The following is a 60,992-nucleotide window of genomic DNA, read 5'->3' on the forward strand; positions in this document are numbered from 1 at the left end:
ACAATCTTGCTGCAAACATTCATGTTGCTAATGCCTACCCTTTCAGATTTGGAGAACAAACCCAGTGGGGGGGGATTTGAAGTAGAAAGTGAGTGAACAAGTGTTTAAAGAAAGTGAGTATGAGCAAGTGTTTAAAGAACTACTTTCTTGTAAGATGGTCTCAGGGCACTTTTTTTCTTGTAAAAAGAAAATAAGTAAATGTAAAAGACATCAGGGATATATTTAAGGGCTGAAGAACTCAAAACAATTAACAGCTTTATCATACAGTAACTTCATTATTCAATTTTACTTCACACTGCCTTCTACTTTGAGCCTGAACTCACAACATCTGGGAAGGAACTCTTCCAGCAGAACAACAAAAAAAAGTGGAATAGCACACTGTGTGGTACTTAGATTGATATTGCTACCAAATTTTGTCTGCTGCTTCTCTAAACTGGTATTGAAGTTTAGCTATTTTTAATGAATGTTGGTTGAAATCCAAATTATGCATATGCATGATATTTAATTTTTTCTCTAAGTTTAGATTGGAATCCATAGCAGCCTTGGAAAACATACAAATTAGAACAGAAGACATCATGTGCTAAACAGAGGGAAAGTTAAAGATGCTATTTATCATGTGCTTGCAATCACTGCTGAGTGATGTATAGTGATTACTATTTTCTTTTTCTCTCTCTCTCTCTTTTTTTTTTTTTTTTTTTAATTGGCAGGCTTCAGAGTCTGCAAGGGGAATTGGTGACAAGATGATAGATCAGTTTTACCATATTGGCTTGTTGATCCAACAAACCTAAAGTCAATATTGGCATTTGTCATTCAGCTTTGGACCCCTACAGACTCCTGCTGCTGATTAGTCAAATACTTCACCTCCTTGTAATTACTGTTTCAACAGCAGAGGCTCTGAGATATCCTCAGAGGAACAAACTTTTACAACTTATCTGCTATGAAGCTCTACTTAGCACCGGTTGAGTAAGAAGAAGTGAGAATATGGTACAAGGAAAGAAATCAATGACAGTGTTTGAACGCTTAACCCTGCTGGCCCTTGCATGTTAATGGATTACTAATGCTTCACTTCCCCATTAGAAGGAAATCAGTATGATTAGCATTTTCTCTGTGTGAATCACAAATCACTGTGAATCACAAATTGGAAAAATGTTTGCATTCATTTTTATTTATTCCCTTGAAAATTGACAGCAACAGGGAGGTTGGGACAACCTTTCCCATCATTTGTGTTTCATTCCTTGGCTTGGATTCTAGAGAGAAATTTTCCTACCAGGTATGGACTGCTTGTGCTGTGAGGCTAAAAGAAACTGAGTTAGTTAAGAAAAGTGAAAGGAAATGACGTCTTTTCTTACTTTGGAAAAAACATGTAACAGAAATCTTGCAATGCCAGCTTCTTCTGTAAATAGTATTTCATTATTAATAAAGGAGCTTTCCATCTCTACAACTATACAAGAATATCACAGTGTTTGTAACTTATACATGCTTTGGGACTTTGGTAATAGCAGCAGCTGAGGTGTCTCAAAGTGGACTGAAAAACAGTTCAGTACTGTGTGGCCTGCATTTGCAGAAAAAAGTGTGTGAGGTTTTGTTGCACGTAAGATTATTTGTTGGAATGTGACCCTAAAGAAAAACAGATTGAAGTGTGCTCCTTTTCTATGAAAACTTTCTTAGTCCACAGAAATTCATAGTGTAGAATATGTTTCTTGAATATTCCCAAGAGTAAGAATCTGGATTAGCTCCATCTACAGATCACATTCTAGAAAGACACAGACCAAAAAAGACCAGACTTCATTTTGAGATAACATTTTACTTTATGATAAAAATTAAATCCAGCATTATTAAAAGTAAATCCAGCATTAAAGTGAAGAACAGTCTTTGAAAAGAAGAAGCTTTAAAAGAATAAGCTTAAAAGATCCAGCTAGAAGACATTTCATAAAGACATTTCTTCAAGAATACAAACTGGATTTTTGTACTTACATAGCAACAAAACTTTATTTCTCCTTCTCGAGGAACTTTCTCTTTTCTGCACACATATATCTTCCTATATTTGAAGGGATGTGTGTGGAGGAAGAAGCAGAAATGTTTTTTTTGCTTTTGGGGAGACTATTTTTCTCCTGTTATCAGCAATGAAAGTGAGATGAGAGGTTTTTTGAAAAGTCACCCCATTGGTGGCAGAAGAATTACTTCTAGAAAGATGGCTTAGCAAATTCCTCTGCCATTCTCAGCATGTACATGTGTACACAGGTACACATTCTTCCTGTTAGTTCTCCCTGTGTTCATGAAAAAAACACTATTTTTTCTCTTTTAGCTGAAACAACTCCTTTACCTTCTTCATTCGCTCTGGCTCATAGTTCCTTCTTACCTGAACTTAATTTAATTCAGCCTATTGGCTGCCAAGTGATAAACTTTCCTGAAGCCAGGATGCAGTCATATTTTTCCTCGGGGCTTAATTCTGCTGCCAACTCATTTTCACATGTGCCACTACACAATCTTCCTTTTCTCAGGAAATGACCTCCCAGAGGATTTATGTTTGTGTCAGCCACCAGAATTCTTCAGAAGTGCAGCACAAAACATAAAAGAAATTCAAGTTAGAAAAGCATCTCTCTCTTCAACAGGAAATCTATAAAAATGAGACACATGGGTAGATCATTAGTGTGATTTCTCTAAAAATGAACCAGTTAGTGGAGACCATATTATACCTATAGTAAGACACATGAATAAAAATGTTAGAGAATGGTATTTATGAGACACAGGTACATTTATCTCTACACAGGTAACACGCCAAAAGCAAATGAAAAAAAAGCCAAAAAACAAACAAACCAAAAAAACCAACACATAAATGACCAGCTGAAAGAAGATACTAACTTATGTCTGAGTCTAAACTCTCTAACAAAGACAGAGTAGTAGCATCCCACAATACATCTTACAAATGGATATGAGTGGAATCTATATAAGAGAATTATGGAGGATTACTTAGTGTGGAACAGGAACAAATCCAGTAGTTTAAGGTAAGTTTCTATTGAAGCTATTTAAGTAATTCATGTTTATTATATGCATGTTATTCAAAGCCGTAATATAGAGCTGTAAATTTCTTAGTGACAAACAGCACTGCTGCTGCATTCTTCCCTGCTGCAGCATGGGCTGTGTCCATATGTTGTATGATATGAATTGGACCTGGGGAGACCATAGCGCATAGAAGATGGAAGACTTTATGTTTAGTTTTATCAATGTAACAGTGTGATGAGGACTGTAAAAGTCAGCCCTGTAGTAAGTGTTCAGATGTTCCTAATAGTTCACATTTATCTCATCATCCTCTTAAAAAAAGCCAGAAAAAAAACTTAAAAAATAAAAGTATTTTAATCAATATATTTAAAGAATAACAAAATTTATTTAGCTTTCTTTCTTTCTAAAACTTCAAATCTACTCATCTAGGCAAACTCAATGCACACACATCCATGGATCCAGATGGGAAGCACTCATGAATGCTGAGGGAACAGCAGAATGATTGCTGAACCACTTTCTATCATCTTCAAAAGGTCAAGGAGGGTGGGAGAGGTGCTTGAGGACTGGAGGAAAGGCAGTGTTACTCTCAGAAAGGCAAGAAGGACCTCTGAGACTACAGGCCAGTCAGCCTCACATCCGTTCCAGGGAAGGTGATGGAACAGCTTGTTCTGGATGTCACCTCTAAGCAAGTAGAAGAAAATAAGCTTATCTAGAGTAGTGAACATGGATTCACTCTGGCTATGACTTTACTATTGCTGCAGATGAACCACACAAGGCAAAATTTCAAAGAATGCTAACACATAAATGAAGCGTAAGTGTGACATTTAGTTTTCAGAGCAAGAAAAGTTAGGAACAGCCGAACTGGTTAATTCAAATGGAGACGAGGACAAGAGTGCAAAAATGGAATAATGAGAAAGAAATCAGAATATAGGAATAAGAGTTATATTATTAAAGGAAGAAAAAGTGAGGTGTAAGGTGGCCTATGATTTATGAGGACTAAAGAAAAAATGAAATGTGATCCTAGTCCATGGCCTCTGAAGTCAGTAAGGGTTCTTACTGTAACATAAGTGGGGATTAAGTCCAGCTTCCATATAAAAAGACAAAGAAAACAAAACGGAAAGAATATGTAAGCGGGTGAGAAAAAAGAGAGCAGATTGTGTACATAATACACATAAATAGACAGGTGTATCTGTGACATGTACTAATATCTTTAATGATATGCCTAAAATATTGATTATTTTCCTGAATATGAAAAGATTTCTGTAGTGCAGTAAAAAAAGTAAGATAACTTCTATTAATACTAATCAGACACCTAAAGATCCTCATGAATGTAGTCACAGTAAATTCAGAGTTCAGACTAACGGCTATAAAAATTTCTGAGGGTGTAAAATTAACTCCCTGCAATGTTAGAAATTTTCAAATGGTAACTCTTGTCTTCTGTGGATATTTATTCATATTTTTGTAATAATCATGGGGACCTGGATACAAACACATGCTAATTTTATTATAACAATTTTCAAAAAACATTTGGCCTTCGACTTGCTCATAAGGTTTTTTAATAAATGACTACTCCACATTACAGGCAAATTTCTACAGAATTATGTATTAAATTACAAAATGAAAAAAAAAATGAGCCTAGGATAATCATTGTTTTTACAAGGTATACTTCAGGACATAGCATAATGTGAGCATTAATCACACCAGCCAAATGATCTATTTGAGCTATTTAAAAGTGTTACCACCATAATGTTAATTCTAAGCTCTTTACAAATCATACATTTTCTAAAATAAGTGTTGGTTCCTGGATGTTTAAAAACAGCATTAAAATTAGAATAAACCCCAGTGGCAGAGTTGCCTCTAAAATCAACATCAACAGCAAATTAAGTTTCTCAGTAATTTTAGTTAGTGAGCAAACAAAAACATATTTGTATTATTTAAGTCTCCTTTGAGAATGATAAATAAAAATACATGTTTCGTATTGCAGATGACGCATTTGTTGTGTCCCAGTGTTGCTGCAAGCCCTCAAACAGATACCTTCTATCATCCACATGACAAAACTTGGGAGGTCTGAGACTAAAAAATAACAAAAAGTAACAACAACAACAACAAAAAGAATCAAAGATCGCTGATGTCAGTGGAATCCTTCAGTGGTTTCCATGGTTTCTGGATCAGTTTTAAAATCCTGAAAATACTTACATGTGAACAGGAAGCTGGAATATTACATCAGTTCTTTGTGTTCAGTGGTAGTTCTATCTTTGAAGGAATCTTCGTATCTTTTCAATAAAGAACAGTCTATATACGTTTTGGATTCAAATGGAGAGATTCTATGATTTAAGTTTTCTTCTATTTTTTAAACAGGCTTGTTCTTTAACTGATCTTACATTCTAAATGCATTCAAGATCTGTTACTGCAATTTAATACGTTGAGTTAAAAATGAGAAAATGACAAATATTTTGTTTGCTCTGACAATGTAAACTAGTTTATGCTGCATTGCATTTTGCATACTTTATGAATATGTATGAATAATGAACTGTGGTAAAACAATGGATGCATTTAAATTTGGAAGAGAAAATAGAACTGTATATGATGCACAACCAAATTATTGTAGCCAGACGCTACCAAATATCAGCTTCCAGAGATGATCAAAGTCCATCATTATTGTCGCATGAGAGAATTCATCTTGTCTGTATTTCTGAGCATTTTCAATAGGAAGAAGTAGCTAGGGAAGGATGATCACCAAAGGAAATGAGGGGAAAGGTAGTCTGTCATCAAAGGAAAGGTGTCATTTACACCTCAAAAGCTTATAATTTGTTTTAATAACTCTGCGTCTGGCTGGTTCTCTGCTCTGTTCCCCAGATGGAGTTACTTGTGCTAATGCATATACTTATAAGTTTGCATATTTGTACTTAATTACTGTATTCTACATGTTCAGGACTCTAATTCTGAGGCATAAAAATACTGGCTTGAGAAATTAACAGCTTTATGGTGAGAAGCTGCCCAGAGAAACTGTGAGTGCCTCATTCCTGCAGGTGCTTAAGGCTGCGTCGGACGGGGCCCTGGGCAGCCTGATCTAGCACCTGATCTGGTGGGTAATAATCCTATCCATGGCAGGAGGATCGGAACTTTATGATCTTTGAGGTCCCTTCCAATCCAAGCTATTCTTTGATTCTGTTATTCGAAGTATAAACTGCCACCATACCTCCTCTGGCACTCCTTGGCTCTACTTGGCACATCTCCATTCCTTATTTTCTGACAGTTCCTCTCACCACAGGCTTTCTCTGATAACCTACACTTAGGAAATGTCAGATTATGATATCAGATTAATGTTCTTGTTTGTTTACAATGTTAACTTTTACCCCATATTCATACTGTTTTTCAGAGTCAAGCTACTAAAGATGGTGCCTGCTGGCACCATGAAGAAGAACTCAAACACTCCCTGCACCTGTGTTTACATGAATACTGTGTTATGCTACAGCAGGCCGTGGTAGGGAAAATCACTTTGTTTAATCAAAAAAAAAAAAAAAAAAAAAAAAAAAAAAAAAAATTCCCTCCAGAAAATTGTCTTTTGTTGTTTTGTGTTTGGTTGTTTTTTTCGATGGCTGTGTATCAGCATCAATAACATTTCATGGCTATTCTTACTGCAGGAACAAAAGTGCAGTACTTTTTGACACTATTCTGTGTATTGCAGACCTGACTTTAAGTCAAGGGATTTACATATTGCATTAATTTCAATTACAAGAGCCTTCTACTATGCTGTATGCCCACAGACCACGGAAAATAGTGATTCAGCAGTAATTCTTTTTGTGCAGAAATTACCTGGGAATTCCAAACTTTTATTTCACTGCTATTATTAACTCTGTTGGTGAGCGTATATCCTCCTTTCATACTAATGGCTGTAAAAATTTCTGAGGGTGTAAAATTAAGGCCAGTAATGAGCGGCGTCCCCCAGGAGTCTGTCTTGGGACCGGTGCTCTTTAACATCTTTATCAATGACATCGATGACAGAATTGAGTGCACCCTCAGCAAGTTTGCTGACGGCACCAAGCTGAGTGGTGCGGTCGACATGGTTGAAGGACGGGATGCCATTCAGAGGGACCTCGAGAGACTAGAAAGGTGGGCCCGGGTGAACCTGATGAGGTTCAACACGGCAAAGAGCAGAGTTTTGCACTTGGGCCGGAGGAATCCCAAGCATCCCTACAGACTGGAAGGAGCGGTCCTTGAGAGCAGCCCTGTGGAGAAGGACCTGGGGGTCTTGATGGATGAAAAGCTTAATATGAGCCAGCAGTGTGCCCTTGCAGCTCGGAAGGCAAATGGGATCCTGGGCTCCATCAAAAGAGGGGTGGTCAGCAGGGACAGAGAGGTGATTGTTCCCCTCTACTCTGCTTTTGTGAGGCCCCATCTGGAATACTGCGTCCAAGTGTGAAGCCCCCAGTACAAGAAAGACAGGGAGCTGTTGGAGAGGGTCCAGAGGAGGGCCACAAAGATGATCAGGGGACTGGAGCACCTCCCCTAGACAGGCTGAGGGAGCTGGGCTTGTTCAGCCTGGGGAAAAGAAGGCTGTGGGGTGACCTCATTGCAGCCTTTCAGTACCTAAAGGGAGCCTACAGAGGGGAAGGGAATCAACTCTTTGAAAGGGTTGATAACTGCAGGACGAGGGGAAATGGTTTTAAGTTGAGGGAAGGGAGATTTAGGTTGGACGTCAGGGGGTAATTCTTTACCATGAGAGTGCTGAGATGCTGGAACAGGCTGCCCAGAGAGGTTGTGGATGCCCTGTCCCTGGAGGTGTTCAAGGCCAGATTGGATGGGGCCCTGGGCAGCCTGGTGTAGCATTAGGTGGGATGGTTGGTGGCACTGCATGTGGCAGGGGGGTTGGAGATTCATGATCCTTGAGGTCCCTTCCAACCCTGGCAATTCTGTGATTCTGTGATTCTTTCTATATAGTCACCTCAAATTGTGTGAGGCTACAGTGCACGTGACATGTATACTACAGGGCTGATCACTCAAAGGTGCCAAACCATCTGCATCCACTGCTGCCTGGTGACCACATGAGACTTTAAGGATGTAATTTGGCATACATGCTGAAATCCATAATCAAATTTGCCATGCTTATGTTCACACTGTTATCATATATAGGCTCCAGAGACTTCAGGCTGAGGAATGCTAAGTCTTTGTTTCTAATTACTTGCTGCTTTAGGTAGATTATGTGAATCATGTTAGGGGAAGCCAATTAAGGGGAAGAGAAAAAAAAGAAAAAGAAAAAAGGAAACAACAATACAGTCAAGACCTGCATAAGTAAATCCCAAAGCTATCTTTATCATCTTCAAAAGGAAACTATAAAACTATAGCACAGAGATATGGGTACTGTTTACAACAGCAGCAGCAAGCAAAGTGCTAGAGAAAAGATAAAGTTCTCCTTTCTACACGATAAAAGATCATGAAAATCTCAAAGATCTGTGTTCAGCTCTCATCTCAGTTTTTCTAGGTGTAATGCCACTTGGCATATATCTAAGATCAGAGTGGCAAGGTTAACTGGCAGATGACAGTTAACCAAAGAAAGCATTAAAGAGATTGTACTCTTTCCAGATTCAGTTTATTACATGATAACTTTTTAAAACTTTTAAAGAATTCTTTTATTGCAGAGAGCCATCTGAAGCAAAACTGTGGACTTCAGGCTTTGTCAAGAACACTAGGATAAGCATGTGACAAGCATCCCCTTCCTTTTGAATGTTAACTTGCTGTTTATAAAAGTGTTTTTCAACAGTGCATTCTTCATCTTTTCTGCACGGAAATATATGAGGCTTCTGCTTATAAAGCTCATGACAAGATACATGTCAGTGCTACTGCAAGACTGTTCTTCAACTCCATCGCTATTCCCAGTTGCTCTTTCTCTTTTCACCTACTTTATTGACATTATATTTCTGTGTACATTGCTCACTTTATTGGTGCTCTGACTCTGTGGCTTCAGCTCACATGTCTTTCGGAACTTTTCACAAGGGGAAACCAATCAACAGTAAATCCTACTGTTCTATCAATGTTTAAAGTTATTAAGCAAAGCAGTGATTAAATCTGAAAAAGCTGAAGCTTATTCCATGTATCATAAAGGAACAGAAAAAGGCTCTCAGGAGCGTTCAGGAAAATCCTTGCAGTACTTGCTCCCAAACCTATGTGTTGCTATTGATTCTACACAAATATAAAAAAAAAAAAAAAAAATCAGTGATCAATTATATATTCAATAATAAAATATATTGATTAACAAAGGGAAATCCATGAAGTAGAAAGTCAAGAGAAACCACCAAGATGACAAGGAAGTATAACTCAGGCTTTCAGGAACAATAGTCTAACAGTTGACGATTACCAGGATTTTCCTGTTTTTTCCAGTTATTTTATGTCAGATGAAGGATATTTATTTGGTCTGAGATGCCTGCTTCCGCCCTGCCATCAACTTTTTCAAAACACCCCTTCCTGGCTGTTAAAATGGGTGCACAGCTGACTGGATTATATTAAATACTCTGATTTTCTCCCGTTCCCCTTCTATTTCTATTCTTTTTGTCAAATTCTGCTCTGAATCTGTAAATTCTCTTGATTTTTCTATTCTCATTTTCTCTCCTTTCAAAACCTGGCCCTCCTCATAAAAACAATGTCTTATACAAATATTTAATTAGTAATCGCTAAGGTAATCCCTATCTTGAGGTATATATCTTGGAAATTGCAAGGTCTGCCCAAACCTAAGCTGTTTTGAAATTTTCCTGAACTGAAATTCCTTTAATTTGTTTGGTGCAAAATCCAACAAAATCTTCCAGACATCCCCACATGCTGATGTACTACGAACCTGGCTATACATAGAGCTTTTATAGTTGCCAGTCAGTGCTGCTCACCAAGGAGTAAGTAGATCTCCATGGTTCTGATTCTGAATACTTGATGCAATTAAAGGTCTTGAAAGGAAGTTACAATTCTCTGGCCACCACTCTCATTGCCAGAAACAGGATATACACATCTTCTCCTCCACTTAACAGTTTGTATTCAATAGCCCCTCCTGGTTTCACATTAATGGTATACCACAGCAAGAGTTTTAGGATGTTCTCTTATACTAACCATATGGTCTCCTAATATGGAATATGATGACTCTTTATCTGTTCAGTCCTTACACGCAAGGTAAGTATTTCTGGAATCTGTCATAAGCTGTATGGCTGTAGGTCTTCCTAAATATAACATGCAATGGAATTCATTATCAGATTTTTCTCTTCCATTCTGAACATATATAATATTAAGAAAGTCATACAGTTGAAAGAGAAATGTGTCCTTCAAATAAAAATAAGAGTGTAATCCTGTTATTTCTAAGTTTGTAGGGATGACATTTTTCTCTCCTTGTAGTTTGATAACAGTATGACTCAGATAATTGGATTGAAAGCCAAGGGCTGTCACAACTGAGATACAAAAATAAAGCAGTACATTCAGATATATTTACAGACACAGTCCAAGATATTTATTACTATGACTCTGTTAAAAAGAAACAAACAGCAAACCACCTCTATCAGAACAGGGAATTCAGTGTTCAGTATAGAATGTTTCCAAACAGAAAAATAAACCATATAGTAATTTTGATTTCAGATTTCACTGTGTGTAAAAATATGCCATCCATATGATTTTAAAGTATCTCTTTCTGCTCTGAACATTGCAGTGCAAATTTAGTTCAGAACAGCCATCCAACACATCCAACACATTCAACACATCCAAACACATTTTTATTCAGCTATAGAAAAAAATTGTTTTTGAGTAGTGACCACCTACCATGAGCTATCTATCCGTGTTCCTCCCCCTGCAACCTGCAGAGAAGAAATGCATGCACTCAAAAATAAAACACTTTTTTAGCACAGATAATTGACTTTGTAGAAAATACAGTCTTAGTCACAGTACCTTCAATCTATACACTTGTGTCAAGATATTAAGACTCAGTTGCAGAATATGTTTCCAGATTTAATACCAAGAGGTGGGGTTATTAAAATATCCAAAGCCAAAATGTTCTGAAAAGAAAAATGTAAATCTGACTATTGATCCGTAGTATTTGTGTATATAATGGAATAGCTGGTGAGTCAGAGCACTGAGAAAGCATGAGATTCTGGATTATCTTTCCTTTTCTCTTTGTTTGTAGCAATATCTATCAGTTGCATGTGAGTGGGTAGTAGTCTTACATTTCCTACAGTGGTCTGAACTCAGTCCAACAAAAATGTAGCCTTGCAGTACAAAGCAAATATAAAACTTGCTAGTCAAAAAGTGAATGCAATACCAATTTTCAAGGATAACTGCCTTGATGAATCCTGAATTTAAGTGTTCTATAAGAAATCCTACATTCACACAAGATGAAACTCACACACATAGTGAAAACATCATCTATGTTAGTGAAGTATTTCTACCCCCACGTATTTTTCTTAACATCTTGAGCAGAAGGCTCTGTGGACACTGGCAATTGACTTTTACTGCTTAGAATACTTTAAAGCAAATTTGACTTTCAGATAGTAGCATACATGTTATACTCTTAGGGAAACAGATATATAGAGTTTTGCATGCATCAGGAGGCAAACGGTGAGCCACTGATTTGTTAAAGAAAATGTTCAATTTAAAGATATGCATATGGACTTAGAGGAACAGCAATATTCATAGTGTGTTAATTCAATATTTTTTTTATCAGTAGTGGATGTGATGAGATCAGAAGAACTGTTGGGTTTTGTTGGTCAATGGATATTGATTACAATTATGAGACTGTGGTTTGATGAGGGTGGAGAACCTTTAACAGGAAGACAGTACAAATGTTCCTGAGCAACATATTCCTGAAAAATGATAGTAAAACACACTGCAGATACTGTCCTTGGAGCCCCACAGTTGTTACTGATCAGTTCTTATCTTTACAGTGATTTAGCTAACTTGAGGAAAGCTAAAACTTACAGCCATTTATCACAAGTCCAATAACACAATCACTTTGTTATCACTTGCAGTTCTTGTTCACATCTTCGTATCAGTGAAGCCAGACGTGAACGAAGAGCGAAAGAACAAGTAATCTCCAGAGAGAGACCTGTAATTCAGAAAGATTCAAAGTCCCTTTGGTGAAGCCACTCTTCTTCCCATGATTCCATAAATTGCAAAAGCATGGAATAGTGACCTCTTGTCATTATGAGCTTAAGATCACCATGTGATAGCTGCTGCAGATACTTTATATATATATATATATATATATATATATATATATATATATATATATATAAATATATGAAAACTTTATGAGATTTTCTTCATGTCCAGGAGGTATTAAGTGCCCTTCTTCTCCATGCGAGTCTCACAATACCTGTAGGATGACAATGGGACTGGCAAAATTCTTCTTTTTTTTAGATTGCTGCTAAAACTACAGGCAAAAGGCAGAGACTGTTTTACGGCATCTTCCTGCATGAGTGCACCCATCTTTCTGCTTTGCTCAATTATGATCAGGGGAGTTCTGGGATTTCTATCTGTGTTGCAAACCTTGTTACAGTTCTTCTGGGAGCACTGGAAGTCTTTGTCATCTGCTGTAGATTTTATAACTTCCCACCTTTAATGTCCTGACTTGATATCAGGTTGTAGAAAAATAAAATAGATCTCAGCATCATCTGTCAACTCACAGAAAAAACTATGTTGAGATAGGCTCTATTTTCAGTGAATCTTAAGTTAGTTAACACTTTGATTTTCTGAAGCCTGGGCCACAAAGTTTTTGTATCATTTTAGATTGCATTATAACAATTGCGCAGCATGGAGCTATTTACTTCACAAAATGAAAGTGTGAAGTGAGAGAAGATGTAAGGAAGAAATCTATGTGTAAACACTTCACTATCTTTCCTTTTTCATAAAAGGAAGGAAATTGAGAAATGATTCTAATGATTTTTATTACTCTGAAGACACAATTATAAATAACCCCCCAAACATAGATACATTTAACCTGCAGATCACTTTTCAGATCATCCAAAATTTTCTATTCAGATCTTAATAAAATGGAATGTCCCAGTGTTAAAGAAAACTGCAGATGTTGTTTTTAATGTTTATTGAAAAATAGTTGTGCTGTTGAAATGCAACCCTCTCTGACTAACCTGACTAAATCATTTCACTCAGGAGGATATAGGAAGCCAGTTCAGACTTAGAAGCAGTGATGTTTTGTTCTCAACATTGACACCATTTGAAAAAGACACTTCTGGATGTAAGATGTGCCAGGACTGCTAGGACTGAGTTCACAAAATAGAGCCCTCTAATTTACTGGAACTAATAGCTGGATAATTTTGACAGGACTGACAATGCAGGGGAAAGTTTGTATTTATCTTCTGGGGTGTGGATAGGCAAAAGGATTTTAAAGTCTCTACCCCCAGAACAAGGAAGGTGGAGGAGAGCACAGGCTGAATGTAGGTGAATGCAGGAGTACTTCGGGTCACTGAAATGGCTTTAAACACTGAGTGGACATGCCAACAGCACAGTCAGGTCAAGAAAAATTGGTGAAGCTGTGGTAAGCTTATGAGGAGCAAAAAGTATTTAATCTGGGTAACAGATTGTGAAGCTAATCCTTTCCTGGAGGATTTTAAATAATTTTTCTAGTACTGTGGGAAAATCTAAGCTAAACTCAAACCCAAAATCTGCACACAGAATTACAAATAAGCTTGTTGCTATTATCTAGAAAAACTGCATTAGAAAAGCTTGCCAGTACTGTAAATTGTTTCATCTAGAAAATGACACAGCAGGAAAAGCCTGATTTCCAACTACACATACACTCCTGTGTGTTCTAAGGGAGCAATGTAAGGCCTGAGGAAGCATTTTCCAAACTACCTCCAAAGACTCTGGTTGCCCAGGGAGGCAGTGGTGGCCATATGTGGATCACATTCATGCTTCCTGCTGCATGGCCCCCCCCATCTTGTATTTGGGTTTGCACCACAGTGCCTTTGTCTGCAGGGTCCATCGGTAGCGTGTGGTGGCACATGCCCAATATAAGCTGCATGGAGGTGAGGAGGAAAAGGAAAGTCCAGAATAGTTCAAATTCCCATAAGAGACTTTACTCCCTTCTCTTTGCATATTGGCAATTTCTAATCTTTACATGCAACAGAGCAGACAAATTCATGTACAATCTCTCATCTGATTTTTTATTTTTCTCTTGGTTTACTTACAGACAGTGAATTCTCCAAGCCCAGGCAGTGGGATTAAACATTCTTCAATGAAGCTCGTATCGGGACAAGAATGTACTTAATATGGCTGAGAAAATTCCTTCATAGATAAAAGTTATTTAATCCTATGGAAATCTGTATGAATTCTGCGGAACAGTTACGCTAACTTTGTCACTCATGAAACTGTGTGTTGGTTCTGAGTCCTGTTCCTATCATACAATAAGATCATGACTTTTATCCAGTAATGTCTTTTTCCCCTCTTTTCTGATTTTAGCCCACTTTGGATACAACTGCAGTGTGGTTATATTGCATAATACTTGTACTCCTGAAATAGGCACAGGATGATCTCTGATGACTATCAATCATGCAGTTACATTCTTTTAGAGGAATATATGTTCGTCTTGTTTAATTCTAAAAATAATTATGGAACTCCTATATGCCTCAGGAAAAGAAGTGCTAACAGGTGTTACAGCTGCTGTACAATTCTGCTATGAAGAAAGTGAAGTCTATCAGCTCTGGGTTTCAAGTGTTACCACTGAGCTAAGAAGGAAACTGCCACATATCAGCCTTGCAGACCTAGATATGGAGCCACTGCAGTTTATGTGTGTTTTATGTACCTACATCTTAATTCATATATTGACAGCTGAATTTAAGTTTTATCCAACGGCAATATAATAACTTTATGATAAAGTGTTTAAATACTGCTAAGTTGCTTCTCAATTTGGTATTAGTGGGCACTCAATACAACACCTGCACTAACAAAATCTTCTGATAAGCAAACTGGAGACAACAAAATGTCTTGCATACCAATAGCCTTTGAAATATTGGGAGGCATTTAATACAACATAGCCAGGCAGTCAAAAGACATTATTTTCTTTCTACATATAGCTTTAGTGCTGCCTCACCTGGAGTACTGAGTGCCGTTCTAGGTTCCATAAAGGATATTGAGATTCTTGCAGAGGAGAGTAACAAAGCTGGTTAAAGGGTGGGCATGACTTGTGAGAAGAGGCTTAGGAGACTTGGGTTGTCTAGTTTCGAGAAAACAATAGTGAGAGGTGACCTCATTGCTGTCTGCAACTGCCTGGTGAGGGGAAGCACAGAAAGAAGTATTAATGTTACAAGATATTTATTCACCCTTTTTTTTTTAAGGGGCTCATGACCCTGAGAAAGTCACAGAAAATAGAGATCTAATGGTCTGAAGAGAATGGGTGTTGACCTCAGAACACTTTCTGTTTCCTTTTTTCAGTGGGAAAGATGAGGCTCACACAGAAGCCAAATTTTTTGCTTACATGACTGTAGATAGCTCTCTCTCATTCCCAAGTTGGTTGCATACAAAAATCAGTTCTTAAAAGTAGCACAGGAAGAAGCCAGAAAGCCAAATGAAGTGCTTGTAACTATTCCTAAAATGGAAGAGTGCTAAGAGACCTCACATGCTTGGCAAAAGAAGCAAGCTACATGCATTCCTTATCTGACCTCTTAGATCAAGCACCACTGAGAACCTTTCCATTCACAGCAACGTTAGGGTGTGCGGATGTTCACCCTACCAAGGCTGAACTAAGTTCAGCTACTCTGGGTTGTACCAGCCCTTGTCCAACAGCGAGTGAACGGTTTGTCACTCACTCTGGAAACTAACAGAGTATTTTCTGCATGAAAGAAGTGAAGAATGAACAATTTCAGAAGAATCCAATGATAAGCAATGTCTAGAGAGAAGAAATAGATATAGAAAACAGAAGATGGTGATTTAGGATTATTTTAATGTAACAGTAATGCTATTTTAAATAAAAAGTCGGGTTTATATACAAAAATCATACTTCTTGAAGTTATTTATTAAAGTAATTCTTTCAAAGCCAACTACCAAAGTTCAAGCATCTGATTTCATTTTTAATCAACTTACGAATTACACATGAACACTTTCTGAAAGTCAGGGCACAAGTAAAGCTTTTAGCCATGGTGAGTCTCCTCAGGGTACCCATACAGTGCATGTTAAGTAACACTGCTGATCCCAACCATTTTCACACTTGATGACTAAAATCCCTGCGCAATGCTATACAACTGTTTTATTGTAGTGATTCATCAACTGGCAGACTGAATAGACAACATGAAGCAAAACACCACAGAGTTCACCATTAATGAATACTTACAGTCAGTAGTTTTCTGAAATTATAAATGCTGTATAGCAGTGCAGAACAGCTATATTGCTAGTAAAACATGTACAGACCTTTTTTTTCCACTGTAATAAATTATCTTGATTTAGTATTTAATAGAGAACTATTAAAAGTAGAACAGGGAAGCACTCCCTTTCACATTTGTATTCTCAAACTTGGTTTTCTTTCCAAATATATCAGCACACTGATGAACTTTCCTAGTGCAAATGAGAACAGAGTGAAACCAAACTGGCGGTACACTGCTAGAAGGAAATGAGGCTGGTCAGAAACCATCTACCATGCTTTTCACACGAGAAAACAAAATGTAGCAGAATATTTGAACTAGAGCTTAACAAAGCAATTAGAAAGAAATTAGAAATCCACTCCACCAATTTGATACCAATTTCTCTTTATCACAGGACAAAAAAAAAGCTGTCATGTATAATTTCAGTCTAATTATCGAAAGAGAATTATATGCCAAACAATAGCATTCCCATTGAAAAAATCAACAACTATCCAGAAAATAATATGAGGATTATTTATTTCCTAAGAATAAATCTGCCAGTAACTCCCTAATTTCTGAGTGACAAACCTATTATGCAGCAAGAAGGGTCTCTATGACTAAACTGCAATGAATAAGAGAAAATGATTTAACAAATAAGAGCTTCAATAAGAACACCAACAGCCTTTCCTTGTGAGACCACCAGAGTCATCAGCCATCCCAATACCTAAAAATAATAGGTGAGAGATATTCTACTGACGGCAGTCTGTTTGGATTAAATTACATGGTAGGTTTTCCTCTTAAACTGTTTTGAGTGTGTCTATTTTTCATAAATAAGTACTTCCTCTATAAAGAGAACAAGTCATTATATACTCAAAAAAAAAAAAAAAGAAAGAAAGAAAGAAAGAAAGAAAGAAAGAAAGAAAGAAAGAAAGAAAGAAAGAAAGAAAGAAAGAAAGAAAGAAAGAAAGAAAGAAAGAAAGAAAACAGTGAGAAAATAAATAATAAGTAGATGGAATTTCCTTCAGGGTCTCAGGACTATGTTTACCAGATACATGACAGTATAACATTGAACACCTCAAAATCAGGTGAATGTTCAGGCTAGTGCAAAATGGTATACAGTTCCAGTGAAAATTTGAATGTTGTTTGAAAACACCTTGTTTCTACTATCTCTACAGACTGTGTCATCTACATGCTAGGACATCCTAGGATATTCAGTCAACTCATGTAAATGCATAGTAAAATCTATTACAATATTTATTTTCAGAGAGATCTCATTTTTCTCATGAGTGTTAAGAATGAGATAAGACCTGGTGGATTGTGTGTGCGCTTTCCCTGCTAACTCCTAATAAAATAAATTGTTCCCAAGGAGGTAAATTCTGGTTTGGGCTATATCAGTACAAAAGAAAACACAACTTTTCAAAGCAAGAACGATATTCACATAAAAGAAACAGAATGTAGCCTGATTCAGTTTGAAATGACTGACGTATGTTTTCACTGCTTCCCTAAAGAAATACTTTCACAGTTTAACAAACCTGAATGTTAGGAATATTTTTCTTGTGATTACCCCTTCATTTTCATTTGCTCAATTTCATATTCACATCCTACTAGATGACACAATACATGTTTTATGTATATGCACAGGTATATATACATAGTAAATATAGAGGAAAAAGCTGTGCTACCACTAATACTGAAGTGCATCCACAAATTCTGAAATGATCTTGAGTTCTTGCTTAATGCCTTAAATCTAGTCTAAATCTTCTTGCACATATAGTACCACACCTTTCTTTGTCCTGCACAGTTTGGTATGTCTGCATCATTATGCATTTGCACATGTGTTTATGTGCATTGTTCATTTATTGTCTCCTCACAGACAGATTGCATTTTGTTTTCCACAATCTACTTCATTACTGATGCGTCAACTGTAGAAATCTCAAAAAATCCTTTTTTTCTTTTTTTTCATTCCAAATCAGATGTATTTTATTCAAAAGCCTCCAGAGCTCCCTCACAGTGATCACTGAACACTGGCAGTTCATCCAGCTAGTACCTCTGTTGTTTGCTTTTTGAATAATCTAATAAAGTATAACAACATCTGTATAGTTAATTTCTAAGTACCTCAGAGCACATCTCATACAAGGAAGAGTCACTAAAGTGACTCAGAGTGGTTGAAAGGTGTGCTGAGGATAGAGGGCGTTAGAAATAAATAGAACTTGATAGAAGAATCATGAAGACATGCTGAAAGTCACTCCCAAATATTACCAGTGTTGGCTGTACAGCAAAAAATATTCCACTGGCAGGAAGAAGTTGTAGCAAGAGGGTTATTGGACAGCCCTGGTAACTGGTTTTGGAATTTTCATTTTTTATTTTTATCTGCAAGTAGATGGTAGTAGAACATTAAACATAAAATACATGTGCTGATAGGTGTTCAAGTGTAGTTGATTTTTAGATTCCTTATTTGCCTTGTGACAAAATAAAATGACACAAACTTAGCCCACTATAATTGAACTGAATGAACAGAAAAATACAGACCATTTCCCAGGTGCTGGGAGTACACTCCAGGCTGTGATTCTGCTGCAGAACAAGTAGGTATGCTCATTGCATTCTCACTTGAATAAGAAGAGAGTATGGTGAGTTTCAAAATACTAGTACCAACTTTCCAAAGGAAAACTCAGAAATGCTTTGGGGAAGAGTAAACTCTTTAGGAGATTATGGCATGTAGCTTTTCCATAGGCTGTTGATACACCATGGTACAATTTTTTACCCATCCTTTAGATACTGCTGCTTAAGGAATACTAATCTTTTTATTTTTACTATTCATATTCAGGTTTAATTTGTATTTTTATTTTCAGTATCAAGCATCCTTTTCAACTTTGTTGACACTGATGTGGTCTTCCATAGCTGGTGGTGTCTACATACCGTCTCTGGCAAGGCTGGGCTTAAAGGAATTCCATGAAATGTTTTGTGACCAGCTGCCCACTAACTTCTGCCTCTAAAAATGGAAGCGGTGCTTTTATTTGTATATGTGTCTTACACCAGTAACTGCTAATTAAAGGTGGAGAACAGCTGCATAATATCTTCCTCTGTTGGTACAAGGAGGATCAAAAGGTTAACTGAGTTGAAGAGCAGGAGGCTTTGTAAAATGAAATGCTCTTAATTTATGATCTATCCTGGTTTTTTTAGAAGAAATTTTGAAAGAAAGCTTCCAGCAGGGAGGAAACTTTGATATTTTCTGGTAATTCTGCTTGTTAGACGAAGGGAAAAAACACCCTATGGGATAGGTATGGGTTGTAGGATAGATGCAGCTATGAAAATTCATCAGGTAGCACATAATTGCTTTCAGTGCTGAGTTCAGATGTTAGTTTAACAGATACATATGATCCATACAGCAAATTTGCCATGATTTAGAATTAAAGATTAGTATCAGGGCAACCAATGTACATATGTCATGTGCATGCATGATCTCGTTAAGTGAAAGATCTGGTTTGTCCAAGGCTGTTTAGAATAGTCACTGAATAGTATTCTGCACTACTATTTTAGTGGGAATAAGGTCATGTCAGAAAAATGAGAGAAGGTATCTCTGATCCTTGTTACCCATATCTGACATGATTTAGCAGTTAATCAAGAAGTTCCATTTATGTCGAACAATCTGAATCCATTTCATAATCATACTTCCTGAGATAGAACAGAGAGAAAGACCAGAAGAAACAAGGCTTTTTTTTCAGCAAGGGAACAAGATGCTGGAACTCAATGGCACTTAGAAATCATTAACAATCAATTCTGTGACAATCTGGGAGCAAGTGATACCTGATGGAAAAGTCAAGATATTACATTTTGTACAGGTGAGTTCTCTGCTGTCACAGCAGCAGCATTTGAAAGTATGTATCTTTAAGATGCAACAGATCTGAATGGTGGCAATAGCCCAAGACAGAAAAAAAATGTCATCACTTGTTTCCTGTCCATCGGTTTATGAGGCTGTGCATTGTTGTGAGGTAGTTTCACAGCATCTTATTTGCAGAAATCAAGGAGCCGTTTACTTTTGCTTTTGATCTACAATCACTCAGTAAAAATACACTCAAAATGTCTCCCAAAATACCTGACATCTGCAAAGAGATGTGTTGACCATGTCTGTGGACTACACCAGAAACAAAATATGTTTTACAGCACTCTGAGGAGTGAAAAGAACAGTGGAAGCCAATGAATTGCCACCTTCACTCTGCTCTGTTTGTGCTGAGCTAACAGTAGCACTGAGCACACTAATCACAAATAGGTCACATCAAAGCACTATAACATGTCCATATTCTAAATGGCTTCCAGCATACTTAATTCTGTTTATATTCTGCACTTGTAGCTTATTTTCTTTCTCCTCTGTACAAAATGGACTGCTAATGGAATGTTAAGTAATTAATGAGCTATAAAGGCTAAAATTGTTAGGAATTCCTAAATCATTAAAACCAATTTACAGACCACAGAAAACTCAAACTGAGGAATATAGAATGTGATGAGAATTGAAACTTAATTTATAGACGAGAAACTATGCTTTTAAATATAATTACATTTAGTGTCGGAAAGGAGTTTCACTTTCTAGAAAATACTAATTATGTATTGAACAATAAAAAAAATTAGAAACAAAATAAATAATTAGTAAAAAGAAAAGTGCAAAACAATTTCTTTTCTTTCTTTCTTTCTTTTTTTTTTTTTTTTTGCTTAAACACTGCAGAGTTTTATATCTTCATGTATAATTTCTTCCTCTCCTCTGTATTCTCTTCCCATCTTTTTGCCTGGAGCACACTAACCTCCCAGTGTGGTCATTTGGTCTTTATTTGTAGTTCTAACTGCTGATTATCTGAGGTCTATAAAGCATGATGATTCATTTACTGAAAATGTAAATGTCAGTCAGGTCACTTTGCAATAACCTCTTTTGCTGCAGTGCAGCATCCACAAGAAGATGTTTTTTGTTAAGATGTCAGCTTATTCTGTAATCTGCACTGTTATCATTATGCCACACCACATAATTTATAAATTGAAGAAATCTACAAACTGATTTTATGTTAGCTTAGTAGGTTTCTGAGCACAGTGCTTCAGCAACAGGCAGGGAATGGAGCCCTGGGTTCACTGGGTTGAGCTCTGCATTACCACACCCAGTTATCACCACCTTATCTCCCCATGCAGAAGGAGGAAGCATGAAATCAACACTATTTAAGCTGTCAAGAGATTGGGATTACCTGCTCAAGTGAAGGGAAAACCTAGCTCTGGTGGGCTGGGAAGGAAGCATCACACACAAACTGAAACAGAATATGTCTGGGTAGGATTTGCAGGTTATTATTTTCTTACCATGTGAGCTCCCCTTCTGTAGCTTCTCTCATCTGATTACTGTTACTGATTAGCTGAGATCAGAACATCTTGAAAGAAGGGAAAATGAAGTGTGTGACTCCTTGCTTTTTCTTTTAGGGATTGCCCTGAAGGCATTGACATTTCACCTCCAAGCATCTTTTGAAATCAGCAGAGCATGGCAGAAACATGGAGCAGTTAGTCAGATTAGCAACTAGTAGGTTGCTTTTCCATTGAAAAATCTGTTTAAGAACACAGTTTTTGTCCTTTAAAATTTGAAATATAAAGCCATGCTCTCCCGTTCCTTTAGAGAAATACAAGAAGTAGATTAAAAAGAAACTAAAGACTCTTCTGTGAAAAAAATAAAGATGTAGGGCACGATGGAGCACATTAACAATATCTGAAGGACAGAGGGAATGGATACAGATTAAAGGCATGTCTAATCTACATCCCATGGGCCTCCTGCAGCCCAGCCCGGCTCACGCTGCAGTTGCCCCCTGCCGCATGCCATCATGGCAGCAGCTCTGCCCCACTGAGCAGCCTGGCCCTGGGCCTGCACCCATTTCATAGCAGCAACCAAAACAATCCCTTTTTTCTCAGTGCTGCCCAAGAAATCCAAAAGGCTGGACTCCCATGCATATTAAACCACAATGGAAACTTCAGAGCACTTGTAGGGAAGCTCAGAAAAGCATGGTTATAAAAATACAAACTTTAAAAGTGGCGGACCAAAACAGCTCAAGCTTTTTAAGCATTCACAGATAATTCTGAACTTCTATTTTTAGTTTAAATCAAGCTGATATTTTAGTGTTTATGATTCTGTTTCACTGGGAAACTTAAGAAATTCCCATATGTATTTTTACCTCATCTGTTTCCTGATTGTTCTTCTATCTAGGCAGAAACAAGTAGAAATGCATTAGTGATACAATTTTGAACATTCAGTCTTCTCTTTGTCCTCTGTTTTATGTTGAGGATTTTCCTCTTCTTATTTTCTGTTTGCTGGAATTCATTCTTGATTTTATTTGAAAACTACTGAGTCATCCTTCCTTTAGCTGAATAAATCTTGATTGCTGTATTTATCCATTTGCTTACAAAATGGGCAAGGAGGTGAGGCTGCAGTTACTGTTTGCAGTCTGTGCCCAGAAGAGCAGTCACACCAAGAAGAAAGGGTTTGGGGCTCAACCAGCATCTGAAGGGGGATAAGCTGCCTTCTTTTAATTAGACTTATCAGAAATATTTTCAACAGACTTGTTGCCTGTATTTCTCCAGCTTTCATCAGCCAGCAGCAGCCCAACCATGATCCCAATTTCTGATCCATGGACACAGAACTTTCCTGTGCTCCTCAGTTTCTCAGACAATGAGAAAAAATAAAGTTAATCTTAAAACTCCAAGAAGTAGTTGTCACAAATCAAGGAGAAACACTACAGCAGAGCACCACAAACATTTTTGTTTCAGACCTTCAGTGCTAATGAGCAAGATGATCCAAGCTCCCAAACAAACCAGTCTTTTGTTAGCAACAAACTTAGTGTGGAAGACCTCTGTGAACAGAGAAACAGTCACAAGATACTAGTATATTTACAAATATGTATGTGCCAACTAAAATTACATTCTTATAATGTATGAAGGCAAGAATTTTTGTTATATGTTTTTCATAGGACTGTCTACCATACTGTGTAAGTAAAATGTAGTATAAACTCATTTCACTTTTTTGCGCACACTGAAAAAGCATTTGTATGATAAGAATTTCTTGCTGAAATTGTACCCAGAGAGGTGGCTAGAGCTAGCGTTTTTCAAATCTTTTTTCTTATCACTTTACTGCCTTTGGATAGGCACAGTTGGCTGCCTATCTGGTCACAATCATAAACTGTTGATGATACACTATCATCTGGTGATTAAAGATTTTTTTAGAATTGGCCTTTGAATGCTTAACTGTAATTTAAAATCTCAGTGTGGAAGATTATAATGTGGCTGCTTTACTGATTAAGTAAAGATTTTCTCTCTGGAAAGCTCAAGAAGCAGTATATTTGGCATGCTGATCTCAGTCATTTCTCACTCCCTGCAAGCTAAATCTTACCTTAGTATGCAGAGTACATAAAGGCTGTAACTCACCTTTTTCCATCACCAAACCAGAGGTCTGCCCTGGTATATGAAGTCAAAAGTGAAGCAAGAAGAAATGAGCTGCAGCGGACAAGTTTAATCTTATCTAACAGATCTGCTACACATACCTGCCTGCTCATTACAATGCAGTTTTCAGGGCGATTAACCAAAGTTCAAAAGTGTTGAATGCGGGAAGAATACATAGCAGTGTATGGATTGCTGGATTGTATTGCGTGCGTCTGTGGAGGCTGCATGTGGTTACACATGCAGCAATCATCCTTTGGCATTCTACTGCAGGATAGCAGTAGAGGTAGCTTGTCTTACAAGCAGATGAGGCTGGACTGCATTGTCCTTCACTCCCACACAGTGACAAAGGCCTGAATGTGGTTTGCTTGGAAGTTGTTCACTTCAGGCACAGCAAACTTTGTTGAAACTGCAGTCTGAGCAAAAAGAAAATGGCAGCGGTCAGCCAGAAAGAAACTTGCTGTAATACTGTGTCACAAGACTGCTTCAATGAAAGGCCACTGCTGGGGAAATCTATCACAAGAAATGGATTTTTCAGTGGGAAAATCCATCATTGGCAAGGCAGACGAATATATTACAGGTGATGAATATGTAAAGATTGAAAATTTTTCACAATAACCACAATCTGTCTCCCAGAAACAGCAAGAAAGCTATAGATCTGCCTTTTTTTTTTTTTTTTTTTCCCCACTCAAGTATGTACTGATTAACAGCTTTTTTTCTGCTTTTTTTTCTGCTTACTAACAGCTAACAGCAGTTAGCAAACATTTTGCAGGTAGGATAACTTTCATATAGAAGATACAGTCCAACAATATTCATTTGATTATTTACTGGTTAACTGTTGTTTAGTAAGTAAAAGCCAGTTGTACTCCATACTTCTGTGATGAATGGGTGATAGCATTTTTCTCATTAATTTGTATTCCATTATAATCACTAATTTTTTTTTTTTAAACCAGTGTTATTGCCAAAAGAATGTTTCAAAAAGTAAATAGAAAAAAATAGGTTTGTGCTGAAGTGATTCTTCTATTTAATAGAAGAGCAAAATGGTTTTCTTTTTTGGTGCAGTCATTATATCATGTCTCCAACCTCCATTTGCCTGCATTGATGCTGCCTATATGATGACAATTTGGTTTTGGCTTGAATTGAAATTTCAATTTCAGCAGTCAATGATGTTCACTGGTTGTAATTATTTCACGTATGAGGAGTAGGTCCTCATTTTTTACATTTCTCTCTTTGTACTTGTTTCTCTAGAGAGTAAGTGAGGAAGAAAATGAAAGAGAAAAATACAGCAGAAAACTAAATATCAGTCTGGATAATCCCAACATGAATTTCTGAACATGAAATGTCAATTTCAAAAATGTAGTTTTCAAGTCTGCTTCCAAATATGGAAATGGCAGATGTGTTGTGGGCAGACATATTCAGAGCTCCCACCACATTCTGGTTCATCTTTATTTCCTTAACTTATATGCATCTACAGTTCAGAAATGGAGATTTCTCATGCCAGTTTCAAACGTAATTACTTGTTTTTCCTCCAAGGAATAAAATAAAATACACACAAAACCCAAATATCTTGTAAAATGTTAAGAGAGAACATTACATTGTCACTTCTGCTTTACTCGTGCTTAGTTTCTGATCTTTAACTTCTTGAGCTTCTTCAGATCTTTTGTTTTGGAATGACAATATGTCAAGAATGGAGCTGCCTGAAAATGTGTTAAGAATCTTTCTGCACTTTTGTTATCATCACGGAAATCCCTAAAGGGGGAAAAGAAAGAAAGAAAATGCTTCATGCATGCTCCATGTGTAGAGCTGTACCAAGCAAAATCAGTTCTGTTGTGAGCTAGAATGGCTATGATTATAATAATAGTAATTCAACAAATTTGGGCTTTAGGAATATACAGTGGCCAACAGCTGTGTCTGTACTTGCACTGTAGGATTCTTGATTTTCATTTTTCAGTGTTTCCTGAGGGAGGATATCTGAAGTTTTCTTCCAATCTCAGAAACCATGCTGAAGTCTGGTGCTCATGCCCAAACATTGCTTTGCTTGGAGCTGAGATGCAGACAAAGCATGCATCTAGAGCTTGGGCCTGGGAAAGACTCCTGGCTTTTGTGTTTTAGATATCATCTCACTCTTCTGGAGGGAATTTTCTTTCATTATCTAGTAAAAGTGAAATATTATCAAAATTGATATGGTCTTGAAAAAAAAATTCTTTTCAGGGCCAACATTACACCAAGAAATATCCAACAAGTCAGCACTGCCTCCAGTGAGAGTGTAACAAAGAAAAACAAGTGTAGAGTGGCAGTTTCGTGTGTATTAAGTTTGAGTGTATATAAGTGGAATTTTTTCTTTTGTCATGTTCCAACAGTTCATGTGGCCATTGCATAAAATCTTGAAGTAAAAGTTCTCAATGATCTGGAGTACAGTAGCTATTCAGCAGAATATTGCTCCATGGGTACACTTGTGTGGCTCTCAAAGATTTAGGTAGTCTTCAAACCTGCACATATAGACACAGAGGTACACACATGTGTAGATAGGACTGTGGTAGAATGTTGCCTCCAAAGATGATCTGTAGCATTCTGATCACTGCATGACCATAACTGTTATGCAGCTCTAATTTTTCCTCCAGGCTGGATACTTTACACTGAGTAGAAGTAAGTGAGCAAATCTTGTACTGACTATGAGCAGTGTAGCATGCAGGAATGTGGAGAATCAAATATCACAAAGAATCACAGAAAATAAAAATTTATACTTGGGAATGAAATCATTCAGACTAACTAAAAAGGCTCGTGGTATTTTCATTCAACATGCACTATCACTTTTCTTTAATGAAATTGAAAATAAAGTGAGGGAAAAGAATGAAAAAGATTGAAAAGGAAGAAGGCATATTTGCATTAAAAAGACTTCACACAAATAAATTTCTTTTAAAGGAAAAAATATTTCAAACTGAAATTTTCTAGGGAAAATATTTTGAGAATGACTGTATTCTGCTGAATACAGTGGCTCCTTGAACTTGTGTCTCTTGCACCAACAGACGATTGCCTGAAAGTCAGTTCTGCAGCAAATGATAGTTGTTTCAATATCTAGCAGAGAATGAGTAAACCGTAGACAATTATTTTTTTTTCTTCATTACCTCCAATTCTACATCCTAATTTCCTTCTTTTTTTCTTTTTTTTAATAGGGGAAAAAATCCAGATGCCAAGCAATGAGGTATTACATATATTGTGCAAATCAAAGTAACTAAACTATACATGTTGTTATCTAAACAAGGTTCCATGCAGAGCTCTGTTTTCTTTACTGTGCATTTGTTGTTCTCATACATGAGCTAGGAGCACATTACCTTTTTGTTCTTGTTCTTAAACTATACGGAAAAAAGAGGAGCATAGAACTTTGTCCCCTGGGCAGTTAATGGGCAAGGTGAGAGACAGAAATGGGCAGAGGGGCAATCTGATGGGATTTCATGACCCACATTGTGGGTCATTGGGCTCAGCTTTTTGCAACAAACTGAGATTCAGAATGGAACATGGGTTCAATTTACAAGCAACAGTCGCTACATTACTGTCAGAAATGACACTGGTGCCAACGATCCCTCATGAGTGACAGACAGCTTCTATGATTTGATGTTTAAATACACACAGAATCAGATTTAAAATGCTTATTGCTAAAGTGCTGTTACTTTTTAAGTAAGAAATTACAGAACTTCAAAAGCAAGGAAGAATCTCTTATACGCTATAGTCTGAAGATCTATGAAGGTGTAAGTCCATCATTTTGTCAGAAAAGCAAATCAGGTATATGTAGCCACATGGCCTTAACTGCACACTGAAAAAAGAACAAGAAAATGACTTTACAATAACACAAACAAGATGACATCTTGCCTTAAATTTTAAGACAAAAATTTAGCTTGCAGTATTTCTGTATGATACAGTAAGTAGGGAAGTAAAGCTGTAAAATCTATATGTTATTATGTTGTGAAATCTCTGATAGAAATTCAGGAAATTTTCTCTGGAGTCACTTCAGTTATTCAAAATTAAAGACAGAGAAAGCCACGGATTAAACAGAAATAAAAGTCATAAAGACTAGAAGTAGAAATAAAGAAGATTAACACAAAGAGATGTGCAATCAAGCACTGTGGGTCTACGGACCTGCTAAAACTCACTGTGTGTGTCTAATTGCTATCAGACATATTTGTAAGGAATGAAAATAACATATCTGATAGAAAATATTTAATAAGGTGATGCAGACAATACAAGCTGATTGCTTCAAAACTAAAAGGCTTGTTTGTATGGCATTGAAGGTTAACAACAGGAAATGTTATCTGATTAAGTTCCCATGACTACAGCTTTGTCTTTATGCAGGTGCACGTGTTTGGGGTGCCATTTAATGATGTGACCACTGCAGTAAACAGACAGAGGCTGATACAGAAAGTTCACAGCCGTCAAGCTATGAGATGTGAGGTGCTGTCTCCTCTGTAGAAACGTCACTTCATGGCTGTTGCACTCTCTCTCCAAACAAAGAATCGTTGCCAGAAAAATAATTACAACTTTCAGGGTCCAAAAGAGTCTTTCTTGGAGCAAAATCTTTGTCTTTTATGCTTTTGATGCAATGTAGCAGTGACCATTCTCTGCTACAGGAACTTAGAAGAAGAGGAGTATAAAACCCTACTTACAAAATAAAAGGGGTAAATCATGGGATTATTTTAAAGTTTATATGTAGGTATATAACCTTAAGATAAACATTTAAAAAATAAAATCCTCTTTCAATTGGCCATAAAGGTGAATGGAAAACCATTATGATACTGCACGGTCATTTCCTGGACTGAGAAAGCAACTCCAGCATCTTGATTGTTAGAAAGTAATATTTTATGAGGTTTTATAAGAAGAGATATAATACTCAAGAAGAAAAGATTGTGGTATTTGTTATGAGTCATACTGAAAGTAGAAAGGAGTTGAGCAATAAGACAGCAATAGAGAGACTTCTGATCAAAGAAATTCTCTCCTTAGTGACCTCCCTGAACTCCACTGAGATTGGTTTTGTTCACATACAGTCAAGGACCAACAGAATCAAGTCTATAAAGCTCTGATTGAGAAAAGAGAGACTCAGGTGGAAATATGGATATAATTTCTGATGAGAAAGTAGTATTGCACAAAGATAAGGTTTTTCTACTAAGGTGCTATGATTAAAAAATTGGAATTTGATGCCATGTAAATGTTTACTTCTCAAAAATTTACAAAGATGGGTGATTAATTCTTTCCAAAAACAAATACTTCTACAAAGTAAAATGTCTAGTTGCAGTGCATTATCCTGGAAAAAAAAATGTACAAAATTACTTGAATGTCATATTCTTGGCTGTGTTTCTGCTTACCTACCATTTAATTATTATAGAGATAAATCTACTGAGTTGGTTTCAAAAGATGTCGCATGGTATGGGACTCAAAGGCTTTACTCTTCAGAGGAGTATCACTGGACATATTGATGAAACAAAGAAGACTGACATTAGGAACATTAATATAAAACTTATTTCTTAAATAGCAGCTTCAGAGTTCACTGGTAATATATGTACATGTAGCTTACCAACTTATATACAGCTCTTCTAACTATATTTAATTAAGCTGATCAACACCTAAACTTTCCGTCCTTGATTCTGTCTTAATTGTAGAACAGATTGGTTCCTGGACTAATTTGATATGAATGGAGTACTCTGAATGTCAGTAAACCAGTCACAGTTAAGATTTATTCAAGATGTGTTAAATGCCTTGAATATCTGGCCTGGGTAGCAGCTCTAGCAGTTTTTGTTTGAGAGCTAGGGCAAGGAACCTGAACTGCAGGTGCAGAGTTTCTTGTTCTTATGCATGATGGTGTCTGGTTTGTAGAGCTGGCACATATGCTACCAGTGCTTTAGCTCAAAAGCTTAAATTCAACCCAGACTAAGACTAAGGAAGACTTCATGGAGTGTTGTGAAGTTCAGGCAATGATAGACCCCACATAAAAGCTGTCCTTTTGTCTCACTGAAGCTAGAATTAATGCAATAAGGTTGAGCATGTCATCTGTGGCCCCAGCAGAATTCTCCAGTTGATTAATCTAACTAGACCCTTCAGAAAGGGGGCTGGACCAAAGGAAGTTTGCAAGACTTTTCCAAGTTATTGTGATGAGCAGTTTTTGTAACTCAGAATGCTCTAAGATGAGAAATCCTAGCAATTGTATAAATAAAGGACATCTACCCAAACTACATTAGAACTTAGGGAGATATGAATTTTTAATTATTGAATTCTCAGAAAGTTCAACTACAGATGTTCTTTCAAATGTTTTTCTAAGACAATAGATAAAAATACATGAACTTTTTAGCATTTATCATAGGCAGCAGTTCTTAATGAAATACTGAGATATTCCAGGTTCCAAATGGATCACAGAGTCACAAGGGAAGTGGCAGAGAAGCCCAGGCCACAAGACACACTGCAAACTAGATATCCTTGAGAAATCTTCTGAAGGATCTCACTTTTGGTGCACTTGAGAAGCTCTATGCCTCCAATGTATGATGCATTCTTCAACAACTGATTCAAAACTCCTTTCTTCCCTACAACATACTCAAATATTTATTGTATGCTATTTTGTATACTTTGAATGAATGCTATTCTAATGATCTTACTGTTGGTTGCTTTTTTTTTTTTTAATGAAATATATTCATTTTGTATCACTTCTAGCTAGGATATCCCCAGCAAGTATAAGAATTATCTGACATTGAAGTCAACATGCCTAGGGGCTTTGATGGTATTTTTTTCAGATAAAACTTTTCTGCTGTATTTAATGTTAGTATAATAAGACTGACATGAGTACAGGAAACAGATTGTTCAGTAACGATAGTGCTTTTTGAAACGTCTGACTGAATCTGGGGCACATAGAAGATTTTAAGTGAGCAGTAACATTAAATGCCTAGTGGGAAGTGCTTCTAAATGTACTTTACATGTGAGTACAGAGATCAAATAAATTTGTTTTCATACAAGTGCCTTCAGAAAAAGAAAAAATCCTGATGATTTGCCACACCAGATACAAATCCGTAACAGGACATATATATTTGTATTAAGCAGTGAGGTGAGCAGATAACTTTGTCCAAATGCCAAACGCCATTTGTCAAATGCCAAACAGGCATTCTGCGGCAAAATGAAACTCAGTAAATGATCTTATGCGGACAGCTTGAAAGGTTTAAATACTGTCTGAAGTATAGCCCCAAAAATCTGAATATTCATTGACGTGGTCAATGACAGGAAAAGTTGCTATAACTTATGATACAGATCTAATTTAATTTGAAATGCCATGTAACAAAGAAGCCAAGGAACAGGAAGCACATCCCATAGAAATTTGGGAAAGAACAATCTTACATGTCAGTTTGACATATTGCTCTTCACATTTAAATAAAAAAGCAATTTCTTTTATATAAGCTGAATTCCGCAGCCCTTGGAAAAGAACTTAGTCACATCTACAGCAAACCACAGACTATTATCATTAACAGTGATGAACAACCATTATTAGAAGTATAGAAAATATTTTGGTTTAGAAACAGTTCAGGCAAATATTTTCCTGGTCACTAGATGAGCTGCAAACATACAGGGAGAAAATCAGAATTAACTGTACCTCATGCCTCATATTTTCATTGCACTTAAAAATGGTCAGCACGTGGTAACCATACTTCCCCTGTTCATATGAATTTCCAGAATTCCTAGACAATCCTACACTCTTAATGTCAGGGCAAATTATAATTATAATGATCCCAGTAGTAACGTAATATAATAAAAACTTAAAGTAAGCCATAAACAAACAAATTATCATATGGGAAATAGATGTGCAACAAGTAATTTGACTAGAATACAGCAGTATTCAAAGAAATTATTCTTATGAGGATTCCCATAGCAGAAAAGAAGTACAAACAAATACTCTGAGGAATACTCAGAAACAAAGGTGACCATTTTCCCAAACTGTTAAAAGTGACTTTTTATGTCAAGAGGAAAGATTGACACTTTATCTGTGTGAGGTTCTTTCTAACCCAGAATTATGTTGTCCCTGTGCAAAAGCATTATCATCACGATGACTAATACATCACTGGAGCAGCACTAGATCCAGTGTTAGGTAAAACTCTCAACACTGCTGTAGTCTTCCCAGGAGGTACTGAATAAATTAGTCCCCAAACTGTACTCAGAAACACCTCCCAAAATCTATATGCCACTGTTAATTGGGAACCACTTCACCAGTCAGTAATGTGAGTTGTTCCTGGCAGATACCCTACTATTGGGGTGACTACAATATAAATTGTAGCACTGAGAAGGTGCATCAGTTAATCCCCAGTAGCAGAACCTTTGCTTTCAGAGTCCTTCAAAATCCTTTCATTTATTGAGTGAAAATTTTGGTGTGATCCAAATCCTGCAATAGGCACATATTCCTTTCCTTTCAGAGAGAATCATCTGCTCAAAGAAATCAAGCATTTGCTTGGTGTGGGTTCCCAATAGCTTATTTTGCCTGGAAAGTTGTCTTGCCTGGATATACCTCTTTGCAGTAGCAACATCAAATTAAACAAATAGTGCAGTCTATGATTACTTGGCACAGTGTGGGATGGAAGGAAACAAAAGAAATGTTGCAGTTTCATTCCTTATATATGTTTTGCATTTGGTCAACTAATCTTTTCCAAATCCTGTTCTCTGACACAAAGACAAAAAAATGAGTGCATTTTTACATATCAGTAAGAAAAAGCTACTTTGTATAAGTGATACTAACAGCTTTTTGTGGCTAAATTTCTTTCTGGACAATCCCTAGTTCACTAGGAAATAAATAATATGTTCTTTTTTATTCTGCAGAATTTAGGCTGCAGGGGACTTTCAGTCAATTTCTGGCCTATTCCAGAGCTCCAACTCATCTGGTCTCTTCTGAGTAGTAACAGAAACGGAAACAACTGTCCAGAAGAGAAGCAGATCTTGTGAAATGGGCACTTGAAGCTCTTCTCATTATTTCTAGGGAACTTTCTTAAAATCACTTCATTTTCAAATTAACAAGTGCACAACTTAAGTTGTGGCTTTAAGTTAAGTGATAAATTCATGCCATTGCTTAGTGATGAGCAGCATGCATGGCAGATGCTACTGAGATTTTGCTTCCCATGGTCACTAGCTGTGGCTTTCAACATTATCTAGTCTTCCTTGGCATTGAGTCTTGGAAAAAAAAGAAAAAAAAAGAACCAACACACAACTGAAGGCATTTAGTGATCAATAAATGTGTACTTATGACTAAAAGAGGTACATATTGAAACCATAGATAGTTTGCTTGTAACAGTCTCCAGTAATGCTTCTCAGACATTAGTAGCTAATTCACTATGAGACCCAATAAACACTTGTTTACACTGTGTTCTTTGTCTCATGCACTGTTCCCTAACTGGAAGAAGAAGTAAGGAAGTATTTGAATAATCAGATGGATGGTTTCTTCCATGTTAGACAGTGTCTTCTAACTAGTATTTGTGGACCAAATATTTTGAACTCAGCTTGCTGAAGTGCGGGTTACACAAAAGGGTGGTAAAGCACTGGCACAGGTTGCCCAGAGAGGTGGTGGATACCTCATCCCTGGAGATATTCATGGTCAGGTGGGACTTGACTCTGAGTTCCTGATGTTTTTGTAGGTGTCTCTCTCTGCTGCAGGACAGTTGGACTAGATGGCTTTTAAGCATCCCTTCCAACTCAGAAGGTTCTATGATTCTATGAAAGGGACTGCTAACTGTCCCTGGGCTCTGGGGACCACAGTGCTTTACAGCACATCCATGTTCCAGTTACTCTAGAGCCAATACAAGCACCACATTGTGCGAGCAATTACTGATAGCACTTTTTATTAGCTATTATTTTGGTAATTCTGAATATAGTACTTTAAAATATTTAACTTACAGACTGATAAATTATACATGCATTAAACAGTTAAATCTATTAACACCTTCAGATAAAATGAAAATGAGATGACTGAATTATTGATAAGTCAGTTCTATATAATTATATAAATTTATGGTAAGGAGTGATACTCATCTTTCTGAATCCTGACTTTCAGCCTGCGAGATACACCTATGCAAGGAACAATTCTTAAGGATGTGCTTAAATTTGAGAAAATCTTAAGCACATACTTAGGTAACTTTTGAAGCAGGAATGGTTGCTATGGTAAGCGCATAAGGGAGAAAATGTGCTACAATAGGAACAGTATTGGTTACTCAGTAAGAAACAATCTTCACTACTGATTAAATGATTCACCTTGGTTCAGTGTATTAAAGGATTAACTTTTTCAGCTGAGTTATATATGAATGTTCTGATAACTCTGGCTTTTATTGCTCTCATGGCAATATGAAGATAGTGTTACTGTGGAAAACTTCATATCACTTAAAGTTTCCTGCTGTGTTATTTGGATAATGCTCATTTCCCATCAGTGAAAAATTCTGTATTGTGGCAGGAGCATTTATACAGTCCTGAAGACATTTAAGTGGTGGATGAAGCAAGGCATAAGAACTCCTACAAGCAATTTCCAAGCACAGTTTGGATTATACCTCTGGCCAGAGATCTGCCCCAGTCAGCACTTCATGTACAACAGCACTAATCTGGAGAGAATGCAATCTGCATATGGGAGATGAGGCACAGAAAGCAAGCCCTGGTGTGGTTCAGCTTGCTGGCTGAGACCAACTCACAGGAAGACCTCTGTGATACTGCTGAACCCAGAGCCATGCTCCACACCACCACGCAGCATGGATCACAGCAGTCATTTCCTCACCATGCAAGCAGCAGCACTTTGAGGTCCTTCACCTGGCTCTGAGCACTGATCCCAATTCCAAACTGTTCTCAGACCACTTTGGTTCTTTTACATTTGTTCTGTATTGCAAGTGTGGAGTGCTGATGCACTTATACCCCTCACATTAAAATAGGCATTTTCAAAGGCAAATTTACCTTGGATTTCCATTGCATCTGTGCTAACATTGTGTAGTTTTAATACTGAATTTCATTATGAAAGGTTGTCTGCGAGGCAAGACCTTCTTCTGTCCTGAGCTCCAAGATTAAGTTCCATTCCTTAAATCTTTTAGATAATTTTATTTGTTGCTAGAGCATGCAAACTGTAATGGGAATAAGAAAATAAATAAATAAATATACAATGTCAGCTTATTCAGCCAGACAGAGGACTGAGAAGCCAGAACCAGACACCTCTGTTACCTGCTTTGTACAATTGTTCAGTGGTGCTGAGCACCATATGAGATGCTAATAGCTTAATATGCAATTGCAAGCTTTGCAGTTGCTTTCTATCGGGGACTTTGAATGAAATCACAGCAGGTCACTGCAGAGCCATTGAAAGGATAGTTGCACTCCTCCCAACCGTTCTGTGCCTCCAGGCTCATGCTAGACCTCGAGGTAACTTGGGTCAGGGTGCTATGCTGCATTAATCTCCTTTCAGTGTTTGTTGTCTGATAACTTTGTCATCCCTAACACTGGAAAATAGAGCAAAAGTGAAAGTGGAAGAAGTAGTGAAACAGTCCTTGCAGTAGACAGAGTTAGAGGGGGTTGAAGGTACAGAAAGATCACTTCTTATAGTACTTTCAGAATGTCTGCCAGTCCATATTCTGAAATATAGTTTTATACTACGCCTATTTCTGTGTTTTTGCAGATTGCTGTCAGAATGTGAGATACTGGATCACTAAATTTGTTGCTACAGACACAGAGAAATAAGACCAAAGGGAAGGAGAAAAGCAGCAGCAACCCTTACAGCAGCATCTTGCATTGTGTCTGAAGAGTCTGAACAAAGAACGACATACAGAAAACAACATTGCAGTTCTGCTTTTCTTACACAGGAGATTGATTGTTATGCCACATGTATTCACTTTCCCAGGTCGCCTCACCCTTCACTTTCTCCCACAACAGTGCCAAAGGCTGCATGGTTTTGCTTTTAGTGTGATGTGGGAGTGGATTCAGAACAGTCAGCTATGGATTTCATTATATTGCAAGCCACAGAATGGCCAGGTCTTATTTTGTAGGAAAAAAACAAAGCTGTAGAAAAGAAAAACTCGTAACAGATACACATTGTTACAGGCACAGAAGGAAGAACAATATTTTTAATAATTCTTTTTTTTTTTAGTAAATCAAGATACTATTCACGACCTAGAATTAAAAAATACACAGTAACCATATATATAATTCAAAGATTAGTTTCTATGGGATTTAGCTGCATTTCTAACAGCAGCCTGTTCTCTGCTTTGCCATATCAAGGCTTGGGGCTGCTGGGTGCCTGATGGCAGTCATGTCTAGGCAAGAGGAGTCTTGGCTTTCCTTGCCAAGACTTTTCATATCTTGGGTGTGGATTGACAGCCTTATTGACATGCTTGATCTCAAATTAGTGTCACCCTTACTGATAATGAGCTACCTGGGCTTGAGTTGCCACAACAAGACACAAGAATCATAGAATCATAGAATCACAGAGTCACTCAGGTTGGAAAAGACCTGAAGATTATTGAGTCCAACCATAACTCAACTACGCTGACTAACAACTCTCTGCTAAATCATGTCCCTGAGCATCACATCCAAACAGTTTTTAAACACATTCAGGGATGGTGACCCAAACACCTCCCTGGGAAGCCTATTCCAGTGTTCACAACCATTTCTGTAAAAAAGTGTTTCCTAATCTCCAACCTATACTTACCCTGATGCAACTTGAGGCCATTTCCACTCATCCTGTCACCTGTCACCAGTGAGAAGAGACCAACCCCGCTCTCGCTGTAAGTACTTTTCAGATATTGGAAGAGAGCAATAAAGTCTCCCTTCAGCCTCCTTTTCCCCAGACTGAACAGCCCCAGTTCCTTCAGTCTCTTCTCATAGGGCATGTTCTCCAAGCCCTTCACAACCCTTGTTTCCCTTCTTTGCACCTGCTCCAGCACCTCAATGTCCTTTCTGTATTGAGGTACCCAAAACTGAACATAGTATTCAAGGTGAGGCCTCACCAGAGCCAAGTACAGGGGCAGGATGACTTCCCTAGTCCTCCTCACAACTCCATTTCTGATACAAGCCAGGATGCCATTGGCTTCTTGGCCACCTGGACACACTGCTGGCTCATATTCATCCGACTGTCCATGAGTACACCAAGGTCCTTTTTCATCACGCAGCTTTCCAGCCACTCCTCCCCAAGGAAGAGCCAGGACAGACTGCAGGCGGAAATGGGAATTGTCTGTGTCCATGACACTGAGCAGTTAAGTACCTGGTTGCACCACTGCTGCACAAGGAATTGGACTGAAAATGTTCTTGATCTTCAGTCCGAAATGAATATAGGCTCAGAAGTAAACCAGAAATCAAGTAATTTCCACTGCTTCTTGTCTTACAGGAAGAATGAGATGTTCCAAACATTCCGTATTCTGTGAAAATCATGATAGAGGAGAGAATAAGATTATAATGTACACGGTAAACTTGGGAATATTTTGTGAGCACCACCTATGCTTATTCCAGTTTTATCTTTGGCAGCAATCAATGAAATTTATCTGTGACTTTGAATTTCTGGTTTCCAATCACAGTTCAATTCTGGGAGAACCTAGAATGAAATTTCTGAGGGAGGAGACGCCAGTGCAAGCCAAATTAGCACCATGCTGTAAAGAGCAAGCATGTCTTGTAGGACTGATTTCCAGACAAAGGAAAAAAAAATGATAAAGGTGAAGTATAAAAATATATTGCCACCAAAGAAGTACTAATGCATGGAAAAAAAAAGGCAAAATATTTAATTGCTATTTATAAATATAAATATATATATGTTATTCATTAGAATGAATTAAGTTATGGTGAGTTAATAATGATTCCCAAGCTCAATAACCATCACACAAAAGGACATTCTTAAGAAGTATTCTGTATTAGAATTTAGAGAGCATGTCACAATGAAATATGAATGATGTCAAATATGTACTGAAGAATGGTGAATGAGGTTGCAGGAAAGTCACAAGCAAAGAGCTACTTCTTGAGAGAGAGTGTTTAGACTGAGAGAGACTTACCAGCAGTAAGTTCTTTTCAAACTCCAATGGTTGAAATGTTCTGACGATGATTTTCAGGATGGCTCAGCACCTATTACATCCAGACAAAATAAGTTTCACAGCATTCAGTGTTAAAAGGAACTGATGGGTGCTGAATTCTTTCCCACATTTGAAATTAGGCATGGATGCTTAAAATAATAATCTCTCACTCTCTGCCCCAGGTTCACATTCACAATAAATAAGCCTCACCTGCTCTTCCCTATCTTCAGATAAATGAAATGAATCAGAATCACTGGTAAATTTTCTTTACAGAAAGAATTGGCAAAAGTATTTTTTATAAATGTTTGTGCAGGTGTTCACCACTTCAAGTCTGCTTCAGTAAAATTCACCTCTAATTTCTTCGTAAACATAAGATCAGTTATCCAAAGTCCAGTCACTAAAGTTCTTTGAATCCTAAGCTATTGTGATTTAAAACCTGTCAAAGAATATTCTAGGATAGGAAAGCTGATTTAACCAAACTTCCTCATTACTGGCAACTCCTGAAACAAAATGAATATTGTAGTAGGTTTCTTTTGAATCATAAAACAGTTTAGGTCAAGTGCCAGGCCTTCCAAGAAATGATGGGCAGATGATTGTCAGTCCTTTAATCAATGCAGGTACTGGCGTATGCTTACTTGGCTCAATTTTTTTTCTGATAGTGTTCTTTTGATGCACAGTATTTAAGTCTTTTAGGGAACCATTGCTTTTCAGTCTTTTAGACTGTGCACTCATATTTACAACTGCAGTAACACAGAAACTTACATAATTATTTCAATCTCTCTGTTAAATCCATTGATATTTCTACAGGCAAGAATAGTCTGTGTTGACTAAGGGCATGGATTTTTTCCTGTTAAGTAAAGGTGTAAAGTCACAAGCGTTTCACTGAGAAATTAAGAATGAAAGTGATATGTATGAGTCATATTTATATTTTTAACAGAAACTGCTGAGTTAATAGGTAGGGTTCAGGAAAACAGATTCGGTTTTGGCACATCAATAACTTAAATGCCTCATGCACAGTAGCAGGAGGACTGTCTCACTCCGACTTATAGGAAGGAGAGGAAGTTCTTTTAATAACTGTATACCCAGCGTGAGATTAAGAAACAACAGTTCAAATGTTGGTCTGACCAGTATATTACAGATCTTAATCAGGGAGATGAGGAAGGGGAGGATGGACACTATTATGAATTAGGGTAATAGGGAAGGGAAGGAAGGAGATAGAAAAGATGGGAAAGAAAAAGCAAAGAGTCTTTTTAGGAAGCAAGAGGGAGTCACCACCATGGATCCAGCGTGGTTCATAGTTCAGTCACTGATCTTCAGTAGTGGTGGGTCATCGGGCACTGTTGTTCTGTTGATAACAACGGTGACCACGGCAATGATGGCCACTTTTCAGTGGTTCCAAAGTGGTTGAGTCAGCTGTCTTTGGAGTGACAGCTCAAATCCAAAGTGGTTCAGTCACTCTCCTTGGAGTGGCAGCTTCTGGCTCTGGGATCTCAGCAGAAACTCCTTTGTTCCCATCTTCTGGACCTTGCCAGCAGATAAGAGGGAGCAGGGATGCCCACCTGCATCCTGTTTTTCACAGGACACGATGGTATCATTCCCCAATTTTCCCATACCAAGCTGGAGCTATTCAGTCACAGGGCAGATCATCTGCCAGTAAACACACCTGAGCACTCTCTTCCAGAGGCAAACAGCTCTAAAGGAAGGGGCTTTCAGATGTCCACAAAGTGATGTCGACTGTCACAGGGTAGCATCCATCACTTGCCTCCTCTATAAATCAATCAGAGTCTTATCACAAGAAATACCTCAGGAAGCAAGCATTGAGCCAAAAAACAAAGAAGGATTCTCACAAGGACATACAAATCTACCAAAAGGCAAATGGGAAAAAATATCTTAATTTTCTACTGTATTTGCTGAGCTGACAAGACAGTCTTTCACCTGTAAAATAAAAGTAAATCTGTCATGACATCTGGTAAAAGTGAATAAATCTGGAGTTTGCTGTGTCACTCATAGAGTCACATTTCCAAACATAGCAGCACTTTTTAAGACCTCCTAACTGTCCTTGGCTTTTCTGCTGATGTCCTCTTTCTTATTCCTCAATTGTGACTTAAGACCTGGCAAAGAATGTGCTAGGACAGAATATATAAATCATCTGAACTTCCTTGTCACTGGATATAGAAATTGTAGTTTTAACAGATTTTGATGGGCCAGTTTCTTCATTTAAAATCCACTAACATTTACTGCTCTTTCATCCCTCATTATTTCTTCTCTTAGCAGTGTCCCAGATTTTTGTGATTTTTTTTAATGTGCTTTCATGTCAGATGCTCTGAGAAATGCTTCATGAACGTATATTCTTCTTTTGTTCCTCCTTATAGATCAAAGTGGGTTTTCTGAATCCATAGCAGCTTCCTTTTCCCTCAGAGTAAAAGAATACCAAGATACTTTCTTGGATAGGTGCCACGTGAGTAAAATGAAAGAAAGGGAAAAAAAAAAAAAAAGTCATAAATAGAGATCCAGACATATCTAAAGGTTTCTAGTCTGCTTTATAAAATACCTGTACTTCTTTGGGTATGCCTTCTCATTTGAAATGCTATTTCACTCCCTGCTGGAATGGAGACAGTTTATGGGAAATAGCATTAAATCATCATCTGAAATGCTAATTTACACAGAATCATATGTCCCAGCAAAGGATTTTATTTGCGTATCTTTCTTACTCCTCAATTACTATGTGTGGCAAAGTACTCACCTCTCTCCAGAAGCACTAACAAATAGTGATCCTCTCAAATCAAATGAATTTGGTTTCTCTTTTTTCTCGGTAACTTTATGATTTCTGTTGCTTAATGGCTAGCCTTAGGAACAGGTGAACACAACTGAAGATGTTTTTAGACTGCAGAATTGTCCGTGACACACAGTTCTGGCTCTCCCTCATCCTACTGGAGGTGTTCTAGAGTATGAAAGGGAAATTTCCTTTCCCAACCCCAGTACACAGATTACACACAAAAATATAATGGTCCACTTGCTGTAACACTACATTATTATGTGAAATAAGCAACACTTCAGGCAAAATGACAACCACAAATATTTCAGGAAGGAATGGCCTTAAACCAGCAACATTACTTACCAGCAACATTACTTACTTTGTTTTTGATTATGTTTCGTTGCTTTCTATTTTGTTTTGCTTCCTAGAACTGCCTTTCCTATTTTAAGAATAGCATTTTTGAGCTATGTCAGTGAAGAAATAAACAGGGAAAGGATAAAAAATATCATAGCATTCTAATAAAGCTGAATAAATGCACAGTTGTTGCTGTTTCTCGTTATTATTATTGTGAGATGCTACAGAATGAGATTCCTATCCTAACAAAAGTTGACACAAAAGAAACTAAAATTTAAAGCAAGCATTGCCAGACCACTGAGGAAAGAAAAGTGTTATAGACCAAACAGTTAACAGTCTGATGACCCTGCTATCAAAGCAGGGAACAGGCATTAATGACACACAAAAAAGAGGCAGACAACCAATGAAGGAATGCAATTTATGATGTCATTAGTAATGATGACTATGATGTCAGATAGGCAAAGTATGAATCAGTGTTAACTAGCAAGTTTCTTTATTCTTCTGCTGACAATTCGCTTGTATGAAAGCCTCTTCCTCTTACCTAAACCAGACAAGCATAGCACATACTGTAGCCCATTTGAAAGTATATTCTCTTCAGCAAAGAAAGCATGGTCATTAGTGAGCTTGAATGTGCTCTTGCTTCCCTTGTAAAGAATCATCATAAACTTCGTATACGTCATTGTTATAACACCATATTGGACATAATGGATTCACACTCCTATAGGTAACTTACACATGAAGAAGTGCCTTTTTAGTATTACATTCAATTAGAAAAAGTGTAGAATGACAGGAGTCAACTAGCTTGCATATCAAAGAAGGAGGCTGAAGGAAATAAAGTCCATGACCAGGTCACGTCATGACAGTCAGCACAGGAAAGACAGAAAAAGCTATTTCCATGATAGAAAGAGCACACAAATTGTATAACACATCAGCAAGTATTTGCACTTGTATGACATTCCCCATAGAGAATGAGATAATCTATGAAGCACTTCTGTCCTGTTTCACAAATACACCATGGAGGTAACTACAATCTGACTTCTTGTCTCATATGCTTTATATGCAGCAAATGCAATATTGTCTATTAAAAGCAGGATTTGAATTGTTCTTTTACTATAAAATAGACAAAGAATTTTATTATTTTTTCGACTGTTCTGTATGAGGTATATAATACTCCTCTGATCTCCTCCAGAAGAGTATCTCTTTCATTTTGTTTTGTTGCATCACTCTTGAATATAAGAAGTGAAAAAGAGTTTATTATCCCTCTTTCATATCATTCAATTTCATATTCAAGAGGTATAATAAGTATAATCAATTATTGGTGTTAATGTCAGCTCCTACGACAATTTAAATGAGATGAGTTCCTTCCACCTTTGTGACAATTCAGCAGTATCAGTCAGCTGCAGAGACCAGTAGAAGAACAACAAAATTGTAGATTTTCTTTAAAATATATTCCCTTGGTAAGGATTGGCCAAGAAAGCTAATAAATATTAAGAATAATCCTGTGAATCCTTCGTAGGGTTTAAATAACCCCGCTGACTCTTTACAACAGCCAACAAAGCAGATGAACAGCTAGGCAGGAGAACAATCTGTTATACTGTTGTTCTGATTTTAAAAAATGTTAGAGGAAGCCAAGAAACAGAACCAACTTAAATGTCAGTGCTTAAGAACAAGGTAAGTACAGCAAGCTAACTATCAGTAATCCATCTCCTTGTCTTCAAAGTAATGTTTCATTTCTGACATACGAATTAATTGCAAGTAGAAACAACTATTAGACCAAAAAATTGAAAGGTTTAAGCTCAGTCATGCTTTAATGATTTCTCTGAACCAAAGTTTCCCTGGGCATCTCCTTCCAAAAAGATCCTTTCTCAAAAGTAAGCCTTCTTTCTATTGCTCCAACAAGAATGGTAGGGTTGCAGAAAGACAGGGAAATGTTGAACTATTAGGTAGGCAAATTATGGTTAAGACCTCATGCTGAAATCTCCGAATTAATAGAAGTGTTGCTTATTTGTATAAGATTGCTTATTTGTCCACAGAACACCAAAGTAAAGATAAATAACAGCGTAAATTCTGAAACAGAATTCAAATTTCGTGAAGCATACATGCACATTTCTTCACTGTCCAATAAATATTTGAAGGAATTTTGTTCTCTAGTCAGACATAAGTCCTCTGAGCATCTAATATCAGTTCACATTGGAAGTGGTCTTCCAGCCAACCTACATCGTCTCCAATGGTTTGCATTTTTTGTGGCTTATTTTAGGATATATCTTGGAAATCAGGGCCTGTTCCCAAAAAAACTGTGGTTGCTCACCTGCACAAGGTGGCCATTATAAAATATTCTCCATGGAGAAATCTCAAAAGGAAAACACTGCAATGCATCAGCTGTTACAATGAAAGCTGACCTGAACTTTCAACACTGTAATTTTCTCATCTGGGTAGAAAATATGGATATATCAACATTACTAAGAGGAACTTGTCTTTTTTTTTTTTTTTTAACATATCTTGACACTGGAAAATTTTAATTCAGTTAAAAATCTCTGGGTTTATAAGTTTTAGGAATGGACAAATACTGACTGACTAAGCATCAGACTGAACCTAATTTCTACACTGCTGATCAAGGGCCAGGGTTGGGGATTAAGGAAATGTTTGATTATCAGTTCTGTGAGCTGAAAGAGATTCCAAGAACAGTGGAATAGAAAATGTGGCTATTAGAGGCTCTGTCTTTCTTTGCAACATTGAGACACCACAGCTGGTATGCCCCATCTAAGAGTTCAATATTTTAAAGGCACATTAGCAGAAAGCAGCCATCTTTTTGTCTAGCAAAGACTCCTATGACTGCTTGGAAAAACAAAAACAAAAACAAAAACAGAGCAATGAATAAAACAATACAAAAACTCTTCTATTGTTATTTAAGCTTCACTTTTTCATGTCAATTTTGAGCTAAACATATTGAAGGAGTTCAACTTTAAACATAGCAAAACAGCCTGAAGATTTGTGGGAGCTAAAGCAGAACCTTTGGCATGGATCAACATGATTTCTCTCATTAAGTCAACTCAGCAGTCAGAATAAATTCTTCAGAGTGAAATTTTAGGATACATACCATTCTGTAGGATAAAGAAAGATTTATTTTGCCTCTTATTTATTATTAATCAAATATTTCATTAAAATTTTAGGATCCAAAGCATGATATTTCCAGATTGAAGGTGATGCAAGTGAGGTGTCATGCTTCCGTTTATAAGGACATCAGATTTCCATAAATTCAATTGCACTGCAGGTACAGCAGAACACCACAGTATAAATGAAACTCCTGGCACGGTGGTTTTGGTCTTTCAGCCTTCTGCACCAAGGTGAATTCCATGCAATCTAACACTCAGAGAGGAGGTTTTCAGCACAGATCTTAAAAAACTAAGTTCCTTCTGCTCCATGTGACACCTCCCTCCAGACCAGGTTGCTCACAGCCCCATCCAGCCCGGCCTTGAATGCTTCCAGTGAGGGGGCATCCACAGCATTGCTGGGCAACCTGTTCCGGTGTCTCACCTCCCTCACAGTAAAGAATTGATTCCTAATATCTATTCTAAATCGCCTCTCTTTAACTTTAAGGCCATTTTTCCTCATCCCATCACTACCTGCTCTTCTAAACAGTCCCTCCCCGGCTTTCCTGTAGGCCTCCTTCTGGCACTGGGAGGAAAACGGAGGCACAAAGAAACCCAAATGTGGGATTTTTTCCACAATCCTGAAACCTATTCTCAGATTCCTTTGTCAAAACAGAAAGCACAGCTGTGTATTTTCTGCACTTTGCAGGACTGTGTTCAGCCGACCTTTCCAGATCCATAAGCAGATTTGCCATAAATCGAGCTGGCCCTACGCCGCACCCGCACGCCTTGCTTTCAGCCCACACTGCGTTAACAGCGGACCGACGTCGGGTCGGTACTGAGGGGCCAGGCCGGGCTGCCCCGCGCCGCTCAGCGGACAGGAGCCGCCGCCACGATGGCTTGGCGGCAGGGGGCGGGCTGTGCGCTAACGGCTGAGCGGCGAAGCGCGACGGAGGCCGCGGCACGCAGTGCTTTCTACAAGCGAGTTGTGTCACTACCACTGAAAAAAGAAACTGCAGCAGGAGAATTGTTACCTTCAGGAAACTTATCTTAAAGTGTCCCTGGGTTACTTGTGGGCTCGTTCAGCTTTTGCTCGTGCCTTTTTCTGATGTGCCTGAAGCCACAAGCTGGTCCTGCAGAAATTCCCAAAACACTGTAATGGTGTATAATTATTCTGAAATCTCAGCAAAACTCGGATAGCTCTGGGAGTGCTGATCGTTTGCCTCCAGGAACTACGAGCTTCTTTCAATGAAAGCCTTGCAAGCTGTCCTACAGACCAAGTCTTCGCTTTCCTGCTCAAGCGTAAGGAGAAGTACTTACAACCAGAGGATGAAAATGGTGTAGCAGAAAGCCATCCAGATGCCCGGGGGGCTGAGAAGGGATCCTTGTAGTCATGGCAGCTACCAAATAAGAATCAGTCAGTCCATCAGTAAGATTTGTGGGTTCCCAGTGGCAAATATGAGCGTACCTTGAGGCTGCCTTAAGCATGAAAATAAAATTCATTTGCTGCTACTTTAAAAACATTTTCAACATAAAACTAACTTTATTTTCAAAATCGCATGTCAATAGTCAGAGTATTAACACATGTCTGCATAGAAACTGAATTCTCATTCACATATTTTCAACTTAATATTCTATATTAAGACATATTTGTCACAAAGATGATTTTATGTAGAAGAAGACATTGGAACCCTAGGGTATTTATTAGGCATGCTATAGCCTTGTCCACTATATACTTTACCCAAATTTTCTCGACCAGTGTAAGCAATTTTTATACTTCCTCTGCCTGAGTGGTTTAGGATCTTAGATTTAGGTGTGATAGGTCATTAATTATGGGCTCCTGCAAATACACGTGATGAAGTCACGGTCACGTGGGCACACAATGAACCAATCCGCCACCTCCCAGTATAATATCCCAGCCTCCCAAAAAGTGTTGTAAAAAATGTACAGCTACAGCTGAAATACCAGCGAAAACTCTGTGGAGAGTACTGCTACTTCACCAGCAGACTAGATTGCAGAATTAGAGAAATCATTTTGTAGTATCTGCATGCAACCTGAAAGAGCAGATCATGCTACAAAGGAGAAAGGAACAAAAGCACTCAGCAGCCTAAAATTCCTTCCAGACCTACTGACTGATTTAATTTTGTGCAATTAAGAATTATTAACCAGATACCTGAGAGATTTTAAAAGAAGTGTTCTAGCCTGTCACACCCCACTCCAGAGTCTGCTGCAATCATTTAATCATAGAATGGCTTGGACTGGGAGAGATCCTAAAGCCCAACCAGCTCTGAACTCCCACTGCGGGCTGGCTGACCCCCACCAGATCAGACTGCACGGTGCCCCATCCAGCCTGGCCTTCAACACCTCCAGGGATCGGGGGTCCATGGCTTCTCCGGGCAGCTCTTGCCAGGGCCTCACCACTCTCTGAGTAAAGAATTTCTTCCTAATGCTTGATGAAAATCTATCCTCTCATAGTCTGAAACAATCACCCTTGTCCCGTCACTATCAAATCATGTAAGAAGTTGATTTTCCTACTATTTATAAGCTTCCCTCACGTATTGGAAGACCACAGTGAGGTCTCTCTGGAGTCTTCTTTTCTCCAGACAGAACAAGCCCAGCTCCCTCAATCTTTCGTCACAGAGAACTGAAGGCTCCAGAGCAGTGCACACTAGCTCTGAAGCAGAAGAGAAAAAAGAAACCTCTTGGCTGAAAAATTGCTACAGACTAAGTCTGAAGAGAACTATACATTCTCCTTTTTACGTAGGCTACAACAAAACACATTTCACGTGAGGACAGAAGCTCTCGAATTGTGGGTGTGTATGAGAAAGCAACTCCACCGATGGCAAATAGACATAAATGAAGGAAGAAAGTTTCTTCAGTTTCATTTTGTTCTAAGACACATTTGACTTGATATTCCTCCGTTTCTGTACTTCAAGAGAGAAGGAAGGCATTACTTAATGTCTAGCGGAAGGAGAAAAGCAATTTTATCCTATCTCTTCGCGTCAAAGATTTTCTGCCTTCTAAATGAATATTAAATACCTTGATTTGCTGTAATTATTATTATTAATTTGGGTCCCAAGAATAGATTCAATTAAAATTATTCAGGCTTGGAAATACTAAAAAACTATCCACAGTAAAGAATGGGGATATGGAATCAAACTTCTATTTGCTTGTATCTTTACTATCAAAAACTTAAATGTTGTGGTTAATTAGCTGGTCTTCTAATTTTGAGGGACACTGAAGATTATATTGTTCAAGCTTGTCTGTATATTTGAAGATTCTGCAAGGAGAAAGCTGTCTTTTATTTGTGCCTATTTGTTTGTGACAGAACGCGGGAGAACTCGTTGGGAACAGGAAATTTCTGTCTGAATTTTTTCATGAAAAGCAGGAAAACTGTGTGTGATTATTTCCATTTGCTTAATCGGAATAGTGCAATTTATGATGCATAAATGATTGACCAGACAACAGTTAACTAAGTTCTCCACTAACACTTGGCAGTTGAGTAACAGAGAGCAGGTATTGAACTGGCAATAGAACTGAAAATCCAAAAAGGCAGTGTATGGTGAGATCTACAGAAAATGAGGAATCATTTGCAGAGGTACGGCCATTGGTGATCTTGCTCTGAGGGTACAATTTTGACTGCCGTGATTGTAAATGTTTTTCACAATAGCAAATAATGCTAACTCCAAAGGCTGAAATACATTTATAAGACTGCATTTGTTTTTATTGTCCTTACCGTTTCACTTATAATTCATCACTTCATATACAGCTCATTCCAGTTGTTGAGAAATTAGAATTTTGCTACGTACAAGTTAGTGAAAACTGCATTTTAGGAACATTAAGGACATGAACCTGTTCCAGAGTGATTTCTGTTCCTTGTTCCTGTTCCATGCCAAGTACCCTCAGGAGGAGCACAATCACAGAATCACAGAATGGCCGGGATTGGAAGGGACCTCAAGGATCATGAATTTCCATCCCCCCTGCCCCATGCAAGGCCACCAACCTCCACATTTAATACTAGACCAGGCTGCCATGGGTCCCATCCAACCTGGCCTTCAACACCTCCAGGGTCGGGGCATCCACAACCTCTCTGGGCAGCCTGTTCCAGCACCTCAGCACTCCCTCTATAAAGAATTTCCCCCTGACATCCAACCTAAATCTTCCCTCTCTCAACTTAAAACCATTGCACTGACCAACCCTTTCAAAGAGTTGATTCCCCTCCCCTCTGTAGGCTCCCTTTAGGTACTGAAAGGCTGCAATGAGGTCACCCCGCAGCCTTCCTTTCTCCAGGCTGAACAAGCCCAGCTCCCTCAGCCTGTCTTTGTAGGGGTGGTGCTCCAGTTCCTTGATCAAAGTTTATAAAAAAAAATAAAGTTTAACGTACAACATTATTCTACTGAGACAGGCATACCTGGAACTGTGAACTATTCACAGAGCTGCAGCGTTAACTCCTTAACTCCCGGTGCACTACATGATGTCATGATGTGGAATACTGGTATCAAAAATCATAAAACCACAACATACTGAAAGCACAAGATTAGACCACGCAGTACAATAGCAACAAAACCTCACGTATATTGTGCAGTCACAAGTGAAAATAATTGGTCACCATGATAAAACACTCCCAGAGCCACTAGGGCCCCGACTCAGCAAGGTATTTGGGAACCTGACAGTATTGATTTGCACCATCCAACTCCATGATGAAATCAGTGGGAATTGCCTGATGTTCCAGGCTTTTGTAAAATCAAGCCATCAATCCAGCGGCATAGACACAGATGTAAAAATCAAGCTTCAGGCACCTGTTTTTTTAAAAAAACCTGATCCTGGGAGGCCAGCACAGCGGTGTTAAAGGTCATGTGCAAACTAAAGAACATTTGTAAGAGTACTATTTTGGACAAGATGTAGGGAAAAACAAGCCTTGAAGCAGATTCTCTCTGAAATTAATTTATTTGTGGTTCATGTTATTAGTACAAACACTTGATGCAACTGAACACTGAATACAACTTTCAACATAATGACATTTCTTGTTTGCTATTAGGAAGTTGCTGGGTTGTTTTTTTTTTTTTTCTGTTGTTGGCTTCAGTGAGTACTCTTGGCTGCTGACTAAAACAAGCAATAACTTATCTAGGCATTATGGTGGGTGACATACTACACGGAAATGGTAATATAAAAACTGAAAGTGCAATGACATCGTAGAACTAATCCTGTAAAAGAGATGGATCCTGGAACTAAAGACAAACTTACTGGAATATTTGCTGCATGCATGCATGAGTGGGATTTTTTCCTTTGATGTGAGTTACACACCCATTTGTTCCTGGCAAGTTCCCAAACGGTGGATGCCCTGTTCTTGGAGACTCTCAAGGCCAGGCTGGATCCAGCTCTGAACAATTTGATGTCCCCGTAGATGTCCCCGTTCACTGCAGGGGAGTTGGGCTATCCGACCTCCAAAGGTCCCTTCCAACTCAAACTGCTTTATCACTCTCTGAATATTCAGCATAGCCATCTGTTTAAAATAGTTCGACGTGCAGTTCTAAGCTTTCCTAAAAAGATTTTGGTCAAAGCTTTCCCTTCTTCCTTTCCTTCCCGACCCCCACCCTTCCTACCACCCTCTCTCTATCCCTGTCTCCCTGCTCCCTTCCTTCTCTGCCGCCCTCCGTCCACAGACTCCGTGTAAGCACTCCTCATCCCCGGGAGGATGTGGGATTTCTGAGTGGCCCTCAAGAAGCTGTGGCTGGACCTTGCCTTCTCGGTCACCCTTGGAGGTTGCCGCCGCCTCCATCCTCCTCCCCCACACACCTCTCTTTCCACTACCCGCATTCAGGCCACCATTGGCTCTACAGAGGTGAGCAGCAGCCATGGAGGGGCAGCCTGCAAACTGAGCGAGGGGCTCTGGGGCTTTGTACCATCAGCCTCACTTGATGAGCTCATGAAGACAAAGCTTGAAGCAAATGTACCAAACAAAGCCTCGGTTGCCTGAGCACAGACAAGTCTACCACGTGCATTCCCCAGTTCAATCCCACCTCACTTTGTGAACGCTCTCATCCCAAGCTCCCCCATTCCTGCCTTGGAGCTCACAAGCCTGTGAGCAGAACAGCTGCTTAGTGAAGACAGCAAGTCTTCGTCTTCCTCCTCTGTCCTGCTGCAGCCATCTCTGGCCTCAGTAGAAACAGGAAAGCCTGGGCAGTCCAGCTGCTCTCAGGCCCACTTCCAAAGCTTTCTCGATAAGCAGGCGCACACATCCCCTCCCCCTGGGGAGTCTGGTCTACGCCATTGCAACCGGGGGCCCGGAACCAGCCCCACCCGGGCGGGGCAGCGGGTCACAGTGGGGCCCTTTGTGACCCGTTCCTGTGACACCCAGGCATAGCCGGCACCGACACGGCGGCCCCGCAGTGTCCGGCAGGACAGCGAGGCGACAGGGCAGGAGTGTGCGGGTCTGGCGAGGAGCCCCCGAGCGCAGCCCACGTCGTTTCACTCTACCCTTGGCAGTCCCACGGCTGCCCCCTCCCCACCCTCAGCCCTCATCCCACGGGATGGAGGAGAGACCCCCCAGCCGCCCCAGGGTGGCCTGGGCCGAGAGTGGAGCTCCTGAGGAGAGCAGACCTCCACCGGAGCCCTACGAATGGACTGAGGTGCAGTCATTCCATAGTGGTGAGTGAGGGTCCCCAGCGGGGTGGGCACGGCTGGGGCAATGAGTGCCCCCTTGTCCTGACAGGCACGGGCAGGCTGCGCCAGGGGAGCGGGCCCAGGGCTGGAGAGGGCAGAGCTCCTTCCTCTGCCCCTCTACAGCACTGCTCACTCTCTTCCTTGGTTAGATGCTGAAAGCCTGTCTCTCCCTGAAGAGGAGGATGCCATGGATGTTATAGTCTGCTACGTCCAGAATACAGAAAAGGTAAACTTTCGGCTGTGCCTGCATCCCCTGATGGTCCCTCTGGCTGCAGGAGGGATGCTGGCTGGACAGTGCTGCCCTCCAGGTGTCCCACACTGCTCCAAACCCAGCAATGCTCTGGGCCTCCTGGACACAGCTCTCCCAGCTCACACTCCGTCCTTGTCTCTCTGTCGTCACCAGGAGATGCTAAAGATCGCATTCCTGGAGAGCATCTGCACCATGTGCACCCTTTGCAGAAGCAGCAATAACAAAGATTTCTATAAGAGCTTCGCTACTTTCTGCCGCAAACAAAACTTGGCAGAAGAAATAAAGGTGAAAGACATTAGTGGGGGTTGTGGGTGGGGAGAAGTCCACCCAGGGACTGGCACCCTGAGAGGCAGGGGCGGGCAGGGGGACTGTGGGTATCACTGAGATCTCAACAGTGGGACGCAGGGTGCCTCTGCGTTCTGGTGCTTGGTGGGGGGCACTGGGGCTCCTGTGGCCCTGTTGACCAGCGTGAGGTCCTATCCCATTTCTCCTCTGCAGGAGCTGCTGGAGAATGAGCCAATGGATCAGCTGTGCACAGAGGTGCGGTACCAAGCCATGGTTGCGATTGCCGACATGAGGTACCAGCCCCACCCCTGGTTTTGCCACCACATCCCCAGGGCACGATCCTGGCAGCCCTGACCCGAGCCAGGAGGCATCCCCCATGTGGGCAGGGAGGCCCTCAGCTCTCCCCTGCCCTGCGCTTCCCCAGACGTTGGAGGAAGCCCTGAAGCTCCCTGCACAATCTCGGCTTTTGCCCCAAAGCAGGAGGCGTCAGGACTGTCCTCCGGCCAGGGCCAGCCCCGTGGAGGAGGTGCCTCCCAGCAGGGCTCCACATTCCTCCCAGGAAGCCCTGCCCAGGGGAGGACCTGTTCCACCCCTGTCTCGGCATCCAGGCACTGCTCCCAACACACAGTCTCTCTGTTTGCAGCAGAGTGAAGGCAATTGCGCAGGATGAAATAAGATCTCTTCTAAATGCGTGCTTCAAAGCCATCTTCTACCTTCCACCGAAAGAGGTCTTGGACATTCACCTCTACAATCATGTATGTACCCGGTGAACTACTGGAGATCCCACGCCTCTGGGATTATTCATATACAGAGATTACTAATGAACCTTGCAGCCAGCCTCTTGGCTCTACTCCCCCAGAACCTCCCAACTTCTCCCCCTTCCCTCTCACTCTTGCCATGGGCCTGGCAACACCCAATGCTCACAGCCCGGTCTGCTCACAGCAGCTTTACGGCCACGGGGCCTCTCTCTCCCAGGCTGTGCGTGCATCTGTGGGTGTCCTTCCTGTGTAGTCAGAGGGGTTCACAGCACTTTCCTTGGGGTGACAGACAGGGACGTCTGAAAGACTTTCACAATCTGTTGTTCTCCTTACAGACCATACATGCTATGGACAACATGCTGCAGATCTTGCTGGTCAACAGTCGTACCTCCAGCAGTAAGGAGCTGTGGAATATCTTGGAGGTCTGTCTCTTGCACATCTCTGCCCCCAGAGTCCTCTTTGATAGAGTAACCGCCCTCTGCATAGGAACAACATGGGCAGTAGCAGAAGCCTGCAAGGGACCTCAGCAGCAGTAGTCCCAGGAATGGCTTGGCTTCAGCCCATGGGAAGCCTGGATGGATGCTATGATTCCAGGCAGGAGTTCAGCAATACTGCTTCTGCTGGAGTGGGCATCAGCAGCTTCTCTCCTCACAGGTGCTGTCACGCTTCGCCAGTGCCCAGAACAAAACTGTGCAGGCAAGGGCCATGGAACGGCTCTGGAAGCTCAGCAGTTTCATCACCAGCAATTCCTGGCAGGAGGTAAGGAGCCAGGAACTTTCCAGCCAGGCTGTCTCCCCTTCCCTGCATCCCAGAGCAGCCTACGGCTCAGGAGTACCTGTAACACAAGCTTGGGCACAGCTGAGAGACAAGATGTCGGCATGCATTTACCCTGAAGCAAGGGTCTTCATCCTTCCTTTTCCTCTGGTCCTCCCACCTCATGCCGTGTTAGAAACACAGAATCACTCTGGAAAAGACTTTAAAGATCACCAAGTCCAACCATGACCTAACTTTACTACCCTAACAAACATCCCTCTGCTAAATCATGTCCCTTAGCACCACATCCAAACTGTTTTTAAACACATCCGAAGATGGTGACTCAACCACCTCCATGGGGAGCCTATTCCCCTTGGTGCTTAACAACCCCTTCTGTAAGTTGGATATAAGGGTTTTCTTATATCCAACCTAAACTTATGCTAGCACAACTTGAGGCCATTTCCCCTGGTCCTGTCACCCGTCACCAGTGAGACCAACCCTGCTCTTGCTGTAAGCACCTTTCAGATACTGGAAGAGAAAAATAAGGCCTCCCTTCAGCCTCTTTTTTTCCCAGACTGAACTGCCCTAGTTCCTTCAGTCTCCCCTCATAAGGCATATTCTCCAAAATTCTGTTCCCTCACTCAGTTTGACATGTCTTCCCTGATAGAATCGTGGAACCACAGAATGGCCTGGGTTGACAAGGATCTCAAAGATCATAGAGTTTCAGCCCCCCGTTGCTATGTGAAAGGTCACCAACCACTAGACCACTAGACTAGGCTGCCCAGAGCCACATCCAGCCTGGCCTTGAATGCCTGCAGGGATAGTGCATCCACAACCTCTCTGGGAAACCTGTTCCAGTGTATCAACATCATGAGTGAAAAATTTCCTTCTAATATCTAACCAAAATCTCCCCATTCCTTTCCTCTTGCTGTAGCTATTTGCAAACTTCCTAGAGCCTTCACAGAGGACAGACATCGTCCGCATGACCCTTGAGACCATTGGAGAGTGCAGCGTTGAAAACAAGGAGTGGGCCAACTTTATTCTGGGTGTGGTTCTGAGAGACCCTGCCACCTGGATGATGGATGTGAGCACTCTGAGGCTGGATTGCCTTGCCCTGCCCTGCCCTGCCCTGCCCTCCACAGCTCTGGGACATTTTAAGGCAGCAAAGACCTATGGGATGGGCATTAATAACAGTAGCAGAATGGCAAATGGCTGCAGTACAGCAGCAGCAGCATTCTCCTTCTGTCCTCCCACCAGGTGCCAGAGATTTTGAGGTCTGTCCAGAGAAACCTGGGAAGGAAGAGTGCATCCCATCAGCAGACCTTCTTCTCAGTGGTAGATGTGCTGACCATCGAATTTCCCAGGGATGTGCTGAGGAGCATACTGATCGACCTTCCCCAGTGTGAAAGGTACCAGCCTTGACAGCCCCGCATGTTTGTTCCACGAGAAGAGCAGGGCTCAGAGACGCTCCTGCTGCCAGAGCCAAGGAGGGCTGCAGGACACCCCTGAGGAGGAGGCGCTCCATCCCACTGTGCTTTCCAGTGCTGGTGGACCACTCAGGGCTGCAGCAGCCAACGCTGACCATGGCAGCCCAGAGCCCCCATCAAGCTCCTGCCCTGCCCCTCGGGGAAGGCCACCTCAGCCCCTCCTGCTTGTCCAGGCCGGGTCCCCAGGCCTCCCCAAGCTTGCAGGGTGGCATGGCCAGGGCTGCAGCACAGCCTGGGGTCTGCTGGGCCTCCCTGAGCCATGATGCTGTGGTGGAGGCAGCCCTGTTGACACAGCATTGCTCTATCTTTGCAGCGCTACCCTGGACATCTGGAAGAGAATACTTACCCTGCCAGAAAATTCAGAGTGGATCCTGGACGAACTGTGCAGCATTCTCCAGGACAGAGAGCTGTGTGGGATCTTTAACATCACCACAGCGGAGTTGGGCCTACTTTGCCTGACTGTGAGTTACCAGACATGGCACTGTGCTCTCCTTCAGGGCTCTCTGTGCCCACTTCCCGCTGCCCCTGCCTTGCTCCCCAGACTGGAGTGCTGGGATTGTGCAGAGGCAGTCAGGGCTATGGCAGTGGCAGAGATGAAGCCATGGCCTCCACACTGGCTAAGCAGGCTGCAGGGCTGGGGAGAGGAATAGCTCGTGGCCACCCACGTCTGGTGCCATTTTTGTGCCAGCTCCTGCTGGTCAATCGCTCCTCAAAGGTGTGAGAGCAAGAAGGGGGTCAGAGGGCAGGAGGAGAAGGCCCAAGAGCCATCCTGTGTCTGGGGCAAAGAGGGACCGTGGGGCCCTCCAAAACCACTGCTGCCCCAGACCAAGCTGTGCGTCCCCAGTGCCTTGCCCTGAGTTGCCAGAGGAGCCAGGGGCTGCAGGGTGCAGGGAGTCCTGCTGCCTTTGCCTGGCTCTCACTGCTGCTTTGTTTCAGGTCATGCATCCCACTGAAGAGAACCTGCAAAAGCTGTGTAACCCAGTGCTGCTCCAGGGGCTTCTCAAGATTGAAAGCCTGCCGCTTCTCTGTCTGGTGCTCAGTGGCCTTGTCCTGCTGTCCGAGAGACCTGAGACGGTGAGCAGGACCTAGTCAAATGAAGCCCTCCTGTTGGCAGCCTGGTGCTGGATGGTGGGCAACATTGTGCCTTGGCCTTGCCTGAGACTCAGGAGTTGGGGTGATGGCCGTGGTGGGGCCTGGGGAGCTTTCCAGGAGCTTTCCAGATGGGTTACCTGGGGGCCTGTTGGAAAAGGGGGTGGCTGAGCAGAGGAAACGGATTCCTTGCTCTCCTGCCCTCCGTTCCAGTGGCAGCTGCCAGCAAGCAAGGCATGCGTGCAGTGCTCTGTTATCAGAGCTCTCAGGCCAGGGTGGCCATTGCCCTCTTGATTCAGAATAAACTATGTGTTCTGTACAGGCAAGAAGAATAAGGGATGTGCTGCCAGACGTCATGAAGACCCTGCGGTATGGCAACACGCCCATTGCTCTGAAGGTGCTGACTATCTTCAGAAATGTGATGACTCATCTGGGCAAGAGTGAGGCCACTCCCATTGCTGTAAATCTGGCTGAGAAGCTCCTGCCTCTTTTCAATCATGTAAGTCAGCTGCGAGAGGCTGAGCTCTGCGCATGCATGCTCAGCCTTCTGTCTTTGCTCCTCTGGACCCTTGTGGGATATCTGCCGGGGTCTGTAGCCCAGCCAGCCTTCTCCCTGTCAGCTTGATTGTTGGAAGTGGTTTGAGGCCCCTGTGCTGGGGCCCAGCCTAGCTCCTGTGCAAAGCATCTTCTGCCAAGGGTGACTTGGGGACTGCTGAGTGCTTCCTTTGCTACCAGTGTCACGCATTCTCCCCAAGTCCTGTAGCAGGGAGATGGAAACCAAACAGGCAGCGTGTGCCCCGGGGGCATTGCCAAGGGCCAGCCCTGTGTCCCCCTCGTCCTGGTGCCCAGGGAGCTCTGCTTTGAGCTGGTGGGGTGGCTGGGGGAGCACTCTGAGGCACAGGCACCCTCTACTGGAAACCTGCTGCATTGCTTTGCAAAACCACACTGTGCTTTTGTGCAGTATGTGACTCCAAAGCTCCTCCCTTCACATCAGCCATGCCTAGGCTTGTGCTCACCATGGGCAGTGAGAGTGTTGCTGAGGTGCTTCTGTTCTCCTCCCTCAGGTGTCAAGTGAAGTTCGAGAGCATTCTATCTGCCTCTTCAAAGATGTGATCAATGCTGTGGCGTGGTGTCAAAAGAGAGACTTGTATAAGACCGTGCGCTGCAGCTTGCTCCCTCTGCTATTTCGGATGAGTGATGAGACCCCGAGCGTTGCAGAGGTATGAATTTCAGAAATGACCACTGTGCAGGCAAGGGTGTGCTGACCATCCAGGGGTGATCTGGGAATTGAGTGCGAGGGCAGCAAGCATTACTAGCTCTTGGGATTTGTGTCTGTGGTGCCATCTCCCAACATCTGTTTCTCGGTAGGCCTCTGCAGAAACCCTCATAGCTTGTGCAAAGTTCCTGAAGTGGAAGGAGCTCAAGCACCTGGCAAAGAGGAAGAAAAAAATGGAGATCAAGGAGTGTTTGGTAAGGACAACCACACAGCCCCCACCCCTTTGCTGGTAAAGGGGATGCTGGCAGAAGGAACTGCACCAGCAGCTGCAGAGAGTCTGCAAGCCCTATGTTTGTTTGTGTTCTTCTCCAGCTGCAGCAGAACAGGCAGACAGTGGATGAATACCTTTGGCAGAATCTGCCATACCTGGAAAATTCTCAGGCCTCTTTGCGATATGAGGCTGTGGAATTCATTGGTGAGCCCAACCCTGGGTCCCTCTTTGGGCCCTGCCCTGACAGCCAGGTGCAGCCCTGCAGCCCCCAGATACACCTTGCCCATGCTAGTAGCCCCGATGGGGGCCTTGCTCAGGTCCGCTCTTGGGCATTGTCCCTGCCTGCGGGAAGGGAGGGGAAGAAGCAGGGCTGGCGGAGCTGCAGTCTGTGCTCCTGGCAGCGTGTTTGGAAGTGGGGGTCTGATGAGAGCTCTTTCCCTAGGGCTGGCTATGCAACACTCCAGGGAACAAAGTCTGGAAAAGCTGAATGTAATCTGCAGAGGTGAGTGAGGGCAAATGCTGCGTGTGCTGGGGCTGGGTGCAGGGGCAGAGCCTGGGCAGCGTGCAGCTGTGCCTTGGCCTCCCGTAAAGAAATGCTGCAGGGGCAGAAGAACATTCCTGGGGCAGATGGGGCACTCCTGAGCAGTGGCTTCCAGCTGATCCCTCAGTCTCACGTGTTCCTTCTGGCCAGGAAAAGCCATGGGTGGGGCTGGCATGGTCCAGAGGGGATGCTGGTGGCTCTATGCAGCTTGGGAGGTTTCATATCTGCTTCTTTCCTTCTTTTGCAGCCCTCCAGCCTTTGAGATATGACTCCCACCCAGCAGTCCATTCTGTGGCAACTGGAACAATCCACAGATGTCAAAGGCGGCAGGCAAAACCACGACGGAGCTGGCTTGCAGCACTGTGCTGCTGGCCCTGCTGTGTAAGCTGTCCTTGTCAACCTGACTGATTAAGATTTGGATTACAGAGCCATTCCCTTGCATGGGGATACAGATCCATTGGTTGACTGGACAGTCAGCAACAGCATGCAGTTCCACTGAAGGCCATACCGGATCTTTAAGCATCGCTCCTAAGGACCATGGCTTTTCTTCAAGGTCTTTCCAGGCCACTACCCCATCTGTGTGCAAAACAAGACTATACTTCATGGCAGACATGGAAGAGCAACAGGTAGGGCTGGCATGGTCTGGAGGGGATGCTGGCGGGTCTCTGCAGGTCGGTCGATTCCATCTCAGCTCTGTTTCCTTCTGCCGCAACCCTCTAGCCTTTGGAAGATGATGCCCACCTGGCAGTCCACTCTCTGGCAGCTGGGACAGTTCTGGTGCCGAGAATTCAAAGGCAGCAGTCAACATCACCATTGGACTAGCTTGCAGCCTTTTCTCTCTGCCCCTGCAAAGCCATCCATCGTCAGCAAGATGACTCGCATTAAAACTTGGATCCTTGCAAAACTTGGAGGCTTGCAAGCTGTCCTACAGACCAAGTCTTCACTTTCCTGCTCAAGCGTAAGGAGAAGTACTTAACAACCAGAGGATGAAGAGAGGAGAGTGTAGCAGAAAGCAATCCAGATGGCCAGGGGGCTGAGAAGGGATCCTTGTAATCATGGCAGCTACCAAATAAGAATCAATCAATCAATAAATTTTAAAAAATTTCCTCCCCACAGCGAAGTCTTTGGATTTCATTTGCCCAGCAGTCCCAAACTGTCCTCGTCTTTCACACAGAAAGCAGCTACCGAGGTGAGAGGAGGATTTGTTGGCTCCTGGTAGCAAGTATGAGCGTACCTTGAGGCTGCGCTGTTCATGCTGATGGGTCAGCTGGTTTCACTGCCACGTCTTACAGGTGCCAGGTAATCACACTCCACTGCTCCAAAAGTGATGCTGCCTATGTATTTCCATGGAAACGACAGCCAATACCAGGAGCACAGTAACACTGTTCTACAAAATGCTACTTTTCAACACAGCCACCACCATTAGCTCAGTATTTTTGCCTGCGATGAACAAGAGCCTGCATGCCGCTCCTGTAAATCTCTTCACCAGTGGAGTTGCCTCGCTGTCTCTCTTGCCACTGCTAAAACGCACCACCCACCACCTCACTGTGCTCTCACATATGGGCTGGTCTCCATAAGCGTTCCGCAAGCATCGATGACCGTCAGTGGGTGCCATTTTTCTGCACGGAGGAGTTCAGTTCCATACTTTTGCTTCATCCGCACTTCCATGTCAGATACCGTGCCGTCCGATTGCCCCTCTGCTGCCACGCGTCACACAGCAACAAAACATAATGGGGTATTGGTGGCAAGGTTCAACCTCTACTGCCACACCACCAACATCTGCCTCTGGTGTTGTGGGCCAACAGCATAAAATAGGAGGCATTACTTTCAGAGCAGCCCTCATTAAATACACAATACCATAAGGCATTTGAAGTAACAAATCTCACTTCAATTTTTAATGTGGTGTATTAAAACATATAAAAAAGAGAGAAACAAAACCACAAAACCAGTGGGATACGTGACCTTGTTTTTGGGAAACTAGCAGATCAGTCTGGTCTGATGGCAGTGGTTGCCATTCTCAGTGAGCTCTCAAGGTGTTTGTCACAGATTTGTGATGGAATTTTTCTCTTCCGGTGCTTCACCCTTGAAAACAGTAGTTCACAAATGTACTGCCAAAAAGAGGTGACACGAGCAAGGAGTGTCTGCGAAGTGAGGGATGTTTCTCTGGTAAGAGAGGACTTGTAAGAGTCTGGTAAAGAAGCACGGTCAGTCTTTTAATTACAACTCTAGACATTCCAGTTCCAAATTTGCAAGTAATGTATTTACATCAGTGGAATCATAGCACTGCAGAATGTCAGAAACACAACATCATAGAATGATCTGGGTTGAAAAGGACCACAATGATCATCTGGTTTCAACCCCGCTGCTATATGCAGGGTCGCCAACCACCAGATCAGGCTGCCCAGAACCACATCCCGCCCTGAATGCCTCCAGGACCGGGGCATCCAAGCTCCTCTGGGCAATCTCTTCCAGTGCAGCACCACCCTCTGGGTGAAAAGCTTCCTCCTAGTATTTAGCCTAAATCTCCCCTTTAAAAAGTCTCAGTTTAAAACCACTCCTCTTTGTCCTATCACCATCCACCCATGTAAACAGTCCTTCCCCTTCCTGTTTATGCACACCCTTCAAATATTGGAAGGCCACAGTGAAGTCTCTCCAGTGCTAAACAAGCCCAGTTCACTCCTTAAAGAGCTGCCAGCTCTATTCTGTCCCTAAGCCCTTATGGACAGTTACCCAGGAGATCCAGTCCAGCAATTCCTTGACCTTGAGCTGGACTTTTGCTCTCCTGAAGTTCAGGGTCCTGGCTCTACTTTTTGCCTGCATTCTTCAAAATCACAAACTCCACCAGGGCTCGACCATTACAGCCCTGGCTGCCTCCAATCTTAACCTCTCTAATGCTCTCCTCTACGTTGGTGAGCACCAGGTCCAGTAAGGCTTCACTTTAGGTTGGTGTGTCTAGTGCCTGGACCAGGAAGTTATCCTCAGTCGCAGTATGGTTTGCGTGGTAAGGAACCTTTAAGATCACTTAGTTCCAACCCTTTGCTACAGGCAGGGACACCTCCCTCCAGACCAGGTTGCTCACAGCCCCATCCAGCCCGGCCTTGAATGCTTCCAGTGAGGGGGCATCCACAGCATTGCTGGGCAACCTGTTCCGGTGTCTCACCTCCCTCACAGTAAAGAATTGATTCCTAATATCTATTCTAAATCGCCTCTCTTTAACTTTAAGGCCATTTTTCCTCATCCCATCACTACCTGCTCTTCTAAACAGTCCCTCCCCGGCTTTCCTGTAGGCCTCCTTCTGGCACTGGGAGGAAAACGGAGGCACAAAGAAACCCAAATGTGGGATTTTTTCCACAATCCTGAAACCTATTCTCAGATTCCTTTGTCAAAACAGAAAGCACAGCTGTGTATTTTCTGCACTTTGCAGGACTGTGTTCAGCCGACCTTTCCAGATCCATAAGCAGATTTGCCATAAATCGAGCTGGCCCTACGCCGCACCCGCACGCCTTGCTTTCAGCCCACACTGCGTTAACAGCGGACCGACGTCGGGTCGGTACTGAGGGGCCAGGCCGGGCTGCCCCGCGCCGCTCAGCGGACAGGAGCCGCCGCCACGATGGCTTGGCGGCAGGGGGCGGGCTGTGCGCTAACGGCTGAGCGGCGAAGCGCGACGGAGGCCGCGGCACGCAGTGCTTTCTACAAGC

General features: G+C 41.0%; 1 protein-coding gene and 1 long non-coding RNA gene across 4 annotated transcripts; one reads left to right on the forward strand and one right to left on the reverse strand.

The window, feature by feature from the left end:
• Positions 1–33,934: 33,934 nt before the first annotated feature.
• LOC149912891 (uncharacterized) lies at positions 33,935–45,456 on the reverse strand. The gene is made up of 3 exons (XR_016461596.1): positions 37,766–45,456; positions 36,988–37,141; positions 33,935–34,861 (listed from the first exon to the last, which is right to left on the reverse strand). It is a non-coding gene; the product is annotated as an uncharacterized LOC149912891 (long non-coding RNA).
• A 4,910-nt stretch (positions 45,457–50,366) lies between these two features.
• LOC149912892 (uncharacterized) lies at positions 50,367–58,374 on the forward strand. 3 transcript variants are annotated; one of them, XR_016461595.1, is made up of 18 exons: positions 50,368–50,629; positions 50,794–50,870; positions 51,048–51,179; positions 51,393–51,472; positions 51,823–51,934; positions 52,273–52,359; positions 52,592–52,696; positions 53,625–53,774; positions 53,948–54,099; positions 54,491–54,638; positions 55,114–55,251; positions 55,589–55,765; positions 56,331–56,486; positions 56,635–56,736; positions 56,855–56,957; positions 57,196–57,255; positions 57,542–57,920; positions 58,015–58,374. XR_016461595.1 is itself a non-coding variant. In XM_090131281.1 (17 exons), the coding sequence occupies exons 1-17, from the start codon at positions 50,512–50,514 to the stop codon at positions 57,700–57,702; spliced, it is 2,058 nt and encodes a 685-aa protein (XP_089987407.1). In that variant the 5' UTR covers positions 50,368–50,511; the 3' UTR covers positions 57,703–58,374. The 3 variants fall into 3 exon arrangements, 2 of the variants coding, with proteins under 2 accessions (XP_089987406.1, XP_089987407.1); XM_090131281.1 differs by having other exon boundaries at positions 57,542–58,374; XM_090131280.1 differs by lacking the exon at positions 58,015–58,374 and having other exon boundaries at positions 50,367–50,629; positions 56,855–57,255; positions 57,542–57,654.
• The last annotated feature ends 2,618 nt before the right edge of the window (positions 58,375–60,992 follow it).

This window comes from Phasianus colchicus, chromosome Z, assembly GCF_987193195.1.
Source record: "Phasianus colchicus chromosome Z, bPhaCol1.hap1.1, whole genome shotgun sequence".
Lineage (NCBI taxonomy): Eukaryota > Metazoa > Chordata > Aves > Galliformes > Phasianidae > Phasianus > Phasianus colchicus.

Bases quoted from the DNA above. Each gene is read 5' to 3' on its own strand.
- LOC149912892 (XM_090131280.1), top strand. From the start codon at position 50,512: ATGGAGGAGAGACCCCCCAGCCGCCCCAGGGTGGCCTGGGCCGAGAGT. The intron at 50,871-51,047 runs GTAAACTTTCGG...TGTCGTCACCAG, and splicing joins ACGTCCAGAATACAGAAAAG to GAGATGCTAAAGATCGCATT. The intron at 51,180-51,392 runs GTGAAAGACATT...TCTCCTCTGCAG, and splicing joins ACTTGGCAGAAGAAATAAAG to GAGCTGCTGGAGAATGAGCC.